This window comes from Gambusia affinis, linkage group LG01 (assembly GCF_019740435.1).
Source record: "Gambusia affinis linkage group LG01, SWU_Gaff_1.0, whole genome shotgun sequence".
NCBI lineage: Eukaryota > Metazoa > Chordata > Actinopteri > Cyprinodontiformes > Poeciliidae > Gambusia > Gambusia affinis.
The window spans coordinates 18,098,818-18,159,765 of record NC_057868.1 but is presented as its reverse complement, the minus strand read 5'-3'; the positions used below and the strand labels follow the sequence as shown (position 1 = coordinate 18,159,765).

General features: G+C 39.7%; 1 protein-coding gene and 1 long non-coding RNA gene across 2 annotated transcripts; one reads left to right on the top strand and one right to left on the bottom strand.

The window, feature by feature from the left end:
• Positions 1 to 21,425: 21,425 nt before the first annotated feature.
• pim1 (Pim-1 proto-oncogene, serine/threonine kinase) lies at positions 21,426 to 25,053 on the bottom strand. Its single transcript, XM_044110563.1, has 6 exons — positions 24,556 to 25,053; positions 24,275 to 24,381; positions 24,112 to 24,162; positions 23,644 to 24,010; positions 23,005 to 23,181; positions 21,426 to 22,919 (listed from the first exon to the last, which is right to left on the bottom strand). Exons 1-6 carry the CDS (start codon positions 24,635 to 24,637, stop codon positions 22,711 to 22,713), a joined length of 993 nt encoding a protein of 330 aa, XP_043966498.1. The 5' UTR covers positions 24,638 to 25,053; the 3' UTR covers positions 21,426 to 22,710.
• Positions 25,054 to 49,444: 24,391 nt separating this feature from the next.
• Positions 49,445 to 51,331, top strand: LOC122832391. The gene is made up of 2 exons (XR_006370838.1): positions 49,445 to 49,519; positions 50,631 to 51,331. It is a non-coding gene; the product is annotated as an uncharacterized LOC122832391 (long non-coding RNA).
• The last annotated feature ends 9,617 nt before the right edge of the window (positions 51,332 to 60,948 follow it).

Below are 60,948 nucleotides of genomic sequence, written 5' to 3'. Positions count from 1 at the left end.
AAAATGATGTATTTTTGTACGCTGTGGGAACTTATTGGATTTCTAATATTCCAAACATGGCAGCAATGCAGAAACTAGCTGCATTTCCATGAACTATGAAGCTGCACAAATTGAAATAAATTTGCTTAATGGAAACACGGCAATTTCAGAAAAAAAAAAAAAAAAATTCTATAAAAGCTTTTGCGCTAAAATAAGGTGGTTTTTCAGCTGTATTGAGATTTATTTCACAAAACAGCAATGGAAACACTTCACATCATAAGTCACATGGTCAACAGCTGGACATTACCAGAAATGACAAAGAAGGCAACAGGAAGTAGTAGGAGGACGATGGTTTGTTTTTAGGGGAACTTTTTGAGACTTTTATGTTTTAATTGAACATGTTGAATCTGTAGCTCTTCTATAAACTCGCTGAATACAGTTTCTTAAAACATCTCACACTCAGCAACAAGTATATAGAAGGTTTGTTGCTCTCTGATGGCTGATAGAAGAGCATCAGCAGCGTGCATAAATGATATGTAATGTGCATCTGTTTACTTCCAACGCTGCTATGATTTTTAGTGATTTATCGCATGTACCAACTTATCTACATGGGATTTTAATTACATTTTCATTTAATAGAAACTCTGAAATCTGTGTCTTTTTGACATTAGAAGAATATCTACAAAGATTTCCTCACATTCAGAATGGAAACAAGCATTTTTACGTCTGTGCAATATTTCTGTGAAACATTTCATTTTTATTTAACACAAAAACAATCAAATAAAATCTACTGAACAGAATTCTGATCATTTAATATACTGTCCTGTATTGTATAACGTCTTTAAGCTGAAGTGAGATGCGGCAGGTGTCAGATGTTTCAAACAAACGGTCCTTAAGTCAAGAGGTTACCAAGTATGTTGGGGCGTGCTGTGGTGGCGTAGGGGACAACGCGACCCACATTTGGAGGCCTTGAGTCCTCGACGCGGCCGTCGCGGGTTCGATTCCCGGACCCGACCGCATGTCTTCCCCCCTCTCCTGTCCTGTCAGCCCACTGTCATATAAGGGACACTAGAGCCCACAAAAAAAAAAAAAAAGAGGTTACCAAGTATGTGTCTGAAAACAGTTTTGTGGTTTTCTGAACTGACGTAGCTCGACTAAGAACCCAAAATAATAAACCCTGCTCAATCTGTTTAATAAAACATGATGCGGAATTACCAGAAACAACAAAAATAAAAAGGAGAAGGGCCGAGTCGATTTGAAAGTCATATTAGTGCTGTGGTGGTTTTACTGGAAGAGGGGGCCCTGGATTAAAATTCTGCCCTTGCCCCTGCACAGTCTTGGACCGGTTCTGCGTCAGAGTAAAAGAAATAAAAGTTCAAGTCAAAATGGAGCTAAATTAGCTTGTTTTGCAGAAACAACAAAACTATTAACAAAAGGAAGTTTTAGTATCAACCACAATGAAACATGAGGCACTCAGAATTTAAAAGAGAATCATTAATAACTCGCTCACATGTTCTTCATTTCTAGTTTGGATTGGTGGAGATTGCTACAGTTTTATCCATTTTCTTACGTCTGTATGAGACTAAAAGAAAAAGCGTCGCATAAAAAGCCCACTCTTCTAAAGACTAGTCTTAGCAAATAGAAATAAGCAAATAAAAAAATAGTACAATGACATGCAGTTTATCGTAAGTCAAAAGATAAACATAGGTTCTGCATAAGCAGCTTCTTTTTTTTTTGTTGCTGCTTCCTGGAGTAGCCGTGTCACTTCCTGTAGTCTAAGAAAAGTGAGGCCAGTTCTGTGGAAATGAGTCCTAGAAAAAAAGGTCGGAAATGAGAGTTCTTTCTGAAACAGTTAAAACCGATAAAAGGTCATCAGTTTCTAAAACAAGAGCTCCCCTTCATTTACATGAAAACAGGAAGTCAAGTTTAAAAGAGCAAAACCACAAAAACCACATCACAGCTCAGTTTAATTTATACGTCTGTCCGTCCATCCATCCATCCATCCATCCAGACAGACAGACAGACAGACGTACCTATGTAGATACATGCATGCATGAATGAATGAATGAATGTAGGAGTGTCACCAGATATATTTTTGCAGAGTTTGAAGTTATCTTCTTCAATTACTGTTATTCATAGAACTTGAATTCACCCTTATAGTTGAAATTGATTTGCATCTTCCTTATGCCCAAATATGGACATTTTTCTAGCTGGACATCCTGGACGAATTAGAGAAACTAATTAACCCAGGGGTGTCCAAAATTTGCGGGCCCTGGGACAATATGTGACCCTTGGAATGATTTAATGAGGACCTACAAGTTAAAATGACATTAGCCCTGATCAGAAAACAAATAAAGGAAATTAAAGTAATCTGAAAATGGAAAATTTAAGCAACAATACAAGCTGTTCATCTTTTAATAACCACATTTTTTGCATACGTTTGAATTTTAAGTATTTAGTTTTTACAATAGAATTGTTTTTGCAGTTTTCAAAGTAAAAGAGATATAATTTTTGCGACTACTTTTAACTTTACAGTTGAGGCAAATGAGCAGACATTCAGGAAAGACCCTGTTGGGCAGCTGAACTGAAGGCAGGTGTGAGTCTGGAAAAAACCCAAAAGGTGCTTCAACACAGTAACTTATTAGTTTAAGGGCGCGAACATCAATGTAAACAGGATACCACAGCTGTTTTCCATTTTAATGTCTTGTTTTCAAATGAATGTAAAGTAGATAGGTCACATAAAATATCTAAGGCAATCCTTGTCTTTTATGTCACAAAACTGACGTTTCTACTGAAGTGTCTAACCTTTTATACCCACAGTGTGTGTGTCTGTGTGTATGTGTGTGATCAGTGGTATTTGGTACATCACAAGGACCATTTTCCTAACACATGGAGACCAAAGACTCCACAACGAAGTGTTGTTTTAGGACCAAGGTGTGAAGTGAGGTCAAGGTTAGGGTTAGGGATAATTTAATGAACCAAAGTCAATGGAAAGTCCCTGCAAAAATAGAGAAATGTTTCTCAAATAGAGAAAAGTGTGTGTGTACTTCTGTAGCTATTTTATTAGGACTATTTCTGGCATATTTGCTAACCTGAAGACCAATGAGCCTTACAGAAACCAATGGCTGGTCAGGTTTAGAGGTAAGGTGTGAATTCAGTTTTAGTTAAGGTTATGGTTAGGAATAGACTAATAATGTTTAGGGTTGAGGTAAATGTCTGTTTCAGGCATAAATGCAGTTACTAAAATGAATGGAGGTCAATGTAAAGTCTTAATAAGGGTAGAAATACAAACGTGAGTGTGTATGTGCTTGAACAAGATGTTATTTGTTTTAGTTGGAACTATATAGATCAACTGATTTGAACAAATGCCAATTTCCACCTTGTGTGTTCCTTGGAGATGCTGGAACCGTTGAAACGGAGAATCGTGGGAATACCATCCGAGTGGAATTGTGGGATTCCATGGAGAAGAAAGCGATAGTTATGTTCCTATACGTTTTCTGTTACTCTGCAACAAGATTGCACCTGCCTGTGTTGTTCTACGTGATTCATAAAGGGGATTATAATGCACTTGCTCATGTGAAACCTGTTTATTGTGCCTGTATCTTTTTTTTTCTTTTCTGCACACTGCGTTGTCGGCCGTAAATCATGATTCAGCTCAACGATCAACAACAGCATCTTGAAAAAGCCTCCGGCTCGTCATCCGTCTTTCCAAAGTAGCTCATCTCCCGACGTTGGAGATCATTGCCCCTCCAGGCGGCAGTTGCAGGCAGAAGCTTGAGCGTTGCCACACCATTGCTCTTTATTGGGTTTTCAGGAATGAGGAAGTGTGAGAGGCAGTGTCTTTACGGGAAGCCAGCCAGGCTGGGAGGGAGGGGGGGTGAGTGGGAATGCACGTGGGCAGAGAGGTTATGACAAATATTTGTTATGACACACAGGAAGAGCTGGACGAAGAGAAAACAAACGAAAAAAAAAAAAAAATAAGTGATAAAGGTGGAAAGATTGAATTACTTTTGAGCCGGGCTCATCACATTTCTCATTTTGCTCACTGCGCTGTTGGTCTATCCACCCATCCTTTTCATCACCGCCATCGTCATCGTTGTCGCTGTTGCTACTTGCAAGCTCTTGGCAAGGCAATAACAACTGCTTATTGTGAAAGTAATTCTATTTGGCAAAAGCCTGGAACTGTACAGAGTAGGAATTACCGTAGCTGGAGGCATTAATACACTCTGTTCCGTTTCACAATGCCATCAAAAGAAAACGAGTTCCACTTTTTGGCAGAACTGACAAATACTACCGCATGGAGAACACACAGAAGAACACACAGTTCACCCTTCCTGGAGCAAATTATTGATCCAGACTGCATGTTCTCCTCCCCTTTGTAGTCGCTACACCGACTCTCCCTCCGCTCCCCCTTCAACTCCAGCTCCTCTTGTGGCTGGGACTGTTTGTCCTGTGATGACAGGGAGTGGGAGCATGCTAGTGTCCCTTGGCTAACAGATCTTGGCAGGAGCCGGCGCGGTGTGCAGCATGGTGAGTCAGGTTGGGAGGAATGCGGCACTCCCACAACACCCAGCAAGTTTCTCACAGAGGGATGGACGCTGGAAGAGGGGCTGGCCTTCACAAGATTCCTCTTCCTAATCCCATCCGGTTTAACGCCTAAATCCTGACTGGGTTCCAAAAAAAAAAAATCCTCCCTGCTGACCCAGTCTGGCCGTTTCCCCCAGGTGGGTGGTTCAGCCCTCAGGTTATTGACTCTTCCTCAGATCTGACATACCTGAATGCATTTGATGTGGTCCAAAGCTATTTGTGGTTGTGCCTCATCAGAATTAAACATTCCCTTCTAGATCTGAAGCTACTTATTAGACCCTTGTACTACAATCAAACACAGGAGTTTCTCAAATGTTGTTCCAGGCAGACCAACCCTTCCACTGTATGCAGTAATCATTGTCTTATTGGAAGTTTATTTGATAGACAAACACAGAGTAGCTTTTAGTTGTGAAGAGGAAGTAAATGGTATGATGAACCACCAGTATTCACAGACAAAAAATCTATGACATGTTGAGATCCCCTCTAAAAATGCATATAGCTTCCTGTTTTAAAAATTCAAACACCACACATACCTTAAAGGGTCAGTATTATGTTTTTTCCAGGTACAAAGTGCAATTTTATAGCACAATCAACACACTCTGTCACCTTCAGTTATTAAAATGTTATATATCTCAAAGAAAGCTTGAAAGAAATTGATTTAACACCTTGAAATTGGTTCTCTGTCTCTTTAAGAAGCTTCTGCTCTTTCTGAAACTCCGCCTTCAGGAAGTCATCACAACATGACTTCTCTATTAACCATTTAACCACGTTTATACCAGCATTGCTCTGAGAAGTAGCTCGTATGATGAGAGCTCAGCAGTTGACGAGTTCCACTCGATGTTTGCTAATTGCTGCTGGCTAGTCTGAAGGAGCTGAGTGAAGAAGAGTTGCTCCATGAGGTGAAAGCTTGAAGCTTGAAGGCTGAGCTAGGTCCATCCAGGTGTTTTGCACAGCTTAATGGTTGCCATGAAGATTTAAGGGTTTCTCACACATGCGTGAAAGAATTTAGGGAACATGATGTAAAGCTCAAAAATACATACTTAAAGGGGCAGTTGACTAACGTTTTGCACAGTGAACAATGCCAGACTGAAAACATTTCCCAAACTCTTTGGTAACAGTGAGATAAATGGACATTTGCTATGAAAACCAAGAGACACAACATGAGCTAAAAACAAACCATCCACAATAGTGAGCAGAACCTTTTTGGGGTAATTCTGTCCAGAACCGCTCATTTGAAACCCCTAAACCTTCCCTTCCCATAACCTTTCAGTTTCAAGGATCCGCTGCCTCCCCCTTCTGCAGCCTATCAGCTGCTCAGGGAACCGTCACAGAGAAAGTCAGGGTCACCCCCCGGTGCAGACAAGTTACTCCCACTACCCTGGAAACCCAGCAAGCATCCTGGAGACAAACACTGGGCCGCTGAGTAACCACGGTCAGGTTTTGGACTCCCACAGTTCCCAGGCAGGCCTGGGAAAAATACTCACTGAAAATAACAAAGACAAATAACGGAGTAGAGGATGTTGGAGGGTGTTTGATGAAAAGCTCCAGTCATAAAAGTCCTCATTTCATTCTGGGTTTGAATGTTCCTTTTTATTTGTTTTCCTCTGGCAGAAAGCAGAGAACTGTGGTCATCTGTGTTTCTCAAGGGCTTTGAGATAATCTGGCCTGGAACCAAAGGAAGGCCGTTCACACTGCTGGGGAGCACCAAAAGCTGCTGGTTTTAAACTCATTGAGAATTTGAATCTACATTTCCTCAGCACTTGTTCACTGTTCTAGGGACATGGCTGAAACGATTTTCTAGTTCTTTTAATACTACCTGCACAACACATTTGGTTTTGTTGGCAGCCAGGTAGCCAAGCCATTGGCCTTCTAGGCAATTCTGCTTGATTCTCATCTCTCCTCACTCCTCTGTCTCCCATGGAGCTCAATTTCTCAAGTTGAATTTCATTCAGCGGACAGGAGTTGTGAACAATAATGTCAACATTCTGTAATGTTTTAGGTTTGCCAACTGCCTATGGCTGTAGTTTGGCAATTGCAGCGGAAGAAGTGAACAATGTCAATTCAGACTGTTAGCCACGCCTCCAGATAGAGAGCAATAAAGTCAAAGAGACAAATGTTTAAGACATTTTATTGCCGGCATAGACGTGGTGGGCCTACTCACCATGGGGTTGTTTCCAGCACACACAGTTATTAGGAGGTTCTTAAAGAGACGGTGGCAAATTTCAAAGTGTAAAATATGGATATGATTCAAAGTCAAATCTACAGTATTTTCATGACCACTGAAGATAACACAGTTACTTGATTGTGCTAAAAGTGGCACTATATACCTGAAAAATGCATAATATTCACCTTTAAGTAGTGTTAAAATTAAGGCTTTCTTCCATAACTCTGACCAGTCAATTGTTTTTAAATGAGTTGAAGATAGAAAGGTAATCTTAGTTCAAAAAAACAACCATTTCCTACAACCAAAGTGTGGAGAATACCATCAAACCTCAACGCAGATGGGCTGCAGCAGCAGAGGACCAAAACATTTACCACTCCCTTCAGCGAATCCAAGGAAACTCAGACTACAATTCAAACAGGCGCAGCAAAACAAGTGGAAAACATTAGCTGGTCTCATTCTCAGCTGCAACATTTAGAAGTTAAGGACAGAATCTGGTCCAATGAACATCAAAGCATGGATCCATCCTGCTTTGTATAACTGGCTCAGGCTGCTGCTGGTGGTAAACTGGTGTGGAATGAGATGTTCTTGGCACACTTTGAGTTATTTAGCAACAGTTAGGCATCAATTAAGACCTACCGCCTACTGGAATATTGTTGCTAAACATGTCCATCCCTTTATGACCCATCTGCTGATGGTTACTTCCAGCAGGATCGGTTGCCATCTCAGAGCTTGAATCATCTCAAAATGCTCTTCACATCGATGCATCTTTGAGATTTCATGGAATGGGAGAATCTACAAGAACAGCGTGATGCTATGAAGCCAATGTGGAAAGTTTCTGACACCTTGTTGAATCTCTGCCATGAAAGATTAATGCAGTCCTGAAGGAAAAAGCGATACTAGCAAAGGTACCCAACCAGCATTAGATTGAACAGCAGTCCCAGGCAACAAGAGCAGACCAATCCATCCTCACCAATCCAAAGTCCTGTAGGTAGGGGAGAGACACAACATCTCAAAAGACAGCTTTCAGTCCCACAGAGAGGGGAAATGTTGCAGAATCTCATATCTCTGTGCACTGAGATTATATCCGATGATGTCAACTATCAAAACCGCCAATAGCAGTTTGGCATTGGCAGAGATTTTGGGAGGCTTTCTCCTAGACACAGCGCTTACTTGAAACTCTTTCACTGAACCCATAAACTTATTTTCTATACAACGTGGCACCATTTAAAGTGAATTAGACAAGCTTTTCTGCCTTAAATTTGTTGCCATGAAACATTGTTACAACAAAGAAAAAAACCCCAAATACAAATAATTTCTTTCTTGCCCTGCGTTTGGACGAAGTAGTAAAGATTTTATGAGACCACAAAGTTCGTCAAAACCTGTTAGTAGAAGGAATAATGGTTTCATTTTACTGCTATGACTAATGTAGCTTAAGACACAAAAGGATAGTTGTTGATCAAGCAAGTTGCTGGTTTATGTAATCTTGTGACCTGATGCTTATTTTCTGTTTGGGAGTTTTTGTTTCAAGTTGATGTCACAATTCACATATAAAGGGGTTGAAACCTGCAAAATTTGTGAGGGACTCATTGTCAGAACTTCCATTTGTCTGGTATTATATTTTACCACTGAAACAGTAGCAACAACAACTAAAACCTTTTGTAAAAATTCACAGTTTTTTTTTGTTTGCTTTCATCCCAGGATTAGACGTCAAAAATGATGTCAAAATGACAGTTATTTACTCACTAATGTCTTTTATCAGCAACGAGTGATCTATGTGGGAAACAAAAATTGCACCAGGTTCAGTTGCCCAACATGGTGGTACTTTGTGTTTACACAAGCCTCGTTGTCCCGCTCTGTTCAGGCTTGCAGGAGCGACACGACCATGGAAGGCCACGGAACCGTGGGATCCGCTTTGACTGTTGAGAGAGCGCTGAGGTGGGGCAGAAAGCTGCCCTGCCTCGCCCTCCCTCTCCCATTACACAGCTGAGTCATTCACAAAAATGTGAAAACAAAGTCAACAACAGAACGGCCTTCGTGGGACTGTAAGCTGAGTAAGAATGACAGATGGACTTACTCACACATGAAAACACAGGAAAGCATTCCCATTCAGTGGAGCAAAGCGGCTCATGAAGAAAAGGTGTGAATCATCTTTTTATTAGTACATTTTATGCTCTGCTGCTATCTTTTTTTTTTTGCAAGACAAATACACTTGGTAAAAACCAGAGCTACTCTTAGAAAGCTCTAATTTTGGATGTGGCGTATCCACGTCTATCGTTAACATTGCAACAAAAAAAGAAGCAACATTAATAAAAGAATGACTACGTTCAATTGTAAGTTGTTTTTGTCTTGGTCTTTCAGTTAGTCATGGGTGAGGCTGAGTGAAACTGCAGTGTATTGTTGTGTCACTTTTGTTTCTCTGGTATTGTATGTATAAAGTGTGTAGGATAATAAATATTCTCAATTCTGCACTGAGTTGCATTGGCTTGTAGTTGTACCTCATAAGACATTTCTCCATTGTCAAGTATGACTCTATCTGGACTCTATCCAGCTGTGTCTCCATTACAAATGTGCACAAGTCTTTGTCTAGATCAGTGGTTCCCAATTCCAGTCCTCTGGGCCCCCCTGACTGCATGTTTTAGGTGTTTCCCTTCTGCCACACACCTGGATTAAATCTTTGGGTGATTAACAGGCTCCTGCAGCACTTGGTGGCTGCAGAAGATGTCATGCAATCATTTGAATCAGCTGTTCTGGTATAGAGGCACATCTAAAACATGCAGGCAGGGGGGCCCTGAGGACTGGAATTGGGAAACACTGGTCTAGATTACTACCCTGAAAAATAACAATTTTGCAATTGACAGGTTGAAACGTGAGGTGAACATACCTGCTACAACCTGTTGTCAAGTGCAATATGATCACTTTATTGCGTGCTTATTAATTGTAATGCGCCAGCCCTGTGGAGAGGATTTCTGTGAAAGTTTAGAGGTACGGACATGGAGATCTCACATTGGGTTTAAGCCGCTAAACCAAAGGTAATAATCTGAGTTTGTTGCAGATTATATGTTAGCGTGTAACATATAATCCATCAAATAAGAAATTAAATTAAAATCAGCTTATTAATGCGAGAAGTCATTAAAAATGATGGCAGATCAGTCAATATTCAATCAGGCAGTTGTATTTAAATATATTAATATTCCAGCCATGGCGCTAGCGCTCATCATCTCAGTCCTCAGAGGAGACATCAGCGTCTTATTCAGGCATTGAAGTGACAAAACCCTTTTACCGAGGAGTGGCTACAGAAGAGCGCTGCGTCTCTTTCAACATGTTGGAAAGACACAACTTTTTATGACCTGGTGGAGCCTGTCTTCTTTGTCGTTTTTGACAGCAGTAACATTCTAACACAAAAACTATTTATGAAAAGAAAAATTCACTTTTTTTTTTCCAACTTGATGTGTTTCCATTTAACAATTTTATTTTTGTGATTTCAATTTGCACAATTTCGTGCTTGATGGAAACGGAGCTAGCGTCAGGTTTGGAGTATCTCCATCCCAGTCCATTCCTCCCTGGTGTTTCTCAGGAACGTGGGGCCGCCGTCAGCGCAGAAGCTGTAGTCGATGCTCCCATGAGGTTTTCAACAACATTCAGCAATGGAGAGCCTCATCGCCGAGTGTCGACGTTTATTCTGTTGTGAATACAGACAGCAGTTAAATTTGTACCATTAGCTTATTCTCAAAATAGTTGAAGTTGGACATTGATGGAATGCAGTATCTTTTCTGAACACTTTCTGTTTCTTGAAAGGTTCTGGTCTGAACTAACACAGATAACTTGGTGGGACGGGGGGCTTTTTCCTTAGTTCATATGATTCAAATGGAACAGAGAAAGAGAAAAATGCAAAAAATATTTGTCAATTATTGTGCAGCTGTGTGAATGTATGTTTATTTCTTCAAAGAAATGTTTAAGTGTTGATTAGTTCTTGCATTCCATTTCTCTTTTTGTGTTTTCCCAAATACAAGACCTGTAATAAATGTCAGTCTTTGTTTTAAAGAATCTCTGTCCCATAAAGAACCATCCAAGTTTTGACAGAATCAGTATGAATTCTGAAGTGTAAATGATCAAATGCAGCGCAGACTCAAGAAAAACACCACTGCTAACTTTAGCATCGTCAGTAGCTAGCGGTCAGCTGATTGTTGAATTTGTGTGTTCAATGAATTAATAGACATACCGGCACATTTGGTCTAACAAGGCATAAGAAAACTAGACACTTTGATATGCAGCTATGAATGAGAAAGGTGATCAGATCAAGCAGAGAACGGAGCAAAGATGGTGTTTAATCCACATGGAAATATGAAACGGTTCGCTCAACGGCAAATGCCAGATGAATGTGTAAAGTGTTCATTTGAGAAACATTTTTTGATGATTTAGTTATCTATTGCCGCCTGATCCTGTCCAGTGTTGCAGCATGACTGAAAGATGATTGAAGTGTGACAGTGCAAAAAGAAGCTATGAAGGATTGGACCGATCTGCATTTCGTCACTGAGGCGAAACAGAACCAGACACGTCAGGTCTGTGTGCTGTTAAGAAATCCAGTTTTGAAATTGCAACAGCTTTGTGCACCTGCCCAAACATTACATCCCACCGTCTCCGGTCAAAACATGTGCACCCATTTTCAAATGAACCACCTTTTACTGTCTGTATGCATCAGCAAACAAGGTTTTAATTTTGACACCTGCAGCAGGTATTTTCCTTGCTCAGTTATTATTTTTTTTAATATATGTGGTATCAAATCCATATCAACATGTAAATCATTTTGTAGCAAATATGCTTTACAAACTTTGATGTATTTAAGTTTTTACTTCAACACAAAGTGGTGTGCTAATTGTAAAATAAACAGAGAGGTAATTAGAGGCAAATAATTGCACAGACAAATCCTCAAATATGCAAGCCCTCAAGTACTGAGCTACAAATAGGCAGTGGTCCACTTTAAAGATAAAAAAAATATCTCCTAGTTAGACCAAGTAATACTCCTTTTACTTGGTAAAAAGTTTTAATTGGTGGAAAGTTTCTCAGTCTGACATTTTTACTTCTAAAATATGAATGACCATCGCTGGCAGGTCACCGCTGCTCCCCCCCCACCCTCCACACACACACACACACACATAGAGGATGAATCATCAGTTGGACAAACAATGAGGAAGAGGTGGGCTGAAGCTGAGCAGGGACATCAGGAACATTGTGTAACTTTATGAGGAGGCAGTTCGTCTCGACCTTTCTGGAGAATCATATCCCTCAATTCTGTTGGACCGAGTGATACGACAACTGACCAGCAACATCAGCCGCTAATACCTGTGTGTGTGTGTGTGTGTGTGTGTGTGTGTGTGTGTGTGTGCGTGTGTACCTGTGTGTTCCTATTATGAGGTTGAACCGACCTTGGTGAGAGAAAAATTATGGAGGAAGCTGATGCTTTTTATTTGAACTGGCAGCTTGCCGAGGATTGTGACAATTCGTTTTGGGGGGTTTTCAACACGGAGACAGAATTTTATTTTATTTTTGGATATTAAAGCTCAGATATGAATCACTTGGATACTTCAGTCAAGCTTTGAGGAACACTCTGTTCCTTAAATCTATGCAAAGATTTATGCATAAATCTGCATAAACCATGCAAGATTTATGCATGGTTCATAAATCTTGATTTTAAACTGGGGGCTACTGAAAAACAATGACCCATCTAATGCTGCTCTGTTGAATAACAGCTTCCCTGTTGCACATATGAAGGAAGAAGGTGAAGCCCTGCAGTAGGTGTTTGTTTAATTTTGTTATGCATTATCTGATTCGACTACATACATACCATTTCTGGTATATTTTTAAAGTCTTTTAACTTATTTGGAAGTAGTGATGGCGTCATACTCACTTCTCAGATATGTAGAAACTTAGAGCACCTTGAGATGCACCTGGAATATTTACTCAGACGTTTTAAAACAATTAACACTGTTTGCATGTACTATTCTGATTGGATATAGGCAATGGTGTAGTTAAAACTTAAAATAAGTCAAAAAGGTTAATACTTAGAAGACTTTATTTTCAAATGTAGTTGATTTAATGCGATTCAGCTTGTAATCTTTTCACTTGATCAATATGGATTCATTTAAACATAAATTATTCACTTTAAAACTGTAAAGTTGGATCTGCCTCAGAAATATCCGTGCAGTTTGTTATCTAATATATTCTTTAAAGCATAACACTTTGACCACATTTCATGGCTGATAAATGCAAATTGTTTGCGTTTCTCAAAAGCATAAGTAACAGGCCTGACCAGCTCGTCCATGAGTTCCGGTTCATCCTTCCTGTAAGTGTGAACAGGAATGTGTGTGCCTGCATCTATATCTGGCAGATAAGGAGAAGACAGGCCTGTACAGATGGAGACAGTGACAGAGAGAGTGAGCGGAAGTTCCTGGCAGCATTAGCCAAGAGATCTGCGTCCAGCAAGTGGAACAAGAGCAGGGGGCCGATTACGCAACCCTTCTGATTTCTGTTTCTCTATCACACAAACGAGGCCGCGGCACTCGACTTACGGGAACGAGCTGAAGACGAGCCAATCAGCTTTTGGCCGCCAGTGGTGTTCCTGTCACTGAGCTGCATTTTGAAGAAATGACACTCACTGACTCATTATCGCACATGGGGTCTTCTTGTGGCTAAAAAAAAAAAAAAAACTGTTATCGAAAGTGTGTTTCTCTAAACAGTGCTGCTGTGTAGATGTGAAAGCTTGCTCACCCTGCAGACCCGGCCTTTGCGGTGACTAAGTGCCGGACTGAGGCAGTCAGATGAACTCTGCAGGGCAACAATGACTCACCATGCAAATACCCGGCTCCGTGCTCTGTTTCTAACTCAGGGGGATTTGCATTTGATAGTCCTTTAAACAAACAATACCACAGAAGAGGTATGCAGTTATGCATGCAGACGCAGAGAACATTTTTGGATAAGCTAGCTTGACATTTTGAGGAAATATGAAGATATTTAGGACCGATATTTATAAATGTCGGTCGCTCACATTGCTGACTCAATAAGGTCAGATTGGTTTTTTAAAAAATTTGAAAAAAACAATAGAAGCGAGAGACAGTGATGGAAGACAAAGTCATGGGGATTCATTTCTGTTTCAAAAAAGCAATTTGAAGGGGCGCCGGAAAAGATTAGCGTTGTGTTCAAATTGTGCTAAAGGAGTTAGCCTAGCATAGCATTGCAACGCTAAGCATGCTGCATCGGCACATGTTGATGCAGCAAGACTAATGTCCACATCACTAATGTCTGATCGTAGAGTAACTTAAATAACAAATTAGAAACAATCAGTATCTTTGTTGTTGAGCACATTTGTCTGTCTATTCAATACTCTCACAGCAAAAGTGGCTTTTGAATCCTTTATTTTAAGATGTATTGTTTTTGATTAAAATGTGTCTTATTGTGATTAATTAACTACAGACCCAGCAATTAATATGATTAAAACATAAGTGGCAGCACTACTATGAGTGCCGCCACTTAGTATTAATGTGTTCCAATGGTCCAGTCAAAGTCCAGATCTAAATCCAATCAAGTATCAATTACAAAACCTAAAAACTGACTTTAATAGACAATCGTTTGTATCATTTTTCCTTCCACCTTGCTGTATTCCTCTGCTCTGTGTTCTATCACGCTAAACCAAAGAGGAAGAGTGTTTGTTTAATGTCCACTAAGCCGTCCACTGGCCTGCTGATTAAGGAAAGCAGGACTCTGTTCTTTTGGCGGCAATTTTCAGATGGTGAGAGCGACGCTAACTGACGCGCAGGCACCCAATAAGCAGGCGGTTCTCAGAATGACAGGGGAAGCCATCAGTGGTGTCATTCGTGGAAATGTGATCTCTTCAGCTAGCTGTGGTCTCTTTCAGAGAAATGCTGCGTGTCGGCGCGTGTGTGTTTTCACTACTTTGACAAAAGAAAACTGCAGCAGATCAAACGATTCGACCTTTAGTTTTCATGCTAAAGATGGAATCTTATTTTTAGCTTGCATTTTTGGTGTGTGTGAGCTCCGTTTATATTTAACCGATTTCAATATCCATGCAGAGCGATTTTTGTATTCGGAGGGAAACGGGCAGATGTACGGACTGAAAGCTTTGCATGAGCTGATGTGAGACTAAACAGAACTGATAAACCACAGATTAGAGGTTTTCGTGTGAGTTTAGAGCTTGCAGCTTTAGTAATTTAGGACACAATGGGGGGGGGGAGCATTAGAAAAACCCTCGAGGCATTACCTGCTTTCTTCAGAAATTCTGCGTCATAAAACAATCATTACTGAGATGTTTCCTCAGGATGTAATTGTCTTTTCCCCCCTGAAAATAGATCAATGGAAGATTGCTTTTTAATTCACGCATGAAGACTTTTTTTTAAATCACAGCTTTTTTTTGCTTGTCAGTGTGCTGTTGTTCTTAAAAAGCACAGAGAACAGGAAGCGCTTTTGCCATGGGTTAGGTCAAAAATCAGAGACGCACTCGTAAGTAAATGGTGCAAAAACACAACAGCATTGTCATAGCAACTCATTTACAGCTCATTAACGTCCAAGCGACACTAGAAGCAAGGTGAAGTTTTGAAAAAACAGTTTGTCCAGTTTAAATGCTGATCTAAAATGAATGGCTCCCAATCTAACTAATTAACACACTACACTTTAAATCTACAGTATGGTAATGGCCACTGAAACAAGAGAAGAAAATAAATGTAGTCTGTTATCATCTTAATTTGTTCTGATTACACTGGTGTTTATTCAATTTGTTTTTATTCTGTTCAAAAATACTTTATTGACCCCAGACGGAAATTAAATGTTGTTGTAACTGATACTTATTCAAAAAATTCTTCAAAGAGTTATTGTAGATGGTGTTTCAGAAGCAGGAATCAGATGACAGTGCAAGGCATTCTGGGTAAAAACCACCAAAACAAATGTGCTAGTGTTAGCTGGAGAAGTGGCATTTTTGTCTTGTTTTTGTCTTTTACCAAAGACAAAAGAGAAATCCTACAACCGCTGAAATCCGTCACCACTCCGTTTTTGTTTGCACTTTGTGGTTCAGTGTCTTCTTCAGAGGTTTTGTGTTGTTTCCTTCAGTTGTTCTTGGTGCAGCGCCCCCACAGGCGAACAGGGGAACAACACTTTCACAGGGTTTGGTTTGAGACAGTGCAGTGTGAAAGTGAAACGCAGCAGCTGAAAGTGTAACAAATGTTGCAGCTTTGATCCCCAGTCCAACCGAGTCGAATCGAGTCTACTGGTACACCAGGTAAATGCTCAGATAGAATTATACATCCAAGCATCTCAGAATATTTCACAAAATATTCCTGAATGAGGGCTGTTTTCTTGTGATACAAATGAACGCATTTTCTTAAGGTTGCTGAAGCAGTTTGTAAACTCATGGACTTTTTTTCTATCTTTTTATTACCCCGCTTGCCCCTCCATCTCCTCAGACCCCAGCAGGTAAAAACACACATTGTCTCATCCTAACAGACACTAACTGGGACTGATGGGAACAACAGTTTTTTTTTTTTCTTCACCAGCCTCATTTGCTGCAGCTGTAAATCTTTTCCTGGCTGTAGGTGGGGTCCAGCGCTGTCTCCAGAGATTACCACAGAGTCCAGGAACCGGCCCCCACTGACCCTCTTAAAGGACCCTCACAACTGATTAAAACCACAACTCTTATCAATCCAAGACAACAGGAGCCCTGATGGGTCACAGCCTGCCGGTCAGCATCACCACCCTGGTGTCCAGATTAACCCGTGTGAAAATCTGCAGCCTGTTTGGAGGATGGAGGAAGACATGCAGTTGAGTCATCTTTTAAAATGGCAGAGAATGATTCTGCACTGTTAGGATTGTTGGAATTCTTTGTTTTTAGGCTAAAGAAAAGTAGAGAAATATATTTTTTAAATATAATTATTTAATGCATCAAAGGGAAACACAGTAGTAACCCCTTACTTTTCTCATATAAAAACATAAACAGCATGCATAACTGGTGTAATGCCACAAAGCTCCACTGCAGATACCACAGGGGAGTTTTGGACCACTGGGCGTTATGTCACCCAGACCAGCTGACCCACAGGCAAAACAATAAACTAACATGAACTTTTTGCGTACTTCCAGATGTTATATGTGTCTCCAGCATAAGAAACCCCCAAAATTCAATCACATCTATTTAAAAAATACTTTGTTTATCCCAAAGGGAAGTTAAATATCATATTTACTCATCATCTAAGTATCTTTAAGAATTGTTGTAATGTTGCAGTGAATCTGAAGAAACTTCTGACTGAAGACTGTTGCTTTAACCTCTAGAACCCGATGGACCCACCGGTGGGTCCGTCGGATTCTTGTTTCTTCAGCTCTGAGGATTCTCCGAGCTGAAGAGGTTAAGGCAGCAGAGATGATATTCCACAGTAACATGGGTGATATCATTAGTTGTTGCTCTTCTAATCAACTTGTTTTGCTTTTACTGGTTGTCTTTAAAGAGGCAGTATATTGCATTGTGTTATAAAAATGCTACATGTATCAAATATGACTTAAAAGGTATTTTACTTTGTAATTTAACGCCTTGAAATTGGGCCTCAGTTTCTTTCAAAACTCCTGCTCTTTTTGAAACTCTGCCTTCAGGAAATCATCTCAACATGGCTCCTCTAGTCGCCCTTTAACAACATTTTTACCAGAGTTTCACTGAGAATCAGCTCCTATAATGAGCTCAGAATATGTGCAGTACCACCAGGTGTTTGCTAATTGCTGCTGGCTAGTCTGAAGGAGCTGAGTGGGGGAGGGGTACTCCGTGAGGCGGAAGTTTAGAAGCTGGAGCTCAGAGGAGGAGCTTCATCCTCGAAGGCGGAGCTTGTTCCACCCAGGCGATCTGTACAGCTGAATGGTTGCCACAGGAGATTAAAGAATTTCTCAAACATCCATGAGAGAATCAAGGCAAGAATCCAGATATTTATTTTTTTTTGATGAGAGAATACCATTATAACATGATGTAAAGCTTAAAAAAGTTGATTTTATTTAGTACTGCCCCTTTAAATCTATATGGCTGTATGGTTAGAAAGTTGGACATCAGTTTCGATGGTTTGAACTTCTTTCTTCTCTCTCTTTGCTCCTTGGTTCTGTTTTATATTCATGAATCCTTTTTTTTTAAACTCCTCTGGGATTTGGGGTCAGGTATTATTTGACCTCGGAGGATGCTAAAACAATGCATTGCTGTCACATTTTCGCATCATAGCAACTGTCCAAATGTTTCTAAAAACAAAAACAAAAAAAAAAACATCCACAAACCAAAGGAAATAATTGACCAAATATGCAACGCCTCGACCAAAAAGCTATAAACAAACGTCAACAAGAAGAACGAGTCAGAATTAACATCACAGAGGAACGCCGTCGTGCTATCTCCCAATGTGCCACCATGGAAAATTTAGCTTTTTGTTGGTTTTTTACTTCTCATTGCTGCCATCCCAGAGAGAAACCTGCTGCCTGGACTGTTACATAGCTGCACTGAGAGAGATGACCTGATCCCCAAGGCCAACTCAAAGGACTCGGTGGAAATAATCCCAGACTTAAGAGAAGCAGGTGTGACCTGAATGGCTGACGTCTTCAGAATCAAAGGTTGGACCGCTTTTGTATCCGGCCACAGAGAGAGTGAAGGACAGCAGGTGTCCACTGAACAGGAGCAAAACCTCTTTTTTTCTGCCTGCCCTTTTTCTGGTTCCCATTCTTGTACAGACGACTATAAATCAGGGAAAGAAGTTTTCCACATGGAGGTTCGACAAAATAATCTGCTAAAGATCTTGGAGCTTGTAGAGCATGACTGGTTGAATTATTATTATTTGGTAAATCTGACCTTTGTGTTCTGGTCAGTAGAAGTAGATTGGTTGTCCCATGTTGTACATTGTTATGTTTATGGAAGTTTGGTTTCTTGCCATTAAATACTTTAAGCCAGAAATTTTGTCCAGGCAGCAGAAACATAATAAAAGTACATTATAAAAGCAAGACACTATAAAGCACCAGATATGCAACATACAACAAACAGTACAGTACAGTAGACCAGGTGATAGACAGTTAGTTATGTGTTCTGATGGTTGTGGGAATAAAATACATATAAATTAGTTTAGAATACATGTAAATACAAATTAGTTTCTGTAATTTTCCAGTTTGTTGATTTTCTCTCAGTCTTTGGATGACATGTTGCATCTCTGGGCGACAGGTGCTCAAGTATTTAAGAAAAAGCACCTTGTGTGGTCCGTTGAACTGCCAGCCACATATTACACTCAAATAAAAAATAAAAAAAATCAGAATGCCTTTTTTGACCAGAGCACATCCCTGGTGTACATCTGACCTCTAGTCTGTTAAAATGTGAAATAACTGATCATCCAATTTAGAAGAAAAATGATGCATGTTAGACTGAGCAATAGTTTAATTCAGTTTAATTCATTGTTTAATTCAAAAAGTTTAATTCATACGTATAAATAAGACTGTCTTATTTACAAAATATACACTAACATAATTTATTGTAGGGCTCACATACACTACAAGCTCCACAGATTTGTTCAAAATAATTGTCATGACTGTTTTTCACTGTAAAAATCTGATCAATAGTTCTGACAGAGACACTTGTTTGGTGAATCCAAATTTTCTACAAAATAAATATGCTTGAATCCTCCAAATGGTTCAAATGTTGGAGGTTTTTATTAGCAAATGTGTTTTATTTTTGTGGAGTGTATTAACAGACTGATCAGGAAATTCTGGGCTAAATCCTGATGTTGACCTGATCTGTCCATGATTTTCCAGGTAATCTAGAATCGGGTCGCAGGTGAAGCAGACTAAACAGAGAGGTTTGACCTGGAGAGGGCGCTCTATAATGCTGACCCCATTTTGTTTAATTGGTGCCTGGCTGGAGGAGATCATTGCTAACACAAGAAAATGACTTCAACCATATGTGCTTTATTTACTGCTTTTGATTAATTAGATTATTAGGTGGACACTTTGGTTTAGGTTAAACACCTTCCTACTTTTTAACATTCTTTTTATTTTTTCACATGTTCTGTCTTTGCATTTCAGGTCTACTTCAAAGAAAAACTGGTTGACTTCGTGCAGGGCGGATTTTTTTCTACTAGATTGGTTTGAGTCTTGCCTAAAGAACAGTGACTTCTTTGTTGTCAAAGGTGACCGCATTGGAACAGACATTAGTGGCATGTGGGGAACCCCAAAGTTCAGTCCTGGGGCCCCTTCTATTTTAATATCTGCTGCTGGTTTGGATTGTAGCAATTAAGATTAGCTATCATAACTACGCAGATGAAACAAAGGTCTGCATTATAATATCACCATGTGACTCTGAACCCATCCAAGCACAGAACACATGCTGAGACCAAATCAGTAATGAAGTTATTATCTTCAGACCGAAAGGGGAATGATCTAGAATCAGCTCACAGCTTCAGATATTACAGCCAGAAACTAGAGATCTAGAGAGGTGCGAATGGTCAGAGTCCATCACCACACCTCAGTGTGGTGATGGACTCTGAACACTCTGAACAATAAGAGTCAATAAGAGTCACATAAAGACAATTACAAAGACAGGCTTCTATCAGCTAAAGAACATTTCCAGGATTAAATAACTTTTGTCGCAGCAAGTTCTAGTGAAACTCATGCATTTATCTTTAGTCGCATTGATTACTGCAGTCATTTCTTTACAGGTCTGCCTAAGAAATCCTCCAATTGCAGCTGATCCCGAATGCTGCTGCTGGCATTCTCACTAAAACCAGGAAGTTAGAGCACATAACACCAGTTCTAAAATCCTTAAACTGGCTCCTTGTAGCTCAGAGAATAAATTTTAAAATATTGTTGCTAGTTTATAAATCGCTGAACAGCTTAGCACCACAATACATTAAAGATCTGTTGCTGTTGTATCAACCTCCCAGACCTCTCTGGTTCTAGTTTTGGTCTGCATTCCCAGGACCAGAACCAAACATGGAGAAACAGCAATCGGCTTCCATGCACCGCAAATCTGGAATAAACTTCCAGATAACTGCAAAGCAGATGAAACACTGAGTTCCTTTGGATCCAGACCGAAACCCACATTTAGAGTTTCCTTTTATTAACACTAACTGGAACATTAATCAATATAATTGATGTGCATTAGCTTGATGATGGCATTTGACAAAATGTAATGTTGCTTGATTGCTGTGTTGAACTGTGTTGTTGCTGAAATGCACTAGACAAATAAGCTTGACTTGATTTTACAGGAAGGGATATGAGAATGGGACTCTCTTTGCATAACAGGTTAGTCCAGAGAACATGTAGGGTGAAATCAAATATTGTTTATGGGGAAAAACCAAGAAATGGAGAGAAACCCTTATAGTTGCACACCTTTATAGTTATGAATACAACTGAATGAAGAACCTCAAGACACTGAAGCTGGTTTTTACACCTCAGTGTCAACAAGCCCTGTAATAAAGTTTGTTTTCACATCTCTGCAACCGCATAAACACTCCGGGCTTCTTTTGCCGCCATCTGCCACCTCTTATCTCCCCATCAGCTTCCCGCATTGACTGTTTTTTGACAAAAGTGTCAAACAGGAAGTTGTATAACCTTCTAACCTACTAAACTTGTGTGGGCGTTCACAACAAACGCAGCCCGCGCGTGGCGACAGTTAAGAATGATGCAGAGGAGTCAAGAGTCGTAGTTACAAAAAATATTTATTGAAACATATAAAAATAGCTTCTAACATAATTTACAATTCTAAATCAAGTGGGTGAAAAGAAACAAAAAAACAATCCAAGTTTTCTCATACACACACACACACACATCATTCACTCAAACACCAGCGTGTGGTGGACACTGGTTACCATCAGTAGACATTGAATGTTTACATACATTAAAAATGGAAGTGCTTTTCAGCATTATTTACACTTTATTTACACACACACACACACACATCTGCTCTTTGAATATTTCAAGCCATAATAAATATGGTCAAAAACAAAAAAACCTCCATCTTTGTTTTTTCTCTTAAATAATCCGTGGGCCCTTCAGTGACTGTGGAATGAAATATATACATTCATAGACAGCCGAAATTCTCTCATAAATAAATAAATAAATTCTGCCATGAAAAAAAAAAAAAACTAAAAATAATAATAGCTCATTAGGCATGGGAGAGCTGTCACAACAATAATAAATATCTTATTTACATTTTTTTGTCCCCAACGAATTTTTAAGACCTGTGTGAGGCACATTTTTTTTCTTTCTTTAGAAAAAAAAAAATCCCAGCGTTTAAAGAGCAGAAGATGTTTGTATCTCGGTGTGTGTTGCGTTGCATTGTTGTGTGCATTCAGTTTGAAGAGACTCAAGCCCTGTGTTTGTATACAGTACAACACAGGAAGTAGAAGAGGAGGAGGGGGAAGGTGGAGTAGAGGTGGATGTTGAAGTAAACAGACTGAGGTAAGTCCAGTGTTTTTTCTTCTTCTCTTAATTTTGTTTACACGAGTTGCTGCCGGCACTATGAGGTCGTCTGGTTGCTAATGACATTGGAGTAGTGGTGATAGTAGTGGTTGTAAAATAATAACAAATTACACAGGCTTTACTGATCTAGGCCTATGAGAGGGGAAAACAAAACAAGCCTTGTAAAGACGAAGTAAATGTAGTCTGTTATCATCTTTTGTTTGTGTTTAGAAATTCAAGTATTTTCAGGCTCCCGTTGCCTAAAACAATCTCACATAAGGCACTTTGTTTTTTCTCTTCGGAACTCGCCTCCGACGCCTCCGCTCTTGTTTTTTTGGAGGAAAACCGGCGGAGCGCTGCGAGAGCTAGCGTAACTTGGACTGTCCGCGTGCCGCTCAGCTCGCACTCCTGGACGCCTGCACTGAGGCTTGGCAGAGGCCTCTGTAGTCGCTTTGTCACGTGAAGCCTTTACGTGTCAGTTCAGTTCAGTTCAGCTCGGTTCGGTTGGGACTGGGCGAGCCCCATCACCGGGCCGCGGCAGTGGCCATGAAGGCAGCGGGCTCGTGGGCAATGCTGTGTAGCCTGATCTCGGCGGGCGACTTCTCCGTCTGCACTGTGGAGGGCACCACCGACGGCGATGTGTTCTGCATCCATGAGTGGTTGATGATGTCCTCAAGGGACGGCCGGTCAGCAGGCCTCGGGCATAAGCACCACTTGATCAGCTGCTGGCACTCTGCAGGAAGAGAAAGGGAGGGAGAGCTGGTTAGACAACCGTCGGCACCAACTCGTGCAAGCGTTGCGGAGGCACGTGCGCTCACCTGTGGAGATCTTCCTCCGGAACAGAACCTGTGCCTTGGTGATCTCCTCATCGTGTTCAAACGGGATGTCTCCACACACCATGTCGTACAGCAGGACGCCCAGGGACCAAACTGTGGCTGAGCGGCCGTGATAGCGGTGATACTTAATCCACTCAGGTGGACTGTACACTCTTGTGCCTGTTAGACAAAAAACGGCAATAAAGGTCATTAATATGAAAAGCACAAGAAAGTAATTAAAATAAGATACACAACAACCTTAAGCTAATAAATGTTTTTATTATTATTATTATAATACTGAAAATGAAAGCATTTTAAGAGCTCCAGCTAAGCCTGTTTTTTTTTTCTTTTTTCTAAAGACTGTATCAGAGCTCAGCTGCCAGGCAGCGTGACTGGCTGTGTTTGTGTTTAGACAAGAGCGCGTGCGGGAGGGAGGGAGTGAGCAGACATGTGACTTTGTTTACAAACTTTGAGTTGTAAAAATACCGCTTCCCTCCGATAGGAGGCGACAAGGCTACAGCCCTGGAGCGAGCGGAGGAAGATGACACAACCCAGGAATTTCTGTTACATGACTCTTCAGTCTACATACTATGTAACCTTTATCCAGGGGGCAAAAAAAACCCTTTTTTTTAATCAACATACCGTCGAAGTCAGTGTAGACGGTGTCTTTGAGTAGAGCCCCGGAGCCGAAGTCGATGAGCTTCATCTCGCCGGTGCGGAGGTCAATGAGAATGTTCTCGTCCTTGATGTCCCGGTGAACCACGCCGCAGCTGTGGCAGTGCCGCACGGCTTCCAGCACCTGGCGGAAAAAGCTCCGCGCCAGCTCTTCGGGCAGCGCGCCTTTCTCGGTGATGAAGTCGAACAGATCCTTGACGGTCTCCGGCCTCTCCATGACTATGATGAAGCTGTCGGGCCGCTCGAACCAGTCCAGCATCTTGATGACGCCGCGGAAGCCAGTGCCGACCTTCTTCAGAAGAACTATTTCCAGCGGCACGCGCGAGCCGTTAGCCTGAAGAAACACAAATAATAATAATAAAAAAATTAGATTAAAAAAAATAAATAGTATCTGACAGAAGGAAAAGCACCGGAATAATATGAATAGTTTCTCACCAGTTCTGCCCACTCAGTCACTCTTTCCTTGGCTACATGTTTGACAGCAACCTAGTATGACAAAGAGGAGACCGCTTTAGAAGACGTATACAACACCAAAATATGTAAAACCGCCATTTTAAAATGACAATATGTAAATATAAAAGGTGAAAAGCGGACTAACCGGAGCTCCGTCGGATGTCCTCGTGCCGGAGTAGACGGTGCCGAAGCCGCCGCTCCCCAGCACTGCGCCGACCTGATAAAGCTTTTCGAAAGCTTCTTTCTCCTTCACTGTAACACAGAAACATAACCCGTGAACATCAGAGCGGGCCAAAAGCTCTACGTGTCCCTGTTAATTAGCAAGCGAAGCTTTAGAAATGGGCGGCCAGCCATTGCTCTAACCCCCGCCACTCCATGGACAACGCAGTAAAGCAGAAGGATAAAAAAAAAACCAGGGCGTCTAACCTTGCTGAACTTGCAGCTGCATTTTCGCCGGCATATCCACGGCGGAGATGTGAGCCAGAGAATTCAGCTTGGACAGCAGCATTCCTTAAATCAAATCCAGCACGGCGAAGCTCGGCGAACACGGTTGTAAATGTTTTATTCCGATAGAAGGAGCCTCCCGTCGCTGCTTGTTGGGGCTGCGTGTCCACGTTGCAGGAACAAAAAAAATGCGGCAAGGATCCTCTCATCCAGACAGAAGGCAAAATCCGCCTGTGGTCCAGGAAAGTAAAAAATAAAAAGGCAAAAACAACAACTCGACGTGTAGATGTGTTCTCTTTAAAAGGAAACCGACGCGAAAGCGCAGTTGTTCCCCGTGATATATGTAAACAGAAGAGTAACGACGAGACGGATCACAAAAATGGAAACACCAATGCCTCGGCCAGACACCGGCTTCTGGAAACAAAAAGCTGGGGGTAGAACGTTTATAAGGTGGTAGTAGAAGGCGTAGCGATAAGCTCCTTCGTCTTTGGTAGCCCCGCCCCTTTGCCTCCGTGAGCCAATGGGGACGCAGGCACGCACGTCAATCACAGGATGAAACTAGAGACAGCCTCGTAACCGACAGGGCCAGACAGACGTGGCGGGAATCAAAACGCGCCAAAAAGGGCTGGAATAATGCGTGATTAGGGATTCATGCTGGAGGGAGATGCAAATTCAAAAGCCGAAAGCTTCTGCCTCCTTCAACACATGAAAAATACAAAGAGTATCACTAGAGCGCTTTATTCCATATTTTGTATGTGCCATTATTACATCTAGATATTTACTTAATTATAAATGTGATTTAATATAAATAAAATAGTTTATTAATAATAATAATAATAATAATAACAACAACAATTTGAAACTTTGTACGTGAATACAGCAGAACTTTTATTTGAAATAAAGTTATTTGAAAAAAAAAAAAACAGACATTAAAGTCTTGATTAATAATAATCGCTTCAGACTTTGAGTAGGTTGCTCTGTAATGATTTTTTGTCTGCATCGGAAGCAGGCTGCTCCTACTGGAGCTGCACTCAAGCCGACGCAGAGAGTTGTTCTCACACAAAAGAGGCACAAACAAACCGAAAGCAGTTCATCATTCTGGGTTTCATCTACTCGAGCCGTCATTTACCCTAATCGCTTTCGCATTGAAACAAAATAGTTTATTGGCCGCCGTGGAGCCTCTCTCCCTCTCCCAAACTGCGCCGCCGCGCATCAAAGCGGCGCAGGAGGAGAAAAGGCGCATTCCGCTCATTCTTTCAAATTGGGTGGCCGCGTTTGTGGGTCGTTCACAGGATGTGGGAAACTGGAGATAAAAAGACTTCCAGTTACCCCGCCCCATGCCCTCTCCCTTCCCTCCCCCCCCTTTTTTTTTACCCGTCACCCCTCCTGACTTCCCTCTCCACTCCTCGTCTCTCCACCCTGCTTTTCCCGCGCATGCTATTGTCTGAATGGCATGCTCGCGCCTCCTGCTTCAACTCACCTTTTGTTTTTTTTCTTTTCTTTTAGTGCATTTGTACAACTTACGAAATCAGACTCAAAGAAATCTGAATCTTTAAGCGTTATTAAAGTTTAAAGAATAAGATGATGCTATTTAAAAGTATTACCATCCAACCACGTGTCATGAAATGAATGTGAAAAATCAGTGGAGCGTTTCTCTGGATGTCTGCAGGTGATTCTGGGTAGGTGGAATGAAACTTGCTCGAGTTTGAACAAAAAGCCCCCGGGGCAAATTCCTCAGATACCTTCTGAAAGTGAAAACTATATGCAAATCATCTCTTGCGCTGCTCGGCTTGTTTTTGGGAGGCATTCAGCATGCCGCAAATAATAACATGGAATTTCCAGTCTGCATCTTTAACAATTTTTTCTTTCTTTCTTTTTTTTGTTGCCTGGTTATATTTTTGAGCAAAAGCACAGCAATCTGTGTCCTCTTTAGTTCCCCGTCTTTTCCTTTCAGGATAAAAAAAAACAAACAAACAAAACAAAACAAAAAAAGCAGCAGAGGTCTTGTTTACATTCAGAGCTTTCTCGTCGCCAGCCCGCATCCAGCATGACGTCCTGAGACAAAGAGGCGTCTTGCTGATTCTGAATCCAGATTGAAATTTGGGATGATCTGCCTGAGTAGTTTAGGCTCTCTTTAATCTCTGCCTTTTAGTCGATAATCTCCTAATATTTAGTGCTTACTTATTTCATGATTAATCTATTCTAAACCTTGGCATTTTCTCTGCTGTGCATTGTGCATTTTTATTGACAAAGATCAGTGTTTTCAACCTGGTTTCCTTCATAGTTTAAAAATAATAATAATAATATTTACTAAACAACTGCTTCAGGAATTTGCATTAAGGCCCCTTTAATCTGATTTCTAAAATCCAACGCAACCAGTTATCCTCACCTAATTATGCTTCTGTGAAATATTATCTGGGTTTTGGATTATAGGTAATTTGGTGGCAAATATTGATCATATATTACATTTGCCTTGGCGACCATGGTAGCCATCTGGAAAAATGGCCACCATCTCAAATTTTTAGGAAGTTAACGCTATTCTTTTTTATTTTTATTTTTTGCTTCATTTATTTACTCTTTCTTCAACCAGGCGAAAAGAAAACATCTGTGCCATGTTAGCTCCTTGTGTCCACATGTGCAATATTTTGCTGAAATATTCACATTCACATGCGCTACAGTTTCAGGTTGTGATGTGGCAAAATGTGAAAACTGTCCAGTAGCATGCATATCTTATCAGGCCACTGTTCATCTATCAATACATTGAACAGTTCTGTGTTCCTAAAAGGATTTTCTCTGCAGCCACCTGTTGAAGCGATGGTGGAGTTGCAGTCAGAAGTGAGTTCATGTTCTGAAGAGGTGTGTGCAAACGGAGATGACCGGTGACGTAAAAACGTCACCAGTGACCGCATTGTTTTTTTTTGGTGAGTGTGTGTGTGTGTGTGTGTGTGTGTGTGTGTGTGTGTGTGTGTGTGTGCTTCAGATATTCCTGCCTGCATGGATCAGCAGGGTTCGAATGACAGCCATCCAACCCCATCTGTCAGAAGGACATATTATTAGTTTGGGACCAGCTGCTCACACCAATATCTGGAAGTCTCAGTTACTGAGGTTGCCACGGCAGCAGGTTCATACAGGAAAGCAGGACTGGCATATCTATGTGGCCACGCGTTTGATGATCTCTAAGTTTTTTGCCTACTTTGTCGTTAACGGTGACGTTAACGATGCTGGAACTCTGGAGACCATGAGTGGAAAAAAACAGCGCAGTGGCTGATTATTTGGTTCACATGCGTAATAGCTGTATTTCTATGAATTACTTCCTCTTTCTAGAGAAATAGAAACCATAACCAGAGGAACGTTACACAACACCACATTATGTTTCTTTACAAAGAATGTGCAGAATTATTAGCAAAACCAACATCTTGATTGCTACCTATTAAAAAAAAACAAAAAAACATCTATTTACATTTCAAGGTTGGAAAGCTTTTGCTCTCGAATTGCAAGAAGTTTATATGTGTATATATATATTTTCAAATGCATGAACAATTTGCACAGTTCTTTGATATTTCCTTTTCATATTGTATTTTTATTACATTATAATAAAAACATCTTAGTTTAAAAGATATTTAAAAATACAAGTATTTACATTTTGGATATGTCAAACTTTGAATTCTGTGGCCCTTGGATTGCAAAAAATGTAGTTTTTTAAATATTCAAATCCGTGAAGAAACAAACATTTCTTTCATTCTGCTGCTGTAAATCTTCTGCAGAAGATGCTACACAGTATCCACCTGAAGCAGCACATGTTCCACCCCATTTTGATACTGTAAAGTTATGCAATGTTGTATCCTTACTGACTACAAACTTGGAGCTTCCCATAACTTCCCTTATCTCTGCGCCCTTTCAAGGCATCCTTGACCTGGCGCTTCACCCTCAACCTGCTTCAGAAAGCTATGATAGTTCCCGCCCGACACATTAACTGAGTGAAAACTGCAGTTAGCCCCTTTATGTCTTTTCATTTCACGGTGCCTCGCAAAAGTATTCACGCCTCTTAGACTTTTATTGTATTTTGCCACGCTAAGGCCACAGAGCTCATCGTGTTTTATTGAAATTCTGTGTGAATTGGTGCAAGTTTGTGAAGCAGAAAGATAATAAAAAATGGTTTTCTTTCAAACGTGACCTCTGATTCATATTTTTGCCCATTCTTTTATATATATATATATATATCAAACTCCAGTTAAATAGGAAAATTTCATTTAAAGTCTTCCAACAAAGTTTCAGTTGAATATGGTTTTGGGCTTTGAGTAGGCCATTCTAGAAAATGAATATTCTTTGATCTAAACTGTTCCATTGAATCTTCAGCTGCGTGGTCAGGGTCGTTACACTTGGATAATGCTGTCACTACTACAGATCCATCCATCCATCCATACATCCATACATACATCCATCCATACATACATACATACATACATACATCCATCCATACATACATACATACATACATACATACATACATTCAAATAATTTCATACTGAGTAAATACATGTCCAGTATTGCTGAAGCCGATATAGTCTTGGTAAATTGCAGATACGTTTAATATTTAAGTTTGATCTTATCAACAAACTTCTGACCGTCAGATGTTTTTGTTTTTTTTTTCCTTTGAATTATTTTGTTAAAACCTGGGATAGAATTTGGACAGAGTTTATGGGTGTCTACAAAATACTTTTTAAGTTGAGAAACTGAAATACAAAAATGATGTTTGAAGGCATGAAATATTGATATCAGGCTGGTATCAATATCAATACCACACTATTATCGATACGATACTGATACTGGCTTGATACTGATATTATCAATATTCTAGATTGATCCCACCACCTTTTAAGTTCAGGTTGTATCAGTGGGTTTTATTTACTCTATTGCTGAATTTTGAAGGCAGTTACATGTGCTGGATCGGACTAAAGGGAGATGAGATTAAATAAATAAATCAAAGTTTTGTGTTTAACCTGCCCGCCCCCCCCATAAAGAATGTGAAAAATGTTTCTGTATTTCTGTCCTCATCTTAGCTAACAGGACCAATCAGCTGGCTCGGCTCAGAGAACTTGTTTTGCTGAGACGTCATCATGACGAGTCAATCATGCCTTCAGCTGTTGCTGCAAATCCCACCTGCTCCCACCCTACAGGAGTCAGGAAAAACAGCAGGAGTTTAAGTGAAGTATATCTTCACCCGACGGCTATTCTGCAGCTTAACTTTGAACGGCGAGGAGTTCTGAAGCTGGAGCGATCCGGTCCGTCTTGGGGACGCAGTGGACGGTGGCTGGAGGGGCTGCAGATCTAGAACACAGTGAGGTCCTTCATGCTGTTTTTTTTTTTTTTTTTTTTTTGTTGTTTCATGATCGACAAAGATTAGTACATAATTACAGGGTGAAGCTGCCCCACAGCCCAGCAGGAAGGGCAGCATCCCCTCCCTCACAGCCGGCCCGTGTCATTTACCCCCATCAGCTTGCTAGACAATGAAGCCCTCAGGGACGTTGTTTCAAATCACTTTGGATTTGACAGCAAGGAATTTATAGTTAAAGTATGAGGTGGTTCTGATGTACAGCTTCCGGATCACTGTTCCTCTTCCTCGCCGTCTGACCCAGAGAGTCAATTCTGACCTCAGTCCCGGCTAATTAAAACTTGTTGAGAGCCACAGATCTTATATAACCTTTCTTGAAAAAAACAACTTGGATATATGCTACAAGTTTTTTAGTTTATTTTTTAAAAGAAGAATTATATTGTTTCTGTTTTTAGGTTTCGAAACAAAGAAAAACAAAATATTTATGATATATATAAAGACACAAATTCACACTAGTGAACTTTCAAATAACTTCTCAGCAAACTACATGAGCTTCAATAATTCCCTAATATTGATCAAATCTGTTTCCATTGGTACATTTTTCACTGGTAAAGGAGAAAAACATCTTGTTTTCTATGTTTTTAAACATGTTTTGAGAAGAGTATTTTTTTCTACACTGCGTCAACTAAATCTCACAAAGTATATTTTGTCTAATTTCTAGCAGAAATATCTTAATACACTTTCAACAATACAGCAAAAATAAAATGCAAGTAACTAAAAATAAAGACCTTGTTTTAAGTTGATAACTCCTGAATATTGATATTGGCAGATTTTTTTCACTTTATGTATTAATTGCTGACTTAAAACAGGATCTTAAGTCTTGGTGAAAAGTTACTTAAAGTTAGTTTTGTCTTATTGCAAGTGGACTAAGGAATGTGAACTGGAAACTGGACCAAAATACTTGGTAACATTTCGTGTTTTTGCAGTGAACAGAATGTTGATGTTAGTGGAAAATGTTGTGAACAGAAAAAGGAGTTATGATGAGGGAAAACAATTCTCAGTCATGAGTCATTCTATGCAAAAAAAGTTAAAAAACTTCTAGAATTTGCATTTGTTCTTCTTTATTTAAAAAAACCAAACTAGTTGCTTCTGCTCTCTTTTAGCCAAATTACTAAGCAAGATCACTGTGAATGTCACTGTGATTGATTGCACCAAATTATTCAAATAAGAATTATGCAATCATTTTCTGGAGGGGATCACTGCAGTTTCCACAAAACGTCCAATTTTTCTGTAACACTTTTACAAAATGCCAAACTATTTTATATTTACTGCATTTGTATACAACCTTACCAAAACAAAACAAAGAACTCCAAAGTACTCATACAAAATTATATACAAGGTTGAACTTTAAAAATATATATATATTTTTTTCTATGTCCAGGTCTTCCAGGGTTAAAACCCCACAAATAAACAAACGATGAAATATCATCTGTCACGCGTCCTATTTAGCTGCAGAGTGTTTTCAATCCTCTCCAAATAAGGACAGCTTCCGCATGTGTTGCAGGGTGGCGTGTCTGTGTGTGTGTGTGTGTGTGTGTGTGTGTGGGAGGTAGGAGGAAAGGAGAAATTATTTTTAGGGGTCAGTTAAAGGAAGATGGAGCTGCTGCTGTGTGGTCAACCTCTCCTCAGGTAGCTTCCTGCCCCCCTCCTCACCAACAGACCTGACCGACAGGGCCATGAGAAAACCCTCTGACTGACATCAAACGGCGACCTTTCTGGGAAAAGCCCCCACGCAAGGTTTGCAGCTTACCCCTAAGGTCACCAGAGGTCAACTTTCATGTCATCACAGGCCTTGTCTAGGGTCAGAGGTTATTGGCATACCTGTGTAGCGCCACTCAGACTGTTCCTCTGAGGAATTAGTCCCACTTGCCCCGGTTAAAGAAGTTGATTACCAAAGAGAGACTATTTACGGTTTGTTTACAGCCATTGTTGTGCTCGTTAAAGGGGGAAGTGGTAGATAATCGGTGTGTGAAATAAGGCAGGGTGCTGTCAAGGTTGCCAATGGTTACAATGACGAGGCTGTTGTCAGCTTCAGATGTGTCTGTTGGAGGGTTTAAATGATAGGAAATAACATTTCCTACTTTATCCCGGGAATTCCGACTGGATAATGAGGCTGTTGACAGAAAGGATTATCCTCTATCCTCGAAAAGCAGAAAAACAGAAAATATTACCAACTTGCAGACAGACTTAGCTCGATGGTATTCGACTGTAATTATGAGCGAGTAACAGATTTGCGCAAATGTTGTTGACATTTATGAACTTCAGCAGCACATGTCCAGGATGTGGAAGCCTCCCTGTTTAGTCAAAATCCATAGAAACATTTTTGGTAGAGTTAAGACTGATCATTAATGTTGTGCATGTTTGGTGTTATTTCACTTCACTTAGCATTATATATTTTTGTGCTCATTTAATAATGTTTTCGTCTTGCTTGATGATTTTATCTCTTCTTTGCTTGCTTTCTATTTTCATTTAGTAAAATTTTACCATTTCTAAAAGTTGTAATACCTCTTATTTTAGACATCTAATCATTTAGATCTTTGTTTCAGCTCAGTTTGTACTTCATCTTTACTTTATTATTATGGGATGTGCTTGTTTCCAGTATAAGATTTTCCTAATTTTTGACTATCTGATAACATAAGGAGGCAAGATGGCACTTCTATCAAAACAACAGTCAGGACGTCGTATCAACACACAATAAATTAATGTTGAAAATAAAGTTTGTTGTCATTTTAATATTGTTTTATTTGCAGCTCACTGGTTTGCTGTCAGACTAAGTTTTCCAAATCCTTTTTGATACTTTGAAACCTTAAAAGATACGTTTTTTTTTGGAAATGTACCCATACAATAAATTAATGTGTGGGTACACACACACGCATACACACCAGTGTGGAAAATTCAGTTTGTTTACCTGAAGCACTTAGAGGTGGAATGCTCCAGAAACATGTATTAATCTTGAGATTCAGTGTCATGAATCCCAAGATTAATACACCCAATAAAACATTTTGACATGTACACTTGTAACTTTGGCCTCCTTTTATCTTAGATGACAAAATTGCTATGAAAAAGAAAAATGGATTGTAGAAATTGGTTAGTCAGAGGTCAATGACCTTGTTTAGGAGTTCCACTTATAAAAACTAAACTATCTTTTTATCCATAAACCTCTTATAATCTACAAATTAAATATTAATTCAGGAAAACATGATATATTTATATGTATAATTATAATTTGAAAGACAGTGGATTCGATAAACTTGTCATGTCAAACTAACACAAGAGGATAGACAGCCCAAAAATTGTGTTTGGCTTTCTACCAATAAAACTAAAGTGTTTTTATTTTTAGCTCAATTTAAAGTAAAATGTTGCCATCCAAGAAGTTAGTCAAGAGTAAAAAGTAAATGTCAGAGAGAGACTGCTGAGATAATGAGTAACTATCTCACCTTTACAGGAGATTTAAAATGTAGGAATGATGTCAAAAGTTGAAAGTTGCTTTCAAATTCTGTTGTTTTAGACTGAAATAATAATAAAAAAAAATACAAACAAAAAACATAGATATGAAATAACTAAATAACTAAAGGACATTTCCTGGTAGTTTTTTGTGGACATTTTGTTGTCTCTGTTTGGAGGGTTTTCATTTCCTTCACTGAGGAGGTCCAAGACCTCTTGCCACTCCACTGACCCCTTTTTAAAAGTTTCCAGAAATGCCACTGTGACAGATAGGAAAAAATTGACCCAAACAGCAAATTAAGATATCTACACCATAATGGTAGACTAGTTTCAACCGTTCTGCACTCCAAGAGGCTCCAGCACACCACACAATGAATGGGCTAAAAAAGTGGATTTTGCATATGTCACCTATAATGCATTTTAAGGTACAGGTGGTGTTTGAACAATTCAAATAGGCAGTTATCTTTACAGGGGGTCTCGAGTGTTTGCTAGTTAGCTGTGGTTCCTAACCCTAACCACCGTGAACACCAGGGGTCCACTCTTTTCCTTTGGATTCACATTTCCTTGCAGATTTGTGTTGGTCTGTCACTATAAACCCCAATAAAATACATGGAAGTTTGGAGTTTTAACCCGACAAAATACGCCAAACGTCACTATGAAGACATTTACTAACAATAGAAACATACTGCTGTTGTTGTTAGAAACCGCAGGACTGGAGTCACCAGAGCTTGTGGTATTAGAGCAAAGGCAGAGCTGCTGCTGCCGCTGCTGCTGATGATGATAATGATGATGATGATAATGATGATGAACTCCTGGTGCATCATTTCCAGCTCCTCCGCTGTAATGCTGTTACTGTCAGAACCAGTGGAAGGTGGTGGGGGCTCTGAGGCCACGTTCCTCTGTGGAAAATTTGCTGAACCAGGAAGAAAGCTCTCTGTTGTCACCTTCCCACGGCGGCTGAGGAGGAGAGAGGGCTGGTAGTGGGGGCTGCTGTTGAGCACGGCCCGTGCGCATTCATCCACGTGGGAAACCGGCAGCGGTGACATATTAAACTGGCGTCACAAACAACCCAGTGTCACTGCCGAGGAATGCGCCCTGTGGGATTATCTAAAACTTCCCACAGGGACAGAGAGAGCGAGAGGGGGGAGTTTCTGCTTTCCTTTCTGTTCAGTAATCAGCTGTTCTGTTTTTATTTTCAGCAATGTCCTGAGAAAAAACAAGCAAAACAAACAAAAAAAACAAACAAACAAAAAAAAAACACCCCGTTTGGGGCAGGTCGAACTGACTCCACCTATTAATAGTCTCCTCTGTTGTGGGACACTGAAGAAATCCCCACGAGGGAGGCAACGTTTAGTCCTGCTTAAGCATTTAAAGGTTGCCTCCACTCTGTTTTGTTATGTACCACACTCTAGTTTCAGCTTTAACTTTCCCTTTCTTTCTTTCGCTCCCTCTGCCTCCCCCCACCCCCACCCTCTCATGTTTACAGTCGATTTGCATCGTGGCCTGGGAAGAAGGGGTGAGCAGTTTTTGTTGTCGTGGCGCTGGCACAGGGGGGGTTTCCCACCAGTTTCTCCCTCTCATCCGGCTGAATCAAAACACCTATGTGTTGCTGCCGGTGATGTCATGGCCCAGAAAGCGCTCAAAGCTGTTTCCCTGGGAAACCCCATATCAGGAAATCCAGACACCCACCCCTCCTCTTCTCTCCCCTTGATTGTTCTTCCAGTGCAGCTTGGAAAGAACTGAGGTTTCTGATTAGGTTTCCATCCTCCTGCTGGTGAAGGTAGCCAACTTGAACTTACTGAACTCAAATGAACTGGCCTTTACAAGACGGGCTTTAAAACTTCCTGCAGAGGAATCACTATTGCCCGATTTATTGGGTCATTCTCCTTTAGGCTCTCATAAACTGTAGCAGTGATCATTAACTCTTTGTACTTCATTATTCCATCCCCTTTGTGCAATGCACAAAACTCTCAGCATGCTGCCACCACCGCCATGCTTAGCACTTAAACCTTGACTCCAGCATTCATTGAGGGACAAGTGGCTCCATCTTTATCTGGTACGATGATGAAACTTTTTTCCAGAAGGTGTTTGCCTCTCCATGTGGACAGCTGTGTCTGTCTGGTGATGTTGCTGTTAGGTTCACTTCACTGTGGTTACTGGTGGTGCAGCATCTGAACTTGGGTCAGATCTCGGACCCTTCAGGTCAATGACCCCAGACTTTTAACCCTTCATACAAAAGACAAAATAAAACTAAACACAATAAAGTAGACCTGGGAAATGAATCAGTAAATAAATACGGGGGCGATCCCCGTACTGTAGTTTGGTGTTCAGTTTAGCTGATTTTACATTACCTACAGTTTGAGTTGAGCTTTCTGTCCTTTCTGCCATATTATAACTTCTAGGTCTTTTAGCTCGACTGTCACTTGGTAACTTTATTTAGAGAGAATGTAATAATTGAGGCTGCAAAACCAAACGAAAGTCACACAGAACATATTCTAATTGCAGCTTGATTACTAACATTGTTTAAAAAATGTAGAACTGAATCAGCTACACTGGTTCTATAAATATGTAATATTTATAGAATATTATAAATTGCAGAGAATTGAAATCTCTGACTGACGCTCTGGCTGACGGGAGGGGCAGCAACGCAGAAGAATGTCTTCACTCCTCACCTCCGTCCTCCCATGTCTCCTCTTCTGCACTTATCACTTCCTGTCAATGTGCCATTACAGGATAAGGCGGACGTTGCATTCTTCTCATTTGATGTTTCCTTTGTGATAAGAGTGAATGAATAAAGCCACCCACTTTATCACTGGACATAAACATCTCGGCTTAATTAGTGGCCGGGCTCAAAGGACGAGTTGTTCTGGCTCCTTTCTGTTTTTTTTTTTTTTCTTTTTCTCTGGATCAAACGTTCAAAGATTTTTAAGATCCGGTCTCATGGAGACAAACTGCTTTTAGATGCAGGGATTGCTTCAGTGTACATGGTGTCTCTCCATGAACCGCCCGTCCCTGGTGACACTGAGGGTCAGCGGAGGGGGGCAACTTGTGACAATGGGGGCTGCAGAGATCAGTAAGGCTGTTTCTGAATGAATGAATTACCCAACACTTGGCATGAGAGGGGAAAGGTCCAGAAATGTTATTTATTTGGAAAAATAAAAAGGTCTTTGTAATGCCAAGTAAAACAGAAGAATTAATTCAAATTAAATGTGTGTGTTTATCATTATTTTCTTTATATTGATAAGGAAAAAAAAAAAATGATGACTCACATGTAAAAACTGCAGCAGAAATTTGTTTGAGCATTTAGCATGCAGAGGGTCTTAAAACATATCTAACTGTTAAAAGTTGTATCCTTTCCTTCCCTTCCTTTCTTCTCTCCTTCCTTCTTTCTTTCATTTCTTCCTTTTTAAAAAAAAAAAAAATTCTTTCTTGTTGTCTTCCTTGTTTTACCAAGTATAAAATACATTTTTAAATTTTGCACCAGTTTTACAGCAGCATCAAAGATGATACAATCCTTTGCTTTGCAAGTTTTGTGGCAGTCGGAAAGTTATCAACATGGACTTGAGAACGTGATTTTACTAACTTCAGAAAAGCCAATGTAAGCCTTTCAGATAAATAATTAATTAACTGAACACTTGATAATTGTTTGATTGTATAATGACGGTAGTTTTTAGTAATCATCCAATCATCCTGTTCAGCTCTGGCAGTAACAGATACACATTGTCTTCCTACTTTTCAGTTTTCCTGGACAACCCCAGGGCTTTACCAGAGAACCAGTACCTCTCCAGTGAGTCCTAAGGTCAACCTGGGAAAACCAAAGTGAGGAGTCCTGGATGCATTCCAATCAGATAGCAGTAAAGCCATAGGTTTACTTTGAGCTCTCTTTGCCCACCCATAGTGGTGGGACAAGGACGGAGACCTACATGATGAGGAAACAAGCAGCTGAAACGATCCTCTATGTTGTGGCCAGGCTTTGTATTGCTAAAACAAATATCTTAGTATAAAACAAATGATGCTAAATTGCTACAAGCAATAATCTCCATGCCAATAAATAAGGGTGCTTGTGTAAAGTAATAATAATCCTACCAGGATTGTTATTACTTTAATGCACGTCATAGCAGTTGTTTACTTTCCTGCAGCAAATGACTCCCTGTCAAACTCCCAACCCTTCTCATTGTGGACAGGTCAAACAAGAACCGGCGAAGAGCCTGATCTCAATGTGTAACTTTCCCTTTCCTACACCAGTCACACCCCGCCGCTGCCGCTGCTGCATGTGCACAGGGAACCCTGCTGTAAACAGCGACCCATGGGAAGGAACGTGGGAGAGGCTCGCTCTGGAGAACCCAGCCTTTGTTTACATTCTCCAGCCCTGACGTCAGCAGTGAGCGAAGGGGCCTGGTGGCTCAACAGTGGCCATGCGGTAGAGTCGTGTTTACCTGCCTGGGGAAAAATAAAGATGAATGTGTCATCAGGGATGTTTGCCACATCTTCAGCAAACAGGAGGAAGGAAATGCTGAAGCAGAGAGAGCAGTGGAGGAATAAGCAACAAAGAGGAAAGAATGTGACATGAAGACCAAAGAGGATACGCAGGGAAAGAGATCCTCCATTCAACCCAGAATTCCCTCTCTCCAGCCTCTTAGGTCAGCTCCTCTGGGGAATCCTAAGGCGATCCCAGTTTAAATAAAAGATCTAACCATGGTTTTCTGGATCTTCCTCTGGGTCTCCATCCAGTGCCTGGAACACCTCACCAGGGAGGCGTCCTAACCAGGTGCCCATATCTAGTAACAGATTCCTTCATTTGCTAGAGTCAAAACAGATACAGGCAGGTTTGATGAGCTAGTTAGATTCCCAGCTCATTTTCTTCTCCACCTGTTTAGCCATAAAACAGTTTGATTTCCTGCCGAGTTGCTTGCTGTGCAACACTGAGTACGTGTATGCTGTTGTAAAAATGTACCTTTGCGTGGACATCCGTACTGAATTCGCCTCGAGTATGAGCCGACCTCCGTGAAGTGAAGTACGTCAGAGTATGTGGGAACCTTAAGAGAGAAACCAGACACCCTGTGGAGGAAACTCATTTCGCCCAGTTGTGTTTGCAATTTCTTTCAGCCACTAGGGTTGGACTGTGGCGCATCCATCCATCCTCTATATCCCCTTATTCTTTTTGGGTTGCAGGCGCAATCAGTGGGATGAGGACGGGTACGAAGTGACACACAAGAGAAACAACCACACATATTAATACACAAGGGCAATTCAGAGTTTTAAACCATGGAAAATCCTGACTATTGACTCAAGGCGGTGGTGGTATCATGCTGTAAGGATACTTTTCTGCAGCACTGACAGAGAGGCTCGGGAATGGAAACCCAAGTCACGCTTTCCCATAAATAAAAGAAATCCATTTGTCTTCATTTACCCTACAAAAAATGTTGTTGGTCTTTAACAACTTGGTTGCAAGTTCATGGGGTGTAAATACTTTTGCAAGGTGCAGAAAAAAGAGTTCGAGTGGACAGGGAGATACATATCAAACAGTAGGCCAGTGCTAAGTAAATCGGAGGGCCTCATCAGAGAGGTATCTGCTAAAGTAAGGCTTGCAACCTGAGACTCCTGCACACGTCAACCTCTGACATAAGAGATCCCCATATTGAAACTTCTAGCTTAGCTAAAGCCCCTCTCTTTAGTCGTTCAAGGACTCCTCCTGGTGTAAGTCACGGTTTATTTTGGTTCTTGTCAGAGCTCACTCATCTTTCTGCCTGCACACAAATCTCTATAGTTGTTTTTACACATGTTCGTCCATCAACTGTCCATTCTTTATAATTTTTCTGCTTTGGCTTTTTTGCTCTGGCAGCCCCGCAGCTCATTCAGTATTCCTGACAGGTATGACATTTATGATTTCAGCCAACAGGTATTGTCCTCTGGGTGTGGTGGAAAGACAGGCTTTTGGCTCAGTTCTCTTGAGCGCGTCCTCGTCTTGAGCAACACATGCTACCGGCTGCAGGCCATTCACTGATGCTTCTGTTTACCTTTATTCGCCCTGCAGGAAAGGCTTGACATGGGCCGCACCCACATCTCTTTGCTCGGGCAGATTCCAAACATTTCCGTTTGAGCCATCAGTCATGCATTGTCATGTCAGTAGTTCTTAAACAGGAATCCTGCGCAGGCAGGTGGGGACGGCTGTATGGGCTCAACTGGTGCCTAAAGAATCCCAGTGGAGTGAGCTGCTTTTGCAGCTTCTGATCATCTGTCTACAAATATAACATCAGACGGATGAAGCAGAAGATCTGCTGGTGACAGCTTCAGCTAAAGCGGTTTACCAATCCCACATATGTCTGCAAGGTGGATCAGCTGTTAGCGCCACTGCTTTGCAGCAAGAATGTCCTGGGTTTGAACCTGAGCTCTGGGGTCTTTGTGCACAGAGTTTGCAGGTTTTCCCCATTCATGTTTAGGTTCTCACCAAGCACTCTGAGTACAATCAGAGTATGTGGTATAAGAATGGAACACAAACTTCCCCTGATATTTTTGCTCTTCCTTGTGGGAGTTTTTCTCTGTTTTGAAAAATAAAAAAAGACTTGATGACAGAAGAGCAAAAGCACCATGACTCTTAAATCAACCAAAGTGGCAGCAGATTTCAACAAACGTTTCTCATCATCTCCTAATCAGATGTATACTTTCCAAACTGGTTGAGATTCATAGACAACATTTGGTCTTGCATGTCATGAATTTTGTCATTCAGGATTCCAGCGTTCTGATTTGCTTAATCAAAGGAATCTATTGACTCTAGTTAATAAAATTACACTCGTCATCTGTCTTGTCATTTTTGTATCAACTACAAAAAACAATTCACTCCTTTGCAGATTTGTTCTGTTTTCACTTTATCACTCTTAAATGCTTCAGTACATCAAACAGATTTAATATTAAATTAAGACAACCAGAGTAAACACAAAATACAGGTTTTAAAAGATTACATGTACAAAGGGAAGAAGGCCACCCAAACAGTGATAATTGCCTAATAGTGGAAGTTCCTCGTTCAGTCACATCAAAGAGTTTGTGAACCTGATTAAGATCGCCATCAGATTTCAGAACCTTGACTAGACCATTTCAAAACTGCCATTTTGCTTTTTTTCAGAGGTTTTCTTGATGACATGCTTTATTTCATTGACCTTCTATGTAGGTCAAGTGTTCCTGGCCTTAAGTTTCAGAATTGAGGAGTGGATATTATCCATTAAGGGAGCATCATTGGTATCATAGTACCATCAGTTACTGCAAATTATCAACAGCAAACCAGTCCTTGGTAACCACAGCGCCACCATCATGTCCAACTGGAGAGATCAAGTTCTTTTTCTTTCTGCAGTCTCTTCCTTATTACCGAATCCCAACTTAAGTGAGTGACATCTGCAGTGCCTCAACTATTTTTCTTATTATTTTTTTTTTTTTAAACTTCTTTGATGAGTTGTGGATGCATTCTTGTGGAAACACAGGTAAGCAGGGCATACATGGGAAGGTTCTCAGGTTGGAATGTTTTCTCCATGTCTGGTTAATAACATTAATGGAGGTTCACTGGAGTTCAAGTCTGAAAAATGACTGTCACCATTTCCTGGCTGCTCAGTGTCAGTAGCTGCAGCTTCCATTGACCTTAAAATTGTGCAAATTGGAATTACAAAAATAAATTTCTATAATAAATAGAAACATATCATTTGCGAAACAACTCGCATTTTTTGATAAATAGTTTTTGTGAGGAGGTTTTTCAGCCGCATCTAAATTAGCTTACTTCAGAGAAAAAACCTTTTTGGCATCACACACAAAAAAGTGTGTAATCAACAATCAGATGTTATTGCTTTCAAGAAAGACAAGGGAAACGACAGGGAGAGTTAAGAGGAGGATGGCGCAGTATGTTTTTAACGACTTTTCACGTGACCAACTTATTCATGTGATTTTAACTGTATTTCTAATTTCATTGAGCAGTTTTTGTTTTTTGACATTAGAGGGATATCCACAAAAATTTGTGCGCATTGGCAATGACTTTGATTTTTGTCTGTTCTTCAGATGGAGGCCTACTTCATGTTGTCAAACTGGATCTATTTAAGGAATGCATTTACAATCCGATGAGTTGTAGATGCATTCTTGTGGAAATTTTGGCCTCTTGCAGGAATCTGGCATGGGTTACATGTGAAATAAACAAAAACTGAAAAAATGAAGGCAAATACTTTTTCTCAGAACTCCATGCTGTGTTCATTTCTCGGATTCCTCGTCTCCAACTGATATTGAAACCAATTATTACATGCGGAAACACCAGTGTTACCAGGATAACTACTGTTAGCAGTACAAGCTAATAATATCTGTCACAACATGTTGCACATGTAAACAATGTTTTGTTTTCTCCATGGGAAGACTTCAACATACAAGCTGTGTTTCCGAGCTGACGGAAACCGGTTCCAAAAGTCAAATGCTCATTTGTCGTCGCGACTCCAAAACTCGTGTCTCATCCTTGTTTCTGCTACATCTGCTACACCACTGTAACTGTCCCTGATTATTTCAAATCATTTCTGCTTTTCCCTCAAACACAGCCGTCAGTCAGGCAGTCAGTCCCTTCCCGATGCCCTCACATCGAAAAACTGGATGTTCTCCATAACAATTAAAACCTTGGTGCGGGGAGACACAGTGTTTAGAACAGCATGTCCCCTTTTGAAAGTAATAACACAGACACTCTTTTTAGATAAGAGGAGAAAAGGAGGATGGAAGAACATGATCCGCGGGTTTTGAGCAAAGCGTTCCTCGCAGGCATCTTCTGGTGTAGCATTTAATGGCTTGAATCATCTGATGGGAGTATGGAACACAGTGAGCCGAGGAGAGACATTTCTGGCGGGATCAACATTTGTTATTATTATAAAGCAGAACCTCGGTTTTCACCCGATGCTTTACAGCAGGAAGGTTACAGGTTTGAATCACAAACACAGGCTGACCATGTGGAGTCTACATTTTCCTCCCAACATCCAACATCTCTGTTGATCCTGGTTTCATCTCACCTAAAACCCCCTGTGTTGTAAATTACCCGAATGTTTGTGAATTCGCTGCAGACCTTACTGGTTATGACCGATTGGAAAAAAGCAGACATGGAAAATCATAAAACGCAGAGTCGGATATGGACGGGACTTTCTGATTGGAAAAAAGTAGAGTAGAGAGAAATGAAAATGTGAAGTAAAGATACACTTGTGTAAAAGTATAAACTCTGAAGTGATGTAAGACTCACAAATGCAGAAGTAAATCATAAAATACCCTGTTGAAATGAGCTTGCTTTGGCGACCCAGACATAAACCCGTGGTGTATAAGTGGGACGAAAAGAGAACAGGTACTGCAGAAACACAAACTATTTAAGTATTTTTGGTCTTATTTTTGGTACAACATCTTAAGACACTTGAATTGAGCCAAAACTAACTTGAAAGTAATGCTTTGGCAAAGTATAGGAGCTTGTTAAAAATGAAAAAAATTAATGAAAATTTACAAGTTCTCTTATAATAAGATATTTTTTCTATATTACAAGTGAAAAAAATCTCAGAATTGTTAGAAAAGATATGTATATATTTTTGCCACTGGCATAAACTATGAAGAAGGGGCGAGAGTCAGCAGTTGGAGGATGAGTGTGGCATGTTTTAAATGATTTCCCGTGTGAACAAACTCACTCATGTGTGATTTTAATTGCATTTCTTATTTAATGGAAACACTGCGATTGCAAAATTGTTTCTTATCAACAGTTTTCCACAAAGTTTTGTAACGGAAACACGGATAATGAAGCCAAACAAACAAAATGATTAAATATATGAAAATGTTGGAGTGGTTCTAGGAAACCCAGCAGTTTGAATGAATCTAACACTCATAAGAAGACTAGTTATTTGGAGTAAAAAAAAAAAATCACATAAACTTTCAAATGTTTGCACCCATATTGCTAAAGTTGTTTGTTGTATACCAATGTATCAGAGGAAAAAGAATTCATGGTGTATGCAAACTTTTGACCAGTTCTTTAGACGTTCCTGGTCTTGTAATGACCCTCCAGCTGAAGTCCAGACTTTACAGAAAGAGCCTTTTTACGTTATTCTGGTGTGTTTCTGGTGACTTTGGAATCTTTCTTAGCAGCAACTCTTAGCTTTTAGTGTTACTTAATTTGTGCAAGTTAAACTCTTAAGTCCAAAGCACATTTCCATTTGTTGTTTTTCGCTACCTTGTCTTTGAGAGAGCATTCCCGAAAATGTGTCTTCAGAACATCTGTAGAAACCCTGGATCATCGATCCGTCAGTAAGGAAGGTGGAGTTCTTGTTGTTGTTCAGGTAACTTTAGCTGCTTAAAGTTCAGGTATTAATAATTCTTTTATGCTTTTTAAAAGTGAACTAGTTGCTGTATGTTCCATCATTTTACATATGAAATCCCCTTTTAAATGTGCAAAACTTCAAGGAATATCAAATCACATCATATCTGTTATAATGCTTCAAATAATCACTTCAAGTATCCAGTGACGTATCTGTTGCTCCTTTCAGGACTCCTTTGTGCTGCAGGTAAAACTTTTAAAGGGTTTTAAATCCCGTTTCTCTTTGAGAAAATCTTCTGTTGACAGATTTTTCTTCCGGCTTGTTTTTTTTGTTTTGTTTGCTTTCTAAGCTGAAAATTGGACTAACCAGATCAGAGGAATTGCTCTAAAAATATGTAACTGTTGTTTCTGGAGTCATCATATGACCCTCAGCTGTTGGAGCCAAAGTGCATGTGTCTGCAGTCAGGAGGAGTGTAAACAATGCAGCAGAACAACACTGACAACTCAGAAGCAGGTTGAAGGACATTTTTTTTTTTTCGTCCCCCCTTTAGCTGCAGAAAGGCAGCTATTGATCCAACCGTGAAATTTGCAAGACATCAAAGCATATCAGAGGGCAAAGCTCTGAAAGCCGAAGCTGACCCGGAAGGTGACCTCTAAAGGGGATAATGATCCTAGCAATCCACCAAGGGATGAGTCAAAAAAAAAAAAAAAAAAAAAAGTGCTGGTTATAGAATGTCCAATTTCAGAGTGGAAAAGCGAAGCTTTTGAAGGGTTTAGAGGGAGCAGCGGATTCAAAAAGACCGCCGATCCTTTCACTTGGCAAAGCAGCTCAAACAAAAATTATCATCCAAAATATTTTCAGGATTTTCAGCACAGCAGGTTTAGAATACATTTTTCTTCCACAGCACAGTATTGCAACAATTTATTTTTGTCAAAGCGGTATGCAATTCACAACGCCTCGCAAAATGTCTTTTCACGATCATTTGGACAGGACTGATGCTTCATCATCTAGTCTTTGTTTCCATTCTCTTCTTTTCCATATATATTTATATTTGGCCCCTCAGAGAGATCTCCACTGTCCTTTATGACCAGCAGCAGGTCTTAATGGAAATGTGGGTTAGCTTTAATCAATATTGTTGTCAGCAAAAGTACTGCAACATCATGTTCTACTATTATGGTGCAGCTCTACTCTCCAACATGCACAAACATAATATCTTTATTTGAAATCATTATTTTGACTAAAATATTTAAAAGCTAAATACAAAACCTTTTGGAATGTTTCTGAACCAAATGCTGAGTTTCTGTCTTTGGGACATAAATTGTGTGGTTTTAGGGCATCCAAACTGTGGCCCGGGGGCCATTTGTGACCCTTTAAATGGTTTTAATTGGCCCCAAGACTGCAACTCAGTAACAGAAAAAGTTTCACCAACAAAATAGAAAACAACTGATGACCCCCAGAATGTGGAAACTGTCTGTTTTTTACGTTTAGGATTTTTAAGGATTTGGAAACTCTATGAAAATGTTTATTTTTGAGCAGGTAAAAATAAAATAAAAAAATCACAATGAAGTCTATTTTGCTTTTTAAATGTAATGAATTTAGTGGCCCAAAAGTAGTTAAAATGTTCTAGTCTTGACCAAAACGTTTGAACACCACTGATTTAGATAAAACCTGTGACCCAGATGAAGCCAAGAAACCTGGTTATTTCTATGAGGTGACAGGAAGAACAAAGTGTGTTGTAGTGTGGACACTACACACTCAGGAGCAGAACTGCTGGGTAGTTTGATAATGCTGCTGTTTTTATGAAGGGACCACGCCCAGTTCAAATTCCTGACCGATCAAAACGGTTGTTGTATAGCACCCAAGAAGAAAGTTCAACCCAGAGAACAAACTGCAAAATCTCCTTTGCAAACCTGAAATCAAACTTCTCTGTTCTTACAAATTATGTGAGGAGCTTTAAAGACTAAAACGAGCCTCATTAATATTTCTCACAGTGTCATTTTGAAATGGTCACCATTTTATTTCGAAAGTTTATATGTATTGAACCTCTTCCACAAGGTGAAATAAGAAATGTTGTTTGTTTGAACCAATAAAATAGGCAGCTATAAGCATGTTGGGGAGTTTCAATCTATCACAAGTTTGGTGTTTGTGAATTCCAGAGGTCGACTGTATAACAATGTTAAATCATGACTTTACTTCACCCTGTGGAACCAGTTTTTTTAATTTAAGCTTCCATTATCTTTCAGATATAATTAGCTGGAGCTCTCTAGTGCTAGCACTGACATTTTGACCTGGTCATAAAATCAGTGCTCTATGAATTCTGCCATCTGTAGTGAAGTGATAGCAATAGGTAGATCTTAAGACAAAAAACCCAATCATTCCAGTTCAGTGATTCAGGTTTTGAGTTTTTCTTTTCAAACTAGTTTTTGTTCGCTTTAACGTTACACATTAGTTAAATTCAGTTAATTGTCTAATAACATATTTTATCAATAATCCAAAACTGTTGTGTGAAATCAAACCAGGACGAGATCCGTCCACATTTGATCCAGTAGCAGGTTAGCAACATAAACACAACTGGTTTCTTTTAGCTTTTATTATAAAAACACGTTTTCATCTCATGGTAGGACCATGACACAACATTCATGTTCAATCAGTCTTGAGGATAGAGTGGCTCTGATCACTGGCAACTCTGGGTTTATTTATTTACCAGCAGTTTTCAAAGGCTAACATCCAGTGTTTATAGACTGTTTCCTGAAAAGCAAAACCCAGGGAAAAGAGGTTCTAAAGCAATTGTTGTTTCCTATCTTACACTGTAAAATCTTTTGACGTGATAAAAACTTATTTTCAGTTGAACGACAACAATCCAACAACAACAGACGGAAAACAGAAAAACAGTTTTGCTTTCGCCTTCAAACGAAGTGAAGGATAAAACTCCAGCTGTCATTCCACAGAGAGGTAGACCAACAGGTTCCAGGAGTTTACCGTAACAGAGATCACAGCAGGCCATTCCTGTTACAACACATGACAAAATAGTAAAACACACAAAGCAGCCTGAGAAGTCAAAATACGTACGGAACTTTTCAAATTATTGACATATTTTAAAAAGGATGTTACAATTTTCCAATGGAAAACTAAAAAAATCCAAAAGCAATATGAGAATGATGCTATTTTTTAAGATGCTCAGTTAAATTCAGTGTAGACTTAGAGTGTGTGATTCCAAAACAGCAGTGAAACTGGAAATTCTGCTGTGAGGAAACAGCTGATGGAGGAGGAACTATAGGCTCTCAGCTCAGATGTTTGCATGCAGCTCCACTAAATCTGCATGAAACCAGAGTCCCTTTTATGAACACAGCATGCCCTCCACTACTCTTCTATGAATGACACCGGCATGTTTTTCTAATTCTCCTGTAGTGTTAATGTTTGGAAGTAGAAGGGCTTCCATTCATGGCCTCTGCCCCCCGGGTCCCTAACCTCATGCATTGCTCAGCTCGACCCCTGACCTCCTACAGGGAGGGCAATTTAATCTGAACTGCACCCTAATCATGATCAATAACATATTCCAAAAAAAAAAGAAAAAAAGAATAGGAATCTGGATATCTGGATATTCATGCAAGTGAATCATTTCTCCGGGGAAATTCCATTTTGGTTCTTTTGTGAGTTAGGACTCTAAATAGGTCTTGGGCCTATTAGTGATGGGTCCCCTCATGGTAATATGTTTTAATGAGCATGGCTCCCAGGGCAAGAGAACACTTTTTTTCAGGATGAGAGCTTAATGGGTCATTAGACAATCTGTGATGTTTATTGACTGTTGATGAAAGTTTTTTCTCCCGAATATTTAAATGAATTTTGATACAGTTTTGGTCTGACTATGACAGCAGCCCAGTTTCCACTACAAATATGCATAAAATGTTCCACTAATGTTAAAAAAAAAATATTAAAAAATACACAAATTGGGAATTGTGATGTTTGCATTAAATAAGAAATGCAATTAAAATCACACATGAACAAGTTTGCTCACGAGACGTCGTTAAAAAACATGCCCTGCCATGATCATCCAACTACTTCCTGTCATCTTCTTCTTCGTGGTTTGCACCAGTTGCAGCATCCGGTGGTGTATTGAATGTTTCTTGTGATGCGGGAAAAAATTTTCCATTGCAAATTTGTGAAGTAAAGCAACTGTGACGTGGTCAGAGAACCACCTCATCCTAGTGGCAAGTCTTTTTATTGAAAGTGTGTTTTATTTTTTTAAATTGGTTTGTTTCCATGAAGTACATTTATTTTCCAAATGTCAAATTGTGCAGTTATACGGTCAGTGAAAACGTAGCTCCCATAACAGCTTTTTCAAAAAAAAAGTAAAAAGTATCAAACATGGACTGCAGAGGCATGCAGGACATCCGCCATCTTGCTACCGTTCATGACGTGTTTTTTGGATGATGACGCAGGTCTTAACAAAACACAGATTATTTGAGGCACGCAAACAGAACCTGTTCTGGGAAGGGAGTTTTTTTAGTCGATACAAGTTATGTGAACGGTTACTGGTCTGTTTACATACTTATTGCATTGAAGCATCACCACAAAAATGTGAGAGTGAAGGTTTTACCAGAAAGGTTGTAGCAGTTGACGTCAATCAACTACAGCATACTAGCTAGATTAACCCTTGAAACTCAGACATAAAATGTGACATCATGAACTAATTTGTGATTGCATCTTTGCTTTGTGAAATTCTTGATCAAACTGTGCAGTGCTCAGTTCATTAGTAAGGCTGGGGGCCAACAGGTGATGTAATAATGTGAGGGGAAGGTCTTCTTCTTGAAGAGGGACAAGAAGAAGACCCACTTTGCTGGGAAATTCTGTTCTATGTTGTTTTCTATCCATCTTATTGTTCTTTGCTGTGAATGATTTCAGAAGCAGGTGAGTGTTGGACGATGGTTACTTCATTTCTTCATTACTAAGGAGCATTTGGTGTCACGGTTTTTGTGCACTATATCTCCAGTCTCAGAACTCGTCTTGATGTAAATACTTACCTTCCAAGAGATTAAAGAAGTCACGTCATCTGTTGAGACAAGACACAGCAAAGTGGCAAACAAACAAAGGCAGCAGGAGCTGATTCCCTGTTTGACTTCGTCAGTGTTAAGTCACATGTTTTATTTATCTATAGTTTTTTTTTCACCATTCATAATTTTTTTATATTCTATCTTCGACTTTATTTACACCTGGGTGACACAATCTATATTCAGTATATAACTGTATAAACCACATGAACTGTCAGACCTAATTCTTTGATTAAAGTATGAATGTTGAACTGCTAACAGGATTGTTTTTTTTTTTCAAATAAAATAAATATTTTCTCCTGTACAAACTAAAGTAATTTAACAATCCATCGATAGTATCATCAGACTCTCTTTATCTAACCAGAGCAGTGTAGCTATAGTTCAAAATGCTGGTCTGTCAAGAGCATAAGGCGCTTTCAAGCCTCTTCTCTAACTCAAACTTTGACCCAGTTTTTGACCCAATGTTTGGTTAAACCTACTAAACATGGCTGAGCAAGGTTTGTTGTGCATAATAGTTTTAATTGCTCACGTTTTTCTTGTGCCCTTCAGTGGCTTTGCAATGCAAAGTGCGTTTGGTTGGTTTTGTGTTTAGACAGCGCTATTCAAAACATGGACAGGTGACCTGACCTCAATATAATCATCAGCCTGACTCTATCTAGGTTTGTGGATGGAAATGAGCTGACCTGCTGTCAGAACAACTTTATCTGATGAAGTAAGTGTTAGTTGATGTTATAAGCCCTGTACAGTACTGAACAAACCTTAAGACTCATGTAAGTTTGATTTTACATTTTTCTATTAGGAAATTGTTTGTAAAATTATTGCCATAAATGGTTTTGCTAAGTACCCAAGTTGTATATGTTTTATTTGTACTAATTTACTAAGGACCTGGTTTAACTGTGTTATGCATTAAGTACGAGTTTCAACCAAAACAGAAAAATACTTTGTAAAAAATTACATACATATTTTCCATATGGGTTCACTCTTTTTTATTTATCTGGTAACATTTGGGCAAAAAATAAGCGGTGACAGTTAGAAATCAACGACCTGATGAGCACTGCGATACATTACAACCTCCGGCTAACTATTAGCTGCTAACTGTTAGCAGCTGCTTTGGAGTCTTGTATCATTACTGAAAAAGGTCTGTCTCTGAGTTTTTTATGTTTCTGAAGTTTTGAAGTTTTCACTGTGGCTTTTACAGAGTCTTCAAAACATGGTTTGGGATTTTGGTCAACTGTTTTGATTGTGAAAGTAAAAAATGAGCATTGTCAGCTCATGAAAAGCACTAGAATCACTTGTTTTACGTGACTGGCTACAACAAAACCAGGAAGTCAACATTTTGACTTCCGATTTGGAAAACCACCAAAACTGCTGTTTAAGGCACAAGATTCTTCATGATTCCAACTAGTATATTATGCAAAAATAGTTGGCTAAAAATGAAAATAAATAAATAAAAAAATAAAAAAATAAAAACCACTATTTTCTCAAAAATGTATAACTTTTATCTTTTTCCTCCGTCTCTGATGTGCTGATTTCTTCCTGGTTTAGCCGTGGCACATCACATATTTTGTTACAGTAAGCTCCATGTATTGTGACATAACTATAACATAAGTTGCAATACAGTTCAGAGGTTTAGACCTTTTGGATTCAAGCAAACTTTATGCTCTAATCTCATGAATTATCTTTGATAAGCTTTTTTGGCCTAAATCATCTTTATCCAAAAAGAGAGGCTGGGTTTTTTTAAACACATATCCAAGTCACTTTAGTTGATATTTTAAATCATTTTTAGTTTGAAAACCTTGTTTTTCCAACAACAATGAATGTGAATGTGGATCTTTCTGAATGATCAACCTCCTCCCTCTTTGTCTGTCTTTGGATGGTCAGTAGACATGGTGGAGGCCCCCCAGTGTGAATCCATAACTGTCTGATCGAAGGTCATTCGGACTGAGAGCCCGGCACCTCTGTGACGGACAGGCCACACACAGACAAGCATGCTGCGTTGGAGAAAAATTTGAAAAACCTCATGCGCAGATACAGTTGCTGACTGCGGCTCCGGCGGGACTGGAATGCAAGCCATTGTTCCGAGAGCCATTTAACAACAATGGGGAGATCCAGGACAGTTTGCAGCACAATGCCTCCACGCTGCTCCGTGCAGAAAGCCTCTCTGCCGCTCGCTGCTGCGGCACCCTGCTGGGCTCGGTGAACTGCTTGGGAAACGGGTCGCTTGTGCAGCTCATCCATTAAAGACGTTTTCCAACAATTACTCTGATGGCACTCATGTTATGACGGCACCACTGAAGCACCACCCAAGCAGACTTTTCTGTTAGATTTGTGCTGAGAGTTTGGAAAGTTTAATCTGTTGCAGGGAATCTGCACCAGATGTCTTTAATTATTATGTATTAAAGAATTATCTCCTTTGAAGAGCACATGTCTCCTCACATACATGAACGCTAAATTTTCCAGATAAAAGGTTTTTGTCACAAGCTTTCTATATTACTGTAGAGACTCTCACATAAATTAAGCTGTATGCTAAACCTACTCTTGACATATTTGGCTTTAAAGCACTAATAAATCAAAGTGTGTAATCAATTGTAAAGGGTTTTTATTTGAAAGATATTAATTTGTGTAGCGCTCAGTTAGTATAAGCAGCTTGTAGGCCAACTTGTTTCAGGCCTGACTGTTGGTCAACCATTTTTATTAAACAGAATATTCTCCAACAAGGGAAAGAAAAAAATATCTAATATTATTTGTTATGCTAGCCCCAACATTTCATGTGTACAAGGGTTAGGAATCCACTTAGTGTTAATCGAAATTGAAACATGTTTGTGATAAATCGCAATCCTTTGTTCTATATTTTCCAATTTTGCCGAACAACACATTACAAACATCCAGACCCCCAAAAAAAAACAAATTTACAAGACTGATGGAACATTTTCTGTTCCAAAAAAATTGCATTTATTTATTTTTTGGTATCCTTTGTTTTACCAGGAAAGTTGATTGAAAACAAACTCTAATTTTCAATAACAAACTACTCAGAAAACACCAAAACATCAAACAACAGAACAAGATACAGCAGAAAACAAAAGAATATCATAAAACAAAGAAGAAAAAAAAGCATATTCATATTGACTAAATGCAGCGCATTTTCAGAGCTGCAGTTTGCAAGCGTCAGAGTTTCTTCCTCACAGAGCAGCCCTCCCTGCTCAGCTCCTCCAGACTAGCCAGCAACAATTAGCAAACACCTGGTGGAACTGCACATCTGCTGAGCTCATTATATGAGCTGCTTCTCAGAAATGCTGATAAAGTGCTGTCAAAGGTTTAAGAGAGGAACCATAATGACTTCCTGGAGGTGGGGTTTTAGAAAGAGCAGGAGCTTCTTAAAGAGACAGAGACCCAGTTTAAAGGTGCTAAAGTATAAAGTCAAATTTCTTGTAAGTTATATTTGGGTTTTAGAATAGTTTTTTGATGTAAGAAAGTGTGAAACAATAAAGTGGTATGAATATTTTCTAGTGAAAATGTAAAAACATCTTTTTCTGGCTACATAGTGGTGTGAATGTTTATTAAGTGGGCTGCAGTAAGAAGGTCCTAGATTTGAATCCTGGTGTTATTTGACACAGGTAAACATCCAACTCTACAAACCTTAGCTGAACCCTTGGATTTAGTAAAGTTAGGCCACATTTTTATTTAATAATTTTTTTTAGAACACAACTTTGTATCCTTTTGCATCACTTTAGGGAAGAGGTTTTGTACTGTGGTGTGAGAATGCGGAACCGAGTTCAACAAAAACATCCTCAACAACGGGTCAATGACTGTCTGATATGAGAGAGTGACTAAACCTGCTGGAAGAGAACTGGAAAGAAGTTAGTTGTCAGTGGGGATTTCTCTCAACCCGTTTCCATTTGCTCAACAGTGAGGTCTGCAGCGCTGTGAGGAGGAAGTGGTTCCATCTATCAGCGCGCACGCTGGGTTCAAATCTGCATCACTGCAGATAAAGTCCTGTTTATCAGCAGCAGGTTGGAGAAAATATGATGAACAAGGAAACTGGCCTTAGAATTCTTTATTTGCTCACCTAGACCTGATCTGCATATGCAAGCATCGCTAACAGTGGCTGCCTTTCCTTTACACATGAGCGCAAAATTTTTGTCAATATCCCACTGATGTCAATAAAACACAATTTTACAATTGCGGGGTTTACATTAAATAGAAAGTGTCATTAAAACCACATGTGAATGTTTTTTCACACGACATCATTACAAAACATTCATTACCACGTGTTTTTGGAAAATATACCAATTTCGATCTGACAAAACCAAAACAAGTGCCTCATACGAGCTCCAAAACATTTTATTAAAAAAATGGATTTTTGTTTTTTAATCAGTGTGTTTCTACTAAGCAAATTTATTTTCCAAATTTCAAATTGTACAATTGTATGGTCAATGGAAACACAACTACGAAAACAAAGCTTTTCACATTCTCTCCTAATTTCCATTTTACCTAAATGAGTCCTGATACCGAGTACTTAGTGGGTTATTATGTGGTAAAGTGAGAGAACTTTATAGGGGCTTTGTGTCCTGCTGAATAAAAACAGAGTCTGGAGTTAAAAGTGCAGTGGTGTAGCATTACACACAGAAAGTCCCAGAGAAAAACACACCTGATTTAGAAAAGGAAAGTGAACGTGGATAGCTTCTGCTTTACTTCTGTAAACGACAGTAGAAAGTGGCTGCGGATCCACACAAGCGGCGAAACGCAATTCGAGAAAGGACATCAGTTGAATTTTAGAGTAAAAGAGAAGTGAACCCTCAAACAGGTAGTAAATACAGGTCCCTATGCCCACAACTGCACTTTATGATACTACAACACCTGCATGAAGATGGTAAAACAACAAAGGATGTGAGTCATAAGGAGATATGTATTAGACACTCTCATGTATTCCTTTTTCTTTTTCTTTATGAGTCACCACTTAAGTGTGGCAGTAGAATGCAGCCTAACAATAGAACCACGTGATAGAGACCTGGAAGCAAAGACTGAAAGTCACATGAAGGCCTACCATACATGGGGTGTGTTTTGGTCATGTGTGAGTGGGCCGGTTTAGGAATGAAAACAAAAGGTCAACGCACACTGATTGAAAATGTTGCAAAATATTCACCTTTATATTAGATAGGAATGCTTGTTTTGAAATTTAATATTGCAATAACATCAACTGGGCACTTTATGTTGTAGCTTTCCATTCAGGCATATAGATGAGTGTGAAACCATTACAATGATGAAGAAAGGGAAATTAATATTTAAATCTGCTATTGTTGTTGGTGCCAGACAGACCGGTGTGAACTACTTCTGATTCACTGGGATTTTTATTCTTGGGTTTACAGAAAAGAGTGTGAAAAAAAAAGAAGTCTTGTGATTGGAAGTCGTGTGGACAGAAATGCCTTTTTGTTGTCGGAGACAAGAGAAAAAATGACATTAATACCTAATTGTTCCAACCAAGGTATCCTGAATGTGTGACTACAAAGCAGTTCAAAATTGGAAGAAGATGGGCTACAGCAGCAGAATGCCTCACCAAGGGGCCACTCCAGTCAGCTAAAAACAGGAACCTGAGACCGCAGCCTCACTGAAAATGGAGCTGAATGGGAAAATGCTGCCTGATGATTTGTTTTTTTAGTCATGCTGGAATCACAACAGAGATGGTGACTCAAGTTCATGCTCTGTTTTGAGTCACAAACACTTGACTCAGTCTTGCTGTCTGAAGTCATGTTTTTAGTATTTTTTTATATGCATCATGAAAAATGGTATTAGAAAAGGTTGATATAAACGGCAAAATTTAAGACAAAAAAAAGATTTTACGCTCGTTTGAGTTGGTTTTTGGCTTTTTCCAAAAACAGCAGATTTGCTGAGGTGGAGATGGAAACCCCCATTTTCTGAAAAAGTCAAAGCTGAAAGCTGAAATCCATTTTTTTGTGTGGTTGTTTGCACTATTAAATAAATTTGACCAAAATCAGACTTCAGTGTGGGAGGTTTGCGCACTGCTAACAAAATATTCCTCAGTCTATTGAATGATTTTGAAGACGTTGCGAGACGGGAGCTAACAGTATTGTCAAAAGACCATGAGTCAAACAAAGCTATAAGGAAAAATAGTGATATCTGTCCAGACTGTCGGATAGGGGAAACATATGTGCAAAAAGAAATTAAAATGAATTAATTTAAATAATTTAACACATCTCAGAAATGCTCATAAAATGCTAAAGTATATAAAAAAATAATTGGTAATGAATGTTAAATTATGATTGTCAGATGTTCATGTGCTAAATTAGGCCTAAGACTAAACATTGAATTTCTAATCTACTGCAATGGAGAGTTATGGGAAGACTACATGATGTGCATTTAATAGTAAAAAAAAAAAAAAAAAATAAAAAAAAAAAAAAAATATATATATATATATATATATATATATATATATATATATATATATATATATATATATATATATAAATATATATATATATTTCTTTTAATAGAAACTTGCAAAAAATAAAATAAAATAAAATAAAATTTGAATATTTCTCAACCACTGTAAAGCTGGGACAAAACAATAACAACCAAAACTCCATATAATGTGAGTAAATATCAGGATCTTGTCCTGTTGGGTTTATCAGCTCTGGTGCCACCCAGGTTTACTTCATGCACCGCCATGATAATTTTCCAGCCTTCCTAACTGAGAGTTGAGCAACATGTCAGGTCATATTGACTCAAGACTTAATCTGACATTTAATAAATTAAGCAAATATTTAATTTCCTTGTTGCAACACAAGCACGTCAGCAGCGTTTTTTTCTTTGTCTTTTTTTCCACTGTAGTTTACCAAGAGATCCCAGGTTAATTTCACCTCATTACGTACCAGCCAGCCATAGGAGTGTTTTTGCTGTATGAAGCAAATAATCCTAACAAAAGGTTATCAGTGTGATTCCATGGTAACAGGCAGAGAGAATAGCGTTCTGGGTGTGCCTCCAAAAGCAATAACTGGATAGAGTTGGCAGTGTGCTTGTGTGTGTGAGCGTGTGTGTGTGCCACTTATCTGCCATGCTCACAATACCGTAGGTTACTTTTACTTTTATTGATGGAAAACAATGTTTCTGACAGGACAGTTGTATTATTTTATAACCTTGCAGGCTTTATGGTTTGCTGCCCTCTTGGACTTACATCCATCTTTTATTGTCCAACTTTTATTTTATCTGGTAGCAATGATTAGAACAACTCCATTAATGAGAACCGGTGATAAAGATAGTCAGTTTCTGTTTTAAAATGAATGGTACATCACTTCTGTTGTATTAGAGTAGAGCACAATAGAGTAGAAATGCTGTTTATTGTGCCACAGTTCAGGTGTGCTCCACCATTAGAAGATGAGACTGTTACTTTTTGCACTCTGTCCAATGGCTGCTGGAAAAGACGTTTTGTTGTAGACCCCAACGTACAACGTGTGCATGACTCCGACTCAAAAAGGGATGGTTGTACACAATTGTGCATCTGTTTGCATCCATCTTCACAGGTATAAACCTGGTGGGGGCGTGGCCAGCAACAGCTTATTGGCATAAAAGTGACAGAGTCTCTAAAATAGCTCAAAATATGCAGAACTAAGCAGGAAAAATCTCATCATATGAGGATGATTTTGTGCAAAAAATATAATGATCTGTTTTGTAAAGCCCATACATCTATATTAATTAGTTTAAATGAAACATTATAGATCAACTTTAAAAGTGTGCTGGGTCTACGTACACATCTGGATGTGACTGATAGTCAGGCATAGATAGAGAAACAGCAGAACCTGCTGCAATGTTGATCTTTTTTCTTTAGAAAATATGCCAGCAAGGAGAACATGTTTTATCATGATGCTGAGGTATTTCAACATAAAACTGAAGCTAAACTAATAAAGTAGATGTGAGTGTTAATGTTCTGCTACATATGATAGGGCAAAAAAGCTACATTTAATTTGATGGTATCTTTAAAATTGTATAATTTAAAACAAAATAAAAACATCCTCGCAGTGCAAGCAAACCCTTTTCAGGCTTATATAAATCTATATATCCAGTATTTAGGAATGTAACTAGAATGCAATTTCCTTCCCCAGTTAGGTTGTACTGAAACCCCCCCCCAAAAAAAACAACAACAGGCACTAGCAGAGTCACAAGTCAGGTTAAATTAATCACCAGGAAGCCATAGTGAACAAGCCGTAGTGATCATCAACATGACTCATGTTTATGGATTCAACAAACAGAATTTTTTTTATTTTGTTCCAGGGAAATTCAACAACACAGCCTCCCATTCGCAGGTCCCTGGAGCGTTTGTTGACATCCACTTCCCGCTCCAGCCTGCTCGCTGCGTCTCTCAGCTGTCATGTGGCCCCCTCCGCCCCCAAGCGTTTTCCGTGGAAGCCCCAGCCGCTTCTTATCTCACCACGCCCACTTCCACAGAAATCAACACGCCCATAGCTTCCAACAGAAAAGTGTGTAGCATCGAGTGAGTTTGTCTCTACACACGTTTCCATTCTATGTGTTCGTTTGGAAGTAGGGCCGCACATCCTCACGGTGCCGTTCAGATGATCAGTCCGTAGCCCGTCTCCTGGTGGGTGCAGCCGGGTGATGTTTTCCTGGAAAACAGCGACGGAACCCGTGGCACCTCGGTGATCACTCAGCTGTCGCGTTAGCTAACTTGTAGGTGAATGGCTCCACTGTAAATATTGGTGCCGCTTTCGATGATTATGCAAAGTTAAATCTATGCTGTCGTAAAAATAAAAAAAAAACACACAGCACATTTTGCATGTTGGAGCCAAAGCAATAGATTTTTCCATTGGTTTTGCAGACGACTGAGTGTCATAGTTATCATTGTTGTATAAACATGCATTATTCCCATGTTTATTACAAATAAATAAGTAAATAACTTTTCCCAAATTATGTGGGGGGAATTGCTCAGGTGTGACAGTAGTGCCACGTTTAAACAAATTGAATAAACATGGTTTTTAACATCCAACAGTAAACAATTGGAGGGATCCCCAAGTCCAGTCATGAAAAGCAACATTCCTGTAGCTTTTATGGTCCTTTTCCACTCGTACCTAGCAGCATGGCTCAACTCTACACTGTTCGGGTGGTTTTCCACTACAATCCAGTAACAACTCTAGTGGGCTGGGTTGTCATTTTGTCAGGGAGTCCGAGATTCTAAAACGTACGCCATCGTGATCTGTACGCAGCACAACAATGGAGGACATGGACATTGTCTGCTCAGTTAACCAGGATTCAGGTGTTAGAAATTGTAGGAAATTAGCAATAGAAGTTCTAGAAGACTGGAATTGTGCACCTCTGCCCCTGAGACATGTTGTGAAGACACTTTACACTTATTTTACATCCATAATTTACATACATATAAGAACTGGATGAAAATGGATTGTCTACTGTACAGACAGTCTTTTCTCTGAGCAGTAGTTATGACACAGAACTTTTACAATGGCTTATGAGAATTGAAGCTTGTTAAAGAGAAGGCATATATTGAAAAGAGGCAACGGTGACGACAGTGGTGGGAGTTCATCCTGTAACCGGTGGGTTGCCTGTTCAAAACCCCTCTCCATTTGTCTCAGTTGTTGTGTCCTTGGGCAAGACACCTCACCTGCCTTGCGTGCTTGTGGTGGTCAGAGGGTCTGATGGTGCTGAACCAGGGCAGCTTAACTTCTATCAGGCTCCTTCATAGCTCACCACCATCAGCATGTGAATGACTGAATGTAGTAGGAAGTGCTTTGGGGTCCTCTGGACTTCATAAACAACTATACAAGTACAGACCGTTTACCTAAAGTGTCGCTCATTTTCTTGATCCATGTTTGTTATTATTTCAGTCTGGACTAAAGTAATGGACTGACTACATGAAGACCTGACAGCCTAACATTACTATCCAAAGAGCACCATGACTAAAAGGTACAAATCCTATGAAGTCATCAGTGCAAGCCGTCATTTCCAGAGCTTTTAGGCTTTCCAAGAAAAACTCTTCATCTGACTCGAATCATAGATCAAGACTGCACAAAAACATAAGGGAGTACTGCAACATTAACGGGGAGGACAGTGAGGACCTTTGCTTTATCTGATTACTGCCAACTCCCCAGCATTGGCTGAATGCTCAGCAATGATGTCAGTGCATTCCTAAGGCCTCAGAGACATTCTCCAGGCAGCACCAGTGAGCCTAAAAGACCTTTTCACAGCATTAAAGCCAGATTCCACCACACAAGCTGAGTTCACATGTGAGGCCTTATCTCTGAGCCATTCAGGCCTGAATAGCAACTTTGATAAAAAGCTTAGGCGTTTTATGTCTCCGGACTGATTATTTTCAAAGTTTATGGGTTTCTGACCAACTGCGCTACACAAACTTGCTGCTTAGGCTTTCAGGCAAAGTGAGAAAGTGCTGTCCTCAGAGTGATGGATGTCAGCTACGGTGTTTGCCTCAGGTCACATTCTTTCCAGGAAAGCAGCTCATCTCCAAGGCAGTGGTTCTGTTTTGTCGTTTTGTCTGGTTATTACCCCAGTTTTGCTTTCCCTCTCTCCCTCACCCAGGTCTCCATGCTCCATGTACAGCTTATCCAAACTCAAACATCACCAGACACAGAGCTATAGTAGCTAGAAAACATATGGGCCGTGCGCTTGTCCACTTGCACCAACTCAGTGACCTCTTTTTTACCGTACAGCTGATTTTGTCTCACAGCTACATATTCATGCACACTCACTGACTCCTGGCAGCTGATTCCTCTCGCCCTTTCCCAGAAGAGAGGGAGGCGAGGAAAACAGCTGCAGAGTTGATCTTAGTCCAGATTCAAGACTGACCAGAATTCCCTCCAAAATTAATATTCCACTGAATATTATGATTCAGTGGAAGTCCTGTCTTATTCCTCCACCCCGCAGTAAAATGTATCTTAGCTAGAAATATCACTCGCTTTCTGGGAAGTTGTTTGTTTCTTCTGTGTATCACAGCAGCTTGACACGTTGTACTAATAAAGATTTTATCTGGTATAACAGAAAAGAAATGAGAAAAAAAAGGTTTTATTGCTGGACTTGTTTCCTGTTATGGGTGCATTCTGTTCAGTCCGCTTTAATCTAACTCTAGTTTGTTTGTCTAGAAAGTCTGGTTTGTTTGGGGAGGTGTGAATGAGCAAATGAGCTCTGATGTGGACGAAGAAGTCTATCTCTGGCCTTTCTAAAAACCTAGGCCTTGGTTTGTTTGAATTAAACTCTTGAATCAGATGTGAATACCAAAAGCCGGAAGAGGACTATAGCACAGGGCATTATGGGTAAATACTACCATAACTAAAGGGCAAGTCTAGAGCTGGTGGCTACAGATAAACATGAAATCCTACAACCACTAAAATGTGACGCCACTCCATTGTTGTTTATATTTCATGAAGAGGGAAGTTGAGCTCAGTGTCTTCTTCTGAGGTTTTCTCCAGTGGTTCTTGATGCAGCAGCACCACAGGTGAGAAAGTGCATAGGCTGCTAAAAGAATTTGGTTCGCTTGACACAATGCAGAGTGAAATTTAAGCACACCAGCTGAAAATGTAACAAATGTTGCAATTTTGATCCGTAAATGAACCAGGTCTACCAGACTAACAGGTGGAAAAACCCTAAAGGTGTCAGAGATGGAATTTGTTGCTCGTTGAGGGAATGAATTTTGCAGGTCTATTCCTTTCAAAGAGCTTTTAAAAAGATGTTTGTTTTTTTATATGTCTTTTTGTATATGTAGATCCTCTCAAACTACAATGCAGCTGGCATTTTCATATCTAATACCCGTTGATGCTTATTTCACACATACCAAAGATAATTTTCAAATCACTTTGCTGCCATCTACTGGTAGGAATTTGATTAAATTTCCATTTCATATGAAATACCTAAATGTATGCACAAAACAATTTATACCCCTGGGTAGACTTTGTATTAAAATAATATTAAAAGTTTTGGAACATGTTTCCTGAGTGGAAATAATCTTAATGCTTAGAGTGTCATAGTTAGAGGCCCAAAATTCAAATCTAGTAGAAAATGAGTGGAACCTGTTGCATGATTGAAGGATTTAAAAAACACGTCATGAAATTTATAGTTGAGACCTATATTTTTCATAAATATTCACTTTGTGTTGTAGAAGCAGACTTCTTGTTTGAATTAAAATCACTTTAAATCTAAACAGTTGCAT

Excerpts from the sequence above, each read along its gene's own strand:
- pim1 (XM_044110563.1), bottom strand. The coding sequence starts at position 24,637 with ATGCTGCTGTCCAAGCTGAATTCTCTGGCTCACATCTCCGCCGTGGAT. Across the intron at positions 24,163-24,274 it reads GGACATCCGACGGAGCTCCG|GTTGCTGTCAAACATGTAGC; the intron begins GTTAGTCCGCTT and ends TTGTCATACTAG. Across the intron at positions 22,920-23,004 it reads CCGGAGGAAGATCTCCACAG|AGTGCCAGCAGCTGATCAAG; the intron begins GTGAGCGCACGT and ends CTCTTCCTGCAG.